Below are 72,089 nucleotides of genomic sequence, written 5' to 3'. Positions count from 1 at the left end.
CTATATGTATAAACTACCATTATAATTTTTATTCTGAAAGTTGTCCCCAGTTGGTGTTCAAATTGTTTTTCTTTATAAGTTATGTTTTACAGAAAATGTCATCCTAGCTATAGGAATCATTTTTATTTTAAACTACAGAAAAGTGTGTTTCTTAACTGAGCCCATAACCAGAATTAGATTTTTATCTATCACAACACAAATGTGCCAACAGAGCCTTTTCATGCCAAAAGATAGTTATACCCTCTGCACCGCGAAGAGCAGTGTGGTGGCTGTTTGGGCTTTGAACAACATATCAGTGAAGTCAGGTCACACATTTCTCAATGCCATTGCGCAAACAGAGGAAGACTGAAAGCCAGAGCCTGTAAAAGTAATTCTTAGATGTCTTGAGGAGTGTATAAAATGTGCTCTATAATTTTCAGCCTCCTGCAGTGCAAGTGATTAGCTAAAGAAACACTTTGAACCTGTTAGTTGTACATCTTTTAAACCATTTTAAATTATGGAAAAGATAGTCCTCAAGAAATTAATTAAAGTTTTGGACAATAATGCAATCAGGGATATCTGTGTTTGCAGTCTTTTCTCTCTGCTTGCATACATCTTTCTCTGTCAAGTACATCAAACAGCTAATTAGCCCCATTTTAAGAGCTTCACTGCTCACATCACTTAAAAGGATCTCCAGGCTGCCTTCTGAGAGACTTTACACTTTTTTTGCATTGGTTTCCTGAGTGCCTCCTAGACTTTGAAAGAATCTGTTCCCTACATATCAGAGGAACTTTAAAAGTAGATGGCTTTCTTTCCCACAAATCAGTTTTCTTTGTTTTCTCACTCATGATCAGCATTTTATAAATAATCTTGTAAAGGTTGATAAACCTATTTCACCTGGTATTTGCTTACTTTAAATACCCTTGGGTTTGCTGAAGACATCTGAAAAACATTAGAATCACTGCTTTTTATTAAGACATGTGGTACCAGAAAAAAAATTATGAGACTAAAGTGTTGCTTTCATTTAGCATAAAGCGTTACCATGACAAAAGTTCGGTGTTTCAAATACCCATTTTAGAAATAACTACAGGTCACATGATCTACAGATATCACATGTTAGCACATGTTAAAAGTTATAACCATAACTAGAGACAGAATTTCTGACTCACAGCTTCCATTAATCTGAACTATCACATGTCATCTCAAGTTGACTATAAAAATAACTCAAGACGCCAGAGTGCTTCAATTAACAGCTGAAATATTGTGATATTTTAACACAGGTGATATAAAGACTCAGAGCCACAAATAGATACATGGCTGTGAGTTGTAGCTATTTCCTTGCAGGTTTATTGTTGAGGCAGATGTAGAAAATGCCTTCTGTCTGCAAAAGCCAATCAAGTAGGGCAGTGTATGCATGGGTGAGGGGGTTGGTAGAAGTGGATTCCACTTATATGGTTTCTTGATCATTTAAATACATATATGAATATGACCTGGGGCAGGAGAGGTGACAGGCAGACCAAGAACATCCAGGAGTATTTGAGATAGGGACCCTGCAGTACCTTGAGTAGAACAAGTTGCCTGGAGGAACCAAATGGACATTTATAAAATAAAAACAGCAGTAATCTAGACAGCCATCATTACCTTGGTATGATTAAAGCACGATTTTAAATGTAAATATGTTAACTCATTCAATCTTCACAACAACCTTTTGAGGTTGGTTCTATTCTTAAATATTATCATCAACTTACCAATGGAGTCCTTGAGCTGTAGGATTTTGGATTTGACCCCAGACAGATGGGCTCCAGAGTGCCGTAGTCTTACAGTCTTGAAAAAAAGAATGAAAGACAGAAATGATGGAGAGAGGGTGGAAGAGATGGATATGGGAGATGAAGGAGGAAGAGAGAGAAGAAAGGAGGACCAAACAGAGGCTAGAAAGAAGCTATTTGTTTAGTGACACCTAATATTACAACTTTAATGGAAGGTCAAATGTTTAAGGGGTAAAGGAAGGAATGGTGGGAAAAAGATTTCCCTGAGGAGTATGATATTTGACCTATGCTTTTGAAGTGAATCGTGCTGGATTTAAGACTTTTTTGCCTTAAAATTTCATTAAAACTGAACCCCTAACTAGTATTAATGCTTACTAAAGTATATTTTCATACCAAGCAGAAAATGATTTCAACAAAAATAAATATTATGGTTTCAAAGGAGAGGGAATGAAAGCCAGGTTGATACACGAACTATCCAAATAAAGTGAAGAAAAATAAAAACACATGAACACTTAAATATTTGCTTATATTTTACCAGGAGCATGCTCATAAGTTCCTATGTTTCAAAAGTATACTATCAAGACTTTAAAGCTGGCTTCATGCAGGTCTGCCTAAGGAGGACAAGCAAGAAGTGAACTCCAATGCTTAGCAATAACACAAAATCAAAAATATTTGTAGGGTGGCAGCTGCTGAAACTGGGCCTATTTTTCATTGTGTTGCCTTTGGCAAATACATTTGTGACAAATGAGTTTCCACCCTATCTGTCTTCAGTGCCCCAAATTGGTGGAATCTGGGCTTTAGGATGTCTGAGCAACCCATAGCCATGCAAAAGATTTAGGAACAATTCTGGCTAGAAGTTATATAAATTGTCATCTTGTATGTACATCTCACTACAAAGTTGAGGAAATGTGTCCACTAGAAGTTAGGATTACTAATACATTCAACCAATGCACACATTGCATGCCTACCCTGTGCTAGGCACTGTTTTAGATGTTGAGTTGGAGTATTTAAGGTCACATAGCTAATGTGTGATGAGCAGGAAAAGCAAGATCTTTTGTCACTCCATCTAGTGTGCTGCTGAATTATTCAGTTACTCATGTCTGAGTTTGTTTTCTCAACTTGGTTTTGAAAAGGTGGTCTGGCCTATTGTGACTGTCCAGTTTCTAGATGGTTGCTTCTTTGCTATTTATTTTCTGTATGGGCCAGCCTAGAGTTATTGGAAGAGCAGTTCACTGCTGAGAATTTGGATTTTGCCCTTCCTGTCTTATCATACTGTTTAGTACTACATGTAGCTTAAAATTCATATAAGTACAACTGGGAAGATAGGACCCAATTGCAGCAACTAGAAACAGTCGCTGAGAGTAGATGATTTTTGCTGCCTCTGGATGCATTTAATATTACATGTTTAGTTTTTCAAGGAGGTTTTTTTTTTTTTTTTAATCTCTGAAAGAAGTAACCCAAGCATGACATGGTGTGTTCTTTGTTACAACATTCCAGTTATAAGATAACATGATTCAAAGCTCCCCCTCAACTTGGTGTACTTCTATATCTTACTGGTTATTGGAGGGATCAGTATTGAACTCAGGTATATCTGACTCCAGTGCTTTCCTCCCCCACCTTGATTGCTGAGATATAAAATTATTATCATTTTTTGCATTATTATTGGACCACCTACCTCTTCTCCTTGTCTGTCTTACTAGGAAAAAAAATGTCTATCCTATTCATGAGGTTAATCTGTGTATATTTTGGACCTCAGATCTTTCCTCTCTTTCTGGCCTGGGGCTCTATCTTCTACTATCAATGCAAAACAACTACAGTCAATGTATTTTAAATATTAATAGCTTTGTAGATAGCTGCATTTTTATATGATTGACTAATATTTGTTAGTTAATGGAGTAAATCAACTAAATATTTCATAATTGTTTCTGGAACATATATGACACATATCAATGTGTCTGTATCTATATCTATTGATATTTTTTGCCTACCATTTTGGTGTCCAATATCGTCTTTCTAGTTTTAAGTGCATTGATTTTATTAATGAAGATCTTTTTGAAACATATTTATCTATTTTATTGTTATTGTCTATTAGTAAAAATATTGAATAGCCCTTTGTTAACAGCATATTGATACAAATCATGTTTAATTCTTGTCATAGAGATATCAATTGACTTGCTAGTATGTTCTTAGTGGTTAATTAGCCAATTATTTTTCCTCTGAGTCAGCCATATAGTTTTCCTTCTTTACAAAGGAACTTTACAAGATTTACTATTTGCCTCTAATGAAGGAAATTTTACAGAGCTCCACTTCAGCTTGGAGAAGGAACAGCACAGAGTTGATGATATTGTGATCTATGCTGATCCTTTGGTTTAGTGGCTGGTTACTGATTGATTCCTGTGACCAAGCCCCCACCTTTAATCTTTGTTTCATTTGGTTCTTATCTTGTTCTTCCATGTTCAAGTCTGTTCCTTGAACCTGCTTTAACCTCGAACTTGGCTGGTTATGTAGTTCCTCTGGGATAGTCCTTTGTCCTTGCAGTTCCTCTCTGAGGCTGGGATTCTGTTCCTGAATCTGCAACCAAGAGAAGCGACAACATGTATTCCCATAATTCTTGAATTTTAACCACCTGCTTGCCTTCTTTGGCTTTATTAGTGGCCATTTTACAAAGTATCATTATCATAATTTTACTTACCTAGTTTTATAGCTATGATTTCTTCCTCCAAAGATCAGGGAAGTCTATATACTGTGGTTTCTTTTTTTTTTTCTTTTTTTTTTTCTGTGATAATAGTAGTTGTTTAGGTAATTCTTATTAAATGGGTCAAATAAAAAATGATTTCTAGAAATTTCCTATTCTTTGAGTATCTGCTGCCTTGCTTCACCTCCATGCTATTATACCAACTGTTACCACTTCTGGACATCCCTGGTCACGGCCACATATCACTCATTGCCATTCTCAATATTTGACTTTCACTTCCTAGAAGTTACTGCTTTGTTTTTAAGCACACAATTTACAATAGTGGGCACCTACTTTCCAGCCTTTTAGTTCCAGACCCTTCTGAATGGTGTCTACATTGCAGTGCCTACCAAACTCAAAGTTCCTATTCTGATATAATAATATCACTATTAGTTAACCTGTTTGACAACTTACTCTGAACAGGTACTATTCTAAATACCTTGCTGGAGTATAAAACTGCTCATCTAATTCTAAAAAAAAAAAAAATTAGGGTCATACAAACTCCAGTGAGCCTGATGAAGGCAATTTTGATGTAAATTTCATTAAATATGAACAATTATTAAGTCATATTCACTAGGCAACATATACATAGTGAGAAATCCAAGAACTTTTGTGTGTATCTTAGGTTTTATTATAGCAATTAAATTTTCTGTTCCAAGGTTCTGACAAAAGGATTTGCTCTAAATGGTGCAAAAGAAGAAAAATGAATATATTAATCTGCTTGTGATTTCATAGGCTTCTTTTGCCCCCATGCTTATTCTTAAGTCTAAACTTTTGAGTTTCCATCTCTGCACATAAGAGAACCCAATGAACATTATCTAAAAATTATTCTGGAGTTAATAACATTCATCATAATTGCTTCATAATTGCCTTTTGTAAATTTCCAACTGGCAGTGGACATTCTTTATGATCTAGGTGTACATGTAACATTTTAACCTAAGATTTTAAAATACCAGGTAGTGGACTGTATACTCAATGAAGGACATTGAGAAAATGTCACGATTACTGAGCTCAGTCTGGTATTTTCTTCTACCAACAATGACAGCAACACTGAAGTGACATGAAATGAACAATGACTATAATTATTATCAAAATAAATCCTAAAAAGATGGACATATTCTTTTTAGTTTTCAAGAAAAAATGAACCAAAAATAATGATTAAAAATGAGATTCTATAACTCCAAGGACAAATTTATCATATACTGCAGATTTATCATATACTGCAAATATCACATACTGCAAATATATCAAGAGGGCATTGACATCATGGTAGGTTTGCCTCAAATCTATTATCTTTCAGTTAATGACACCTATTATGATGGAAATTTGAAACCCTAAAGTAACATATTAAGTTGTTCACTTGGTTTGTAACTGGAATTCTTTATTCTAAATTTGGAATGAGAGTTATTATTTTACTTCCAGCATTGATGAGGCTCCCAGAATAGCTGAAATAATTCTCAAAGAAACACATACCCAGAATATTAATAGTAATGTGATCAGATGTCATATAGTCTTTCTTTGGTACCACTAAATCCTTAAAGTAAAAATTTACGTAATCATTTCATTTCCAGTGTAGCCGAAACACATTTATGTTCAAGTTATTATGAGTCGTAGACTGCTATAGAGATTTGTGTGAGAAGGGTCTTGGTGACAAGAATATGTAAGAAGATGTTCTCATCTCCCAGTCCAATTCATGCCACATCAGAAATGTGAAAGAATTTACAACCTGTAAGTTTAACTATTGAGTTTATTAGCCAAATGCTTAAAACAACTGTACCTTTTATTTGAATATCAATAATTATCATAAGCTTGGAGTGTTTGTATACCTATAGCTGCCAGAATAAAGGATAAAGTTAATTCTAGGTGTATAGTCAATACATCAAACACAGATATTTTCATTTCTGAATAAAACATATCTGGTGAAAAAATAATAAGCTGCTTTTGGTAAAAAAGTTTGACTTCTATTTGAAAATATTAATTCTTTCTTTAGTATTCTTCCACTTTGAAGTGTATTTTTAAAAATAATATGTCCTGGTTATCTTTCCATCTCATTTTTATAGAGTGTCTCTTTTTTCTTTTTTTAAATAGGGATAAAGTTTTCCACTGTACAGATGCACAATGATTTACTTAACTGGGTTCCTATATTAAGTGTATGTAAGGTGCTTCCAATTGTTAGTCATAAGAAGTAATGCTTTAATGAATACCTTATATATTTATTTTTTTCTCATGTACAAATGTATCTGTCCATGCATTTACATAAATGAGATAGCTGAATCAAAGAGTAAATGCAGTTGTTGGTTTGGTGAATATTTCCCAACTGACCTCCATGAGATTGTTGTTTTTTTTTTTTCACAATTCCTTCTAGAAACATAAGAGCCATTTATGAGAATCTCACCAAAAATAAGGTAGTTTTTTTTTTAAAGATTTTATTTATTTATTCATGAGAGACAGAGAGAGAGAGAGAGAGAGAGAGAGAGAGAGAGAGAGAGAGAGAGGAGAGAGAGGCAGAAACACAGGCAGAGGGAGAAGCAGGCTCCATGCAGGGAGCCTGACATGGGACTCGATCCTGGGTCTCTAGGATCATGCCTGGGCTGAAGGCGGTGCTAAACTGCTGAGCCACAGGGGCTGCCCAAAATAAGGTAGTTTAAATTTGAATTTATTATTAATGATGTTGAATCCACTTTCATATATTTCAGAGTATTTGTATTTTTCCCATTTCCTTTTTTTTCCTTTAAGATTTTATTTTTAAGTAATCTCTACACCCAGTGCTGGGCTCAAACTTACAACCTGAGATCAAAAGTTAAATGCTTCACCAAGTCAAATCACCTTTTACGTCTTGTCACACTTGAAGTCACATTTCAAGTTTACCTTTTTGAGACCTTGGATTAGTAATTCTATGGCTAATTCTCTAGTTCTTCATTTTGACTTTCACTTCTTAAAAAACTGGACTTCTTATTGATTTTTTAAATAAGTTTTACTTATTTATTTATTTATGAGAGAGAGAGAGAGAGAACACACAAGTGGGGGAGGGAGAAGAATAAGTAGATTCTACACTGAGCATTGAGCCTTACATATTATGACCTGAGCCAAAATCAAGAGTCCAGTGCTTAACCGGCTGAGCCACCCAGGTGCTCCTTAATGTTGATTTTGATGCTTCTCCATGCTGGCAGTATGTCTTAGGGACCTTGTGTCATGCTTCCCCTCACAATACTCTCTGTGCACCAGCTCTTGACCATCTCATCTACTCTGCTTTTGTGGTGCTAATGACATAGGTGAGAAATAGAAATAAGTTTCCAAGTAGGAGTGGTGGGATTGGATGTTGTTCAGAAACATTTCTGATTTGAGAAAAAAGAAGCTTCCCTCTTAAATCAGTAGACTAACATGAAGGTCTCTTTGGGGTCTCAAGATAAATTATTCAATGGATACTGAACTGTCTTAATAGGATCTGACACAAAAGCTAGAAAAGTATCAGTCTCTTCATAGGGTTTTGAGTCTTAGTTTTATTTAATTATCATGAAATCTTTGAAATGATGATGCTATTTGATTTCTATTCAGAGATTTTAGTATCTACTTTTGTGTCTCACGGCAAATATCTAGATTTGAATTTCAGCTTCACTCTTTCCTAGTAGTGATTTTGGGCACGTTACTTCAATTATTTCAGCCTTAGTTTCCTCAAGAAGTTAAATGGGGCTGTTAATAGTTTTAATCATTTACGATTATTGAGTATTAAGTGAAATAATGCATATAAATTTCTTAGGATAGCATTTGCCATATCTTAAACAAATACTAAGTGGGACATGATAAATAAATTGGTAATAACTAATAGATAATTAAAAATGCTATTTATTATGAATAATATTAATAATGTTAGATTTACTGGTAAAGGTAATAAACAAAATAAGACACTTTGAACAATTTGTAAAGAAATTTAAAAATTTATTAAAAAAGGTGAGATTCTGATCCTTATTACATTTTTAATATTCAACATTAAGGTTATTAAATCAAAGTAAATAGCTAAATCAAGTTTGTAGAATGACACTCAATATTACCATCTAACCATCTAACTTACAATTGATATCTAACTTTTATTAAAGAATGGTGCTGTACATTTAAGAATTTAATTATTAATCTGTAGCCTGTTACAACTGTTCAGTTGTTAATATATAGTAAAGGGATGTCACTTCCTTGAAAAAAAGTATATTTGTGTCATCACTTGATCACTTTTTAACTTTCGTTTTTTTAAAAACTGGAAATATAATTTAAAAATTTTTGTCTTCATTCATAAAAAGTGCAGAAAGAAAATTTTCATTAAACAAAATGTTGCTTTTATATATGCATGACGTTCTGACCTATCATATTCCCTTCCTTTTTAACCCATTTTATTGTATGCTTTGTTAAAAAGATTTTATTTATTTATTTGAGAGAGAGCCAGCCTGAGTGGGGGGAGAGGCGAAGAAAGGGGGAGAAGTAGGGAGCCCAGCAGGGATCCCCATGCAGTTCTTAATCCCAGGACCCTGGGATCAGGACCTTAACCTAAGGTAGATGCTCAACCAACTGAGCCGTTCAGGTACCCTTATTTTATGCTTTTCAAATGAAGGACATGTCTACTAAATAGGTTTCACAAACTATTAACGGTTTATGATGTACAGTTTGAAAAATACTGCCCTAAAGTGCATCCTAAAGAATGTTAGTAGTTAGAACAACTTTTTTAAAAAGTTCAATTCTAAACTAAATTTGAAAACCTGTGGCTTTAATCAATTAAGCAGGTTTCTCTTGTAAAAGACATCTTAGGGTTTAGTATCCTAGTTAAGAATTTCCAAGAAGAGCATTGATACAAAATATGGCATTTTCTAATTGTATATGAAACTGTGCAACAGAACACGTTTGGCTCTTCCTTTCTTCCTTCCTGCCTTCTTTCTTTCCTGTCTTCCTGTTTCATTTCTTCTTTCCTATCTTTCTTTATTTCCAGGAATAAGCCACCTTTAGGGAGTAGTTTGCAAGAAATAGACTGCATATATTTTTCACATCCCTCCCATCCCTCCCAAAACCCCACGTTACTCTTGGCTATAACATCTTACTGTTTGCATTCTTTAGTTGTCCAAATCACATATTTCTAAGAGTAAACTTTGAGTTTGCCAAACACAATTGCTCTAACTCTCTGGAAACATGAACTCGTTCATTATTTTTTCTCATCAAACATACTTATTTTCTATTCCCATTGGTAGGATCTTCATAAATTGCACATGCTGCACAGGTTCACATTATAAAATCACACCTACATCATAAATAAAGATTTACTGTTATAACCCTTTAGTCTATTTAGATGCCAGCTATATTTACTGAGTCCATTTCATAGTATTCTACAGACCACAGAAACAGTTATGTTGTTTTAAATCAATAAGTAATTACTATTTAGTTGTACAGAAACAGAAAATAAATAAAGATCAGAACTAACATTTATTGGATGCTTACTATATACCAAAATTCTTTTCCTTACAAATGTTACATCAGTTAATTTGCTACATTAAAAAACAAAAACAAAAACAAAACAAAAACAACCCCCCCCCCACCCCTGCCACCTGAAAATCTACTGTAAAGGCTGATGATTTAAAACAGCAGTGGTTTATTACATCCCACAGTTCTACAGGTTAGTTGGGCTTAACTGGACAATTCTTCGGTTGTTTTTGCCTGCAGTCAGTAATGTGAGGGCAGCCCTTTGGCAGCTGGTCTGTGGATGGAGCATCATCAATGGCCTCACTATATATCTGAAGTCTTGACACTGACTCTCGTCTGGGTCCCTTTTTGCATATGGTCTTATGATTGAAGACCCCTGAGGTCAAGGCTTGAAAATTCTCAATTTTCCCACATTCTGTTGTTTATTTTTTTAAAAAATTTTTTTAAGGATTTTATTTACTTATTCATGAGAGACACACAGGGAGAGAGAGAGAGAGGCAGAGACACAGGCAGAGGGAGAAGCACAGGCTCCATGCAGGGAGCCCGACGTGGGACTCGATCCTGGGACTCCAGGATCAGGCCCTGGGCTGAAGGCGGCACTAAACTGCTGAGCCACCCAGGGATCCCCACATTCTGTTGTTTAAAGCAAGTCACAGATCAGCCCATGATGAGAGGAGCCGAAAAATAACTTGTCTGCGTATACCACAGGGATTTCAAATAAAATTTTTATAAGAATGGGTAGAAAGAAAAAGAACTATTTTAAAGCAGAAACCTCAAACAGAATTGAAGTAAAAAGCATCTATTCCTGATGAAAAAGAAGTGGTAGCTTATAAAATACATAATATGAAGTAAATAATTGACCTTAATCTATGTTAGGCTGTATTCTTCAACTTTAAAAAAATGGTGTAAGGAAAAAAAGTTATGATTCATTTTTTTTGTGGGAAAAAAGTGCAATTTAGTAGAAAAAGGATAGCTATAGAATTGTAGAATCTGGGTTTGTATACTGCTCCTCCAATGACCATTTATGTTATCTAAGGCTAATATAACACAAAGTATCTTCAGAAGGATGTAGGTAAAAATTAAATGAAACAATTTTAGGATAGCATCAGCATCCAATAAATAATAACTGTTGTTCCTGTCTTTTGTTCCATCACTTTGGACTTTGTTAATGTCCAATTTATTTAAATAAAACAAAGTAAAACAAAACTCCAAACTTCAAATTACTTTCTCCCTAACCTTTCTACTGACTTAAAGTGTACATTAAGTACAGAAGGGTACAGGATACATTTTATATTTTTTTCCTTTGATTTAAAATGTGATGGAGGATAGAATGGAAAGAGAAAAATATTTTTTGAGTTTTTTTTTTTTATTTATTCATGACAGATACAGAGAGAGAGGCAGGGACACAGACAGAGGGAGAAGCAGCAGGCTCCATGCAGGGAGCCCGACGTGGGACTTGATCCTGGGTCTCCAGGATCGCGCCCTGGGCTGAAGGTGGTGCTAAACCGCTAAGCCACTGGGGCTGCCCTGAGTTTTATTTTCAAAATAAGCAGTGAAGCAAAGTTTAAAAATCAACTGAAAAACCATTTTTAAGTGTATGTATATGTGTGTTAGAAGATCGTCATTATACTATTAAATTATAAATGTTTTCAATAGAGATATTAAATTTTTAAAAATCAAAACATAATTTAGTTTGACAGATAACAACTAGCACTTCAGTACCTCTAGAGGAAGTCTCGGCCATATACCAAACTTTGGAAACGTTGGTCATATTTATCACACCACTAAGCACTCCAATTGGGAGACCCAGAAAGAAGGGTATGGGGACTTAAAGTCAATTTGATATTTTTTAGCCAAAAACCAGAATGAAATATAAGACACCTAACTGTGGTAAGGGAAGGAGAAAGGCTTCAGGTATATCTCCAGGTGCCTCCAAGGTAGCAAACAGTTAAGGTACTTGCCCAGGCTACCTTCCAAGGTGCTGACTCAGGGTTGGTGTAAAGGAATTCTGTTGGATATGATGGTCTTGTCTTCCTAAAGGTTTCCATCTATCTTCTTTTGTTTGTTTATGTCTATCTTCTGCTGAACCTTTCCTCTGTAGGAAAGAAAAGATTATTTGTTGTTGTAGGGAGGAAGGGGTACTCCTAATGAAAAGAAGACCACTGGTTTACGTTGGGGGGTTCTAATAAATTTTTCAGTCACTGTCAGGGAGTCAATCATCTTCCAGAATGATGTGAGAGAGGATCAGTGACAGTGGGGAGGGCAGAGGCAGTAACTGGTCATTTGGCCAGGGTCCTGGGGGTAGCATCACTTTGGTGACTGCCATGTTGGGTCTGAACCAGTGCCAGGCCACTAGGAGGCAGAGAGGGAATAGCAATGAAAGCAGACCAGGAAGTCTTATGGAGGCCAGGCCCAGCTGAAAAAAACCTTAATTTGTGATTGCCCCAACCCCACTCCCTCAAAATCAAGATGGTTGAGACAAGCCAGAGTTATACTTAACTTTGTTATGTCTCAGAACATCTTTTGTAAAATATTTGTCCAAAATTCAGAGAAGTATTAGCACATTAAATAATTACTAGAGATTCAAAAGTGACCCTCATTCCAAGTAAGGCAACGAAGGTAATCAGCATTTTAAAGATAATGGCGAAGAGCTATAGGATCTGTTCCATAGCTGTTTCCTGGCAAGAGCCACAAACACAAAATGTTATAGCCTCGCCTTATTCTTGGCCGTTACAGGCATGTTGCTTGCATTATATTTAGACAAATAATATTGGTGCCCTTTTATTAAATTTAAGAATTTTTTTCCTTTTTAGATCTCTTTTGGAATAGATCTATATGCAGTGTGTCCAGTAATATTGAAAGTCCTACCTTCCATGATTTGTGCCATCGCTTGATGAAACGCTCTATTTATATTAAAATGAAGGTGTTCCTAGGGGAGACATAGAGCAGAATGGAACAACAAACAGCTTTAGAGACTGAATATGTGAAATGACAGTGATGGCAAAATGGTAGCTTTTGGTACAGAGAAGCCCAGAGGATGGCAGGAAGGCATAGTGTGAGCCACCGTGGCTTGAACTTGGCAGCTCTCATAGCTTTAAGTACTCGCAGTGTGGCAGCTAATCAAATATTTTTTTTGTCTCACACATTTTGACTTGGTATGTCATTGTAATATGTTGTTGGCTGAAGGTCAGGGAATATATTTTTTCCTTATGTTAACCAAATGAAATATTTTATCAGATAATCATATTTCTTCATGTAATTGAACTCATAGCAATATTGTGATTGCAATGATCTGTTTACTCCAGGTAATGAGAGAGTAAATCATGAAAATCACATTAACTTAAGGTAAAATGACACTCAGACTAGGAAAGAAAGAAAAGCGGAAAGATATGAATTAAAGTACTAAAGTTCTCCCCTTGAAGACCACTTTTCATGGTGATGGGATAGATGTGACTAGAAGTGAGCAAAGGATTTCCTTGGAATTGTTGAGGCTATGCGACCCTGTGTCCACAGACAGCATTCAATGAATGGTGTGAAGAAAGGCCTGGATTTTCCCTCTTGCTTTGTCACTCTTCAGGTATATATATCTTATTAAAGTGATTTTACCTCTTTTGAATGCAAGTTTATTATCTGTGAAATTCCATATTAGGTTAAGTGATCTTTAAGTCTCCTTTCAGACCTGAAACTTGTTATTCTTAATAGAATTCAAAATGATCAAAAATTGAAAATATTATTTATTAAAAGAGGTCAAAATTAATAATTGTCCTGGTGCTTTGTTGAGATTACCTGGAAGTTAAAGCATCATTGTACCAACTAAATCCATTGTCCAGGCTAGTATTTCATAGCTTCAGCTATCCATGTATTAAATAGACTTTTTGAGAATTTTAGAATAGGCAATGGGTTCTCCAACAACTAATCTTTGAGTACAGAAGAATTGGTCTTTAATTCAGGTATAGGTCCTTTCCTAGTACCCCTCAGTTTTTTTCTTTTTAAAATTTATTTACTTATTTATTTAGTAATGGAAAATCTTCTCTATCAGATCAACTGTTGGTTAAGATGACTAGGTCCGTATCTAACCATGATTACAGATAATTTGAATTCTGAGTGCTTGCCAAAAAATTAATTTCAAACTCATTGTTCACAGTAGCTATCAAAAGATCTGCAGACAGAAACAGTATATAGAAAGGACTGCTTAAAAGATGAAATCCTCTCATTATTCCAGACACTTTAAAATCTTCTCCTGGATCTGGTCAGATCAGAGGTTTGGCTGCATACCTGGAAGGTATTGTACTGACCTTATAGAATTGCCTTTGCTAAAATGTTGTTTCAGAGTGATGCCAACAGCACTATGAAGCTTGTCTCTGTGTCCACTTGAAAAGCACAGTTGAGGATGTAAGCTAGTATATTACATGCTACTGGTTTTATGAGGACCATGGGGAAAAATTTCTGTCGGATATTAGTAACAGCAATAATTTTGCTTCTCCTAACAACTGTTCTGATTTTATCTTATATACCTTGTAAACTGTGTAACTGATCAGGATTCTGTTTTCCCACTGACTGAGAAAGCTTATGGCCAGATTTGCAGCCCACCAGTAGCAAGACTTTATGATATGAGTTTTTTTTTTTTTTAAGGTTTCCTTCCTGGCTCCATTTTATACCCCTACCGATAATTTTCTTCCATTTATGTCTTCTACTTTTAATTCAAGTTATCCCTTTGTTTTATTCTCTTTTAACCGGAAAAAAGTATTTCTACAACTGGGTGAGATAGGTCTACATCTATCTATCTATCTATCTATCTATCTATCTATCTATCTATCATCTATCTTTGCTTATATAATGTTTATTTATTTTCCTCCTCTTTTCAAAAAAAAGGACTTAAAAGAGTTTAACAAAATACATGCAGTCATATTTAAAAATATGAACCAGTAAATCATAAAACAGGCTGAAAATTATGGTGCACTTACTTGATGGCAAAGATTAGATCAGAATGATTCTTTAATTAGATTCTCTACAGATTCAGGGTGAATAACTCTCCTGTGCCGGACTACTTTCAATTATACATGGATTAACTCATTGTCTACTTTCTCATTATATTCCTTGAGCCGTTACTGGGTACCATCAAAACTGGGGAAGTCACCTCCTACTGTTTTCTTCTGGTTTTACTAATATATCCATATCTCTACCTCCTTCATAAGCAACATATAGTAATAGAAACCTCTCAGCCCTCTTTTGAAAGATTTCCAATTTTTTAAAAGACTTTATTTATTTATTATTTATTTATTTATTTGAGACACAGAGAGAGAAAGGCAGAGACACAGGCAGAGGGAGAAGCAGGCTCCATGCAAGGACCTCGATGCAGGACTCAATCCTGGGACTCTAGGATCAAGCCCTGAGCTGAAGGCAGATGCTTAACCACCGAGCCACCCAGGTGTCCCCAGTTTTTTTTTTTTTAAATAAAATGTCATATATTAAGCATTTTCTACTTCTGGAAAAATTTATTCTGTTTTCAGAGTGATTTCTTTTTCTTCTTAAAGTAGAAGTAATATTATCAAAGTGGCAATTTGGATGCCACATAGAATAGTGAATTACAGGGCAGCCCGGGTGGCTCAGCAGTTTAGCGCTGCCTTCAGTCCAGGGTGTGATCCTGGAAACCTGGGATCGAGTCCCACGTCAGGCTCCCTGCATGGAGGCTGCTTCTCCCTCTGCCTGTGTCTCTGCCTCCCTCTCTCCTCTCTCTTTCTCTCTCTCTCTGTGTCTCTCATGAATAAATAAAATAATCTTAAACAAAAAAAAAGAATAGTGAATTACAGGAAAGGGTCTATCTCTACTACTTTCTTTTTTTTTTAATAAAGATTTTATTTATTCACTTGAAAGAGTGAGAAAGCACAAACAGGGGGACGGGCAAAGGAAGAGGGAGAAGCAGACTGCCTGCTGAGTGAGGAGCCCAACATGGCATGCGGCTTGATCCCAGGAGACTGGGATCCCAGGATCTCATGACCCTGAGATCATGACCTGAGTTGCTTAACTGACTGAGCCACCCAGGTGCCCCTCTACCACTTTCTTACTATGTGGCTTTGGAAAATTGTTCACCTCCTCTGTGCCTAAGTTCCTCATATATAAAATAAAAATACAATTCTGTTTATAAATTTAATGTGAGGATTAAATGAGTTGATAGATACAAAGTACTTTGATATAATCATCATCAGTGAAAGTTCCTCAAAAGTTAGGTACAACCCTGGGGATGTTTTATCCATCAATTTTGCAATAAAACAACATTATTAGAAGGAATTAACTTTTGTGATTAATTCTAAGGATTCCTGATATTATAAGAATAAAAGCATAGTAAGATACATAAAACTTCATTTATGAATGCATTTATTCCATAACGACCCTTTTCCAGTAAAGGACAGATCATAACAAATGAAAAAAAGTTAAGAGACACTTGTTTGATCCAGAACTTCACCATTTAATCTCAACTTCACCATTTGCTATTTACATAATTTCTCAATTATTTAACATCTCAGTTTCCTCATATGTAAAATAAAGGTAGTGCCCACTTTTCAAGGTAAGGATGAGAAATATATTTATCAATTGTTTAAGACAGTCTCAAGGCAGTGGCCAGAGAGAGAGAGAGAGAGAGAGAGAGAAGGCGGGGCTGCAAGTTTTCTTACATCTGGACTCTGGGACACCCCCAAACTGAGGGCAAGGAATAGTCCTTGAGAGGCTTTGTTTCTGTTTCTGGGAGTGGAACTTGGCTCCATTCTCTGAGATGTCTGATGTTTTAGACAAGAAACCTTTGTATTACCAGCCGAGTGGCTCTCTGACTGCTTCCTATGCATAGAAATTGGAAGCCTAGAGGTTTCTTCTTATTTTTTCCTTTAACCTATTTAATCAAAACTCAAAGTATTTTTTCAATACCATTATATTAAAATTGTCTGGATTTTCTATGGATCTGATGGGGTTCCACTACAAGTTCCAAAAGGCACATCCATAATTCTTTTTTTTAAGTTTTTATTTATTTATTCATGAAACACACACACACAGAGAGAGAGAGAGAGAGAGGCAGAGACACAGGCAGAGGAAGAAGCAGGCTCCATGCAAGGAGCCCGACGTGGGACTCGATCCCGGGTCTCCAGGATCAGGCCCTGGGCTGAAGGCGGCGCTAAACTGCTGAGCCACCTGGGCTGCCCCATAATTCTTTTTGAGAGAAACGTGACTCCACTTTGAGCTGTGTGAGGCTGCTATGTGACAATATCCTTAAGATTCTATGTCTGAGAGTGCCTACCAGGTACCATCTGAGATTTTACAAAAGTTATAAACAGAGCAAAGGGCTGCACCCCATGGAGTCTGGCTATAAGCCAAAAACCTATGTGTGATCTTGTCAGCCTGACTGCAGGCAGTTACAAAGACTGTACCTGGCAGCCCCTGTAGGATAAAGCCACCCCCCAACACTAGACTTGGGACATAGCAAGTACACTGCAGTCTCTGAGGGGAGCTATAGTCATGGAAGGACCCAGGGTCCCTGACTGCTCACACTCTTACAAGTCTGCAGCTTAGCCTAGGTGCCTCTGTTTGGAGGAAGCTTCTCTAACAGGGGCTTCACCTCATTCCTTCCACAGTTATCTCTGCTGAGACCTTCTTTTTAGGAGGAGAGAAGTATCTCGAGAAAACAACTTTCACCACCGTAATTCAGCACTCAGTACTTCTCCACTTCCACTCTCAGTTTCATAAATAGCAAGAAACTGAACTCCAGTCTCCCTGGATGGTGAGATGATCCCTTACATGTCCCTGAATCACCTGACCCTCAGCCAGCACCACTCCATGGGAAACATTGGGAATATTGGGAAACTGGAATACTGAGATTTCCTGGTACTTTATTCTAACTATTTAGCTTCTTATTTATACTACCCAGAGTAAGTGATAGAAGTCTTGACCATTACTTTACTTTTGGCTTCTTGTCTTAATTGATAATCTGACAGCTCAGCTCTCAGCACACCCTTGATTTGATATTTGATCCCAAACATTATTTTACTTTGAGAATTTTTACCAGCTGGGGAGGCGGGCTCTGAGAGACCTATTTTCAAGCTCCAAAGGTCCTGGGCCTTCTATATTTTCCATAGATTCTTTTTGCACACTGAGCAATTTTTCCTTTAGCCATCTCTCTCTTCTTGTATCTTATCTTTTTAGCTAAGTCAAGCCAATTGCTACTTACAGCATTCTGTGTGAAGACATCCTGGCTCCTATAATGAAGAATGAATCAGAGACTTATTAGGTATATTTCCTGTCTTCTAAATTACCACAGGTGACAATTGTTCAATTTTTTTTGTACTGAATAACACAAGTCACTCTTTGTCCGGTTTCCAAAAGCCCCCTTTACACTTTTCTGCCTCTGCATATGTTTTTTTCCATCTTCCCAACTGCCACTGCTGCTCACAATCTAGAGCCACATGTTTAAGGATCTAGGGTAACATCCCACTTTCTGGCTTTTTGTTTTGTTTTGTTTCAAAGTTTGTATTTAAATTCCAGTTAGTTAATGTATAGTACACCCCACTTTCAGTAAACATTTCTATCAATTAATAATTGCTGTGCAATAAACTGTACAAAAATCACTAGCTTAAATAATGAGGATATACTCTTTTCTTATGAATCTGTGGCTTACTGGGTGGCTTCTCTGCTAGTTTTTCTTGCAGTTATTCATGTGATTACATTTAGCTGCAGGCTGCTTGTACAGAAAGGCTCAAGATGGCTTCACTCATGTTTGGCAGTTGGTTCTATCACATAAGATGCCTCAATTCTTCTTCATATGGGTCTTCATCCTCTAGTATGCTAGAACGACTTCCTTCCATGAAAGGTTCAGGGCAATTTCCAAGAAAAAGAAGGTAAATGTTTTAAGGCCTCTTAAGGTTTAAGCTCTGGAACTCAGACAATGTTATTACTGCTGCAGCCTATTGAGAAGCAGTTGATAAACCCAATCCAGATTCAAGCATCAGGAAAATGAACTCTACCTCTTGTCAGGAGAAGCTGCAAAGGACTTGTGGTCATAGTTATTGTGCCTTAATAGTATCGCTCATTGAAATGAGAGGATTGTGTCTTGACCAGTGTGTGTCTTTAAAAGCTTGCTTCCCCTCTGGAGGTAGTTATTCCACAAAACGTTTCTGCAAGCTGTTTCTCTTGGCTCAGCTCTTGAAATCTTGCTTCTACCACTACGTGTCAAACCTCAGCCCTCATGTTTCCCTGGTACTCCTTTATTCTTGCTCTCCTCTAGGTAGTCTCTTCTTGTAATGGCTTGCCTGCTCTGTTTCATTGAGTTTTATGGGCTAAAGTATGTCCTTTGAAAAAGACATGAAGTCCTAACCCTCGGTACCTTGGAATGTGACTTTATTAGGAAAGAAGGTCTTTAAGAGGTAATTAACTTGAAAGAGGACATTAAGGTAGCCCTAATCTAAATATGGCAGTGTCCTTAAAAGGGGAAATTTGGATATAGATACGCACCGAGGGAACATGATGTGAAGATATGAAGAGCACCATGTGAAGCCTAAGGATTGGAGTGATGCATCTATAGGTTATAGAATGCCAAAGATTGCCAGAAAATCACCAGAGGCTAGAAAGAGGCAAAGAAGAATTTCCCTAAAGGTTTTGGAGGGAGCATTTATCTGCCAACACCTTGTTATCAGACTTATAGCCTCCAGAACAGTTAGACAGTATATTTCTGTTATTTTAAGCCACCCAGTTTGTAGCACTTTGTTAGACCGAACCTAGCAAACTACAACAGACAATTTCTTCATGGAATTTTGAATCTTCAACTGCGTACATTGCTGTCCACATGCCAATTAGTTCCCATGTCATTTCAGTTTCCTCCAAGACCACCCTAAATATTACCATCAATGTCCCTGGTTTGTCATAGTTGAGTTAACTTCCCGGTGCTTCAAGACTATGCCCTGGTAACTCACATTTTATAATATTTTTAGATCTTAGTGTCTAGATCTCAGAAGAAAGCAAAACTTTAATCATAACAGTATAACTTTCATTATTATTAGAAATGGCAGTCATTTCAGCAGAGACCTGAAGAAAGACCTATTAGGAAATATCTGTATTTTAATACACAATGATAAGACTAATTCCACATAAAGGGGTGATGCAGAATTTTATTTTAAAAAAGTAATTAGAAGAATCTCCAAAATCTAGAGAAATCAGAAAACAAATTTGACATGCCTAAAAACTAATATGAAAAAGACAAAATAACAAAAGGAAAATCTCATTTGGTTTCCAAAAGCCTTCCTTGCATATCACTTCATTTTTGATAGGGATTTCTCCCCCCAATTCATGCCATCAAAGAGAAACAGGCTATTGGTATTATTCATAGAATATGTTGTACCTCTACAAAAATTAAAATGAACAAACTAAGAGGATTCACTGAGGTGAGAGTACCCAGGTAAAATTAATCGCTTCCATCATAGTATAAATAGAAAAGGACTCCATATAAGCAGTGAGACTTCCGAATGAGAAAGAAGTCATTTTATTAGAGCTGAAAACATATGATGGAAGAGTTAGCATGGCTTATCCTGGCCTAGATTAAGCCCAAAGCAAACCTTCCAACTGTTGTTGAATTACAAGTTAAAAAATCTTCAGAAAGTTTTCTTTAAGTACATATCTCACAAAATTTGAGTTTTTATGAAAACTTTACAAGCTGAGAAACTACTTTCCCATAATCTTATGAAGAACAAATATTAAATTTAACATTTAAAGAAATGTATAGTGTTTTAATGGAGATATGTTGAAAAGAAATTTTTTTTTGTTTATATTTTTAGTTACCTGGCACTTACATTTATGTCATTAATATATCTAAGTATTAATATAAGTGTGTTCTTTATGTGTGTTCCTTCCCAAATGCTTTCATAATAACATGCTAAGTCTAAAATTCCGTTTGTATAGAAATTTAGGAAATAAATTGTAGGCATGTTGTTTATTATTACATATCTTCATATCCAGAAATCCACTTTAAATCTTGTTTCTTAGGGAGTCTAATATTCCCATTACTTCACATTTGATATTAACTCAAAAATAATTTACATAACTTGCTTCTTTCAGATAAATTACGATATCTTCTTCCTTTTTCTTTCCATCACCTACCCTTCACACCACACACACACACACACACACACACACACATCCTTTATTTTATTTTACTTATTCATGAGAGACAGAGAGAGAGAGAGATTGGCAGAGACACAAGCAGAGGGAGAAGCAGGCTCCATGCAGGGAGCCCGATGCGAGACTCGATCCCGGGACTCCAGGATCACAACCTGAGCCGAAGGCAGGCGCTAAACTGCTGAGCCACCCAGGGATCCCCTATTTTATTTTACATAGAAATATAATCTACCATTATATTACATCTCTGGTTTTCCAGAGCTTTTGCCATCAGATTATGACATTATTAACTCACACTTACTTAACTAATTAATTAACTTATACATTTGGAGGGTAAAAAATCAGACAGAGATTTTGAAACATTTATTATTCTTGTGGCTATCCAAGCAGCTTCAAAGGACATTAGATTACTTGTCGCCCTGTGTTCATCATCTTCCATTCAATCTACAGTGCTTGAAATCACCACGTTCAACTGATCATCTTTAAAAGGGTACATAACTTCCAAAAATAAAAATAAAGATAAAAAAAAATAAAAGGGTACATAACTAAATGAAACACTTAACTATTACTTTAGGAAAAAAACCACATTAACAAGCAATTGTCCTCTTGTGCCATTCTCTGTAACTCAGGTCCCCCCCCAGTGACCTTGAATTGGGCTAGAAAGAGGAGTAAGAGATGCCCTTTGAAACTGCCTCTCCCAGGAAGATAGGAAGAGCTGAGCTGTTTTTCCACTCTCTCCCTCCCTTTCACAGACGTTTAGTAAAATCTCCTGGTAGCTCAGAACAAGTAGTGTTCATTACTTATGCTATCCATCTAAATTTGAAATGAATTCCCTACAACTTGCTTTTAAGAGTTTTAAGATGAGTACACTGTAATTTAAAAGTGATTGAAAAATAAAAATTATTGGAATATTAGAGGGAGAACGAGAAGGGGAGGAGGTAGATAGGTAGCTGATGGATAGGCAGACAGGCCAGATATTTTAGTTGTAAAACCGTAGGTAGTAGTAGAACATCATAAAAATAAGACTTGTCTTAGAAATTTAATACTGCAAATGCCATCATAACAAAAAGCGTTTGGGAAAAGATTCCTGTTCTGTCAAGTTTTACCCTCAGCCACTCTTTTTCTTCTTTTTTTTTTCCTCTACAGAGCAGTGAACAATATTCCCCTGGTAGCCCTGGAACATGTATGCATGAAACCATGGATCCAAGAAAATGTCAATTGCTAGCTCCTCTCCCACTAACTCACTTAATGACCTCTGGGAACTCTCTTAACCTCATCTGTAAAATGGGGCTAATAACATTGACCTGTTTTATTGGCTGCTGGGAGGTTTGGCAGTGAATGTTTGAAAAGCACTTTAAAAATACCAATGAAAAATGAAAAAAAATAGGAAAGGTCATTTAGGTGACAGCAGAAATGCACACAGTATTTGAGGCGAAGCAGGTTAAACAAATATACAGTGGAGACCAGGCTCTGGAGTAAGGGGTTGTTCCACATGGTGGGCAATTCAGGCTCTTTCTCTTCAGTGGCAACAGCTTGTTTATTAAGCATTAGGTAAGACAACACCATCAGGAAGAGGGTGTTTGAGTCCTAGGGAGCGGTAATTTCATTAGTGATGGCTCAAAGCAAATTAGGACTGTAAATATTTTTGAAAACGTAAATGCAAAGACAACTAAAGGGAAAAGGGAAAAAAAGCTCAGAGACAAAAACAGAGTTTTTCTACATAAGTGCAAAAATGCATAAGGGTTGAGAGCTATCTGGGAGTCAGAATGTTGAATATCGGTATCGGATCATCAAGAAGGAGACAATGCAAGGAAAAACACACCTGGCCCAGAGCCTCTCCTCAAGGAAGGGATGTCTAATTAAGGGTAATGCATTTATCCAGGGCAGACATTGGCAGGTAAACAAATACTTCCATAAGCATTTCCTTGTCAAAATAACTAGTTTTGAACACCTATTATGTTGTCAGACATATACTAAATACTTTAATAATTTCAATTAACCCTCTCAATAAGGCTAGAGGGTTGATGGTATTATCCTCACTTTACATGAGAGGGAACTAAGGTTTAAATAACTTCCTCCAGATCATAAATCTAAGAGACACATGATTCTAAGCCCACCGTCTGCAACCATAAATATGAATGTAAAAAAAATATGAATGTACACCCCAACTGACCATCCAGAAACAAGGCAGGCATTCAGACAAAATCAAAGCCCATATTGACCTTAATTGTGTAGGACCAGGTTTCTCAGTAACACATTTATAAGACTTTTGCTTGTAACAGACAGTTCATGTGTATCATTTGCCTATAAAATTACTTATCAAAATGTTATATATATACACACACACACACAAAAGACATAACTCTTAAGTATACAACACCTTGAATTTTCACAAGCTGAAGGTCCATATAGCCAGCACCCAGATCAAGAAACAAAACATGACCAGCACCCAGAAGCCTCCTTATCCCCTCCCCTTATTGGCATTGTCCCCCCAAAGGCAATCCCTACCATGCCTTTGAACATTATAGGTTAGTTTTGACTATTCATGAATTTAACGTAAAGGGAGTTATAATGTGTGTATTCTTTCACATTAGGTTTCTTAGCCCTCACCTTTTACAAGTGTCTGTCAATTTATTGTGTGTAGTTGTTGTTACTCATTCTCATTGCTGATAATATCCCTTAAAGTAACTGTAGGGCAGCATATCTATTTTCCTATTGATGAACATCTGAATAGTGTCCATATTGGGTCTATTATGAATAGCGTTACTATGAGTATCTTACTCATGTATTTTGGTAAACACATATATGCAGTTCCATTGAGTATGTTTCTAAAGCAGAATTTGTGTACCATAAGGTGAGCATATGTTTGAAACTAATTATATGGTTTTACAAAATGTTTGTACCAATTTATACTCTTATGTGCAGTGCATTTATACACCTGTCTCCACATTCTACCAACATTTGTTTTTTTTTCTTTTTCTCATTTTGATTTTGATTGTATATTTGACTGCTATTACTCCCTGTATTTGAGGAAAAAATATTTGTAAAAGAATTTTGTAGTAAGATGACTTAATTATCTTATGTAGCAGAATCCCAATGTAACAGAAACTTTTGTCCATCATTTTCATAGGTATAAACTCCACGACTAATTGTAGTTGGCCTGAAAATCCCCATTGGAATTGATGGAGAATTTTCTTTTCCAGATTTCTTTTCTTTTCTTTTCTTTTCTTTTCTTTTCTTTTCTTTTCTTTTCTTTTCTTTTCTTTTCTTTTCTTTTCTTTCTTTCTTTTCTTTTCTTTCTTTTCTTTTCTTTTCTTTCTTTTCTTTTTGTTCTTTTCTTTTCTTTTCAGATTTTTAAATTTATTTATGAGACACACACACACACACACACACACACAGACAGAGACACAGGCAGAGGGAAAAGCAGGCTCCCTGCAGGGAACCCGATGAGGGACTCCATCCCAGGACTCTAGGATCACACCCTGAGCCAAAGGTAGACTCTCAACCACTGAGCCAGCCAGCTATCCCTCCTTTTCTTAAAAAAATAAATAATATGCAGAGCAATGATCTCTCTTTAAGACCATTTCACCTTTGACCTAAGTCTTAACGAATTTATAAACTCTCTATTTATCTTTTCTCTCTTAACACAAAAAACAAGGTATCACACAAAAGCCATTCTGTTTATGGCGGCAGTATCAGGAGAGAGAGGAAAATGGATAATCCAAAGTGCCTCTGAAAGTAATAGATTTTCTAATTGTTCAAAGGATTTTTACTGTTTCTCAGTCATCTCTCTCCATGTAGTTTGGTGTGTCTGAAGAAGTGATGTGAAATTTGATCTTGTAATGGATTCCTGATGAAGTAAAATTGGAGGACATGTGGGATGTATGCAGTCTCTGTCCAAAGGATAAAAATGAGTGGGCCACAGAGAGGGGTGAGATGCAAGGAGCCCTGAGTATTAAGTCCGGAGATTTAAACTCCATTCTTGGTTCCACCATGGCTTTATAACCTTACCTGGTATCCTCTCCTCTCAGATCTGACCTTTTTTGGCTGTAATTATACAGTTTCTAAGGCATGTTTTTGAAAGTAATGCTAATCCAGAGTCCTGCACTCCACCCCAAGGTAGTGAATTAGATTTTCTGGTATGGGGCTGTACAATTAACTTTTAAAGGAAGTACCCCAATGATTCTTCCCATTGAAGTTTAAGAATCACTGCTCTATGATAGCTCTCAGGGAAGCATTTTTCAGACTTGCCTTAGGATAAAAATGGCCATGACTGTTCATTAGAGATATAGGTGCCCAAGCCTCTAGAGTGACCCTAGGTATCCAGATTTAGTAGGTCTGGAATGCATCCTATATGTCTGAACAAGCTCCCTCGAGAATACAAATGATCAAATAGAGTTGAGAAACACTATTCTCTCTCTATAGGATAGTAGTTCTCAACTGCTTTCTCCAAATTCCCTGGAGTTCTCTTAAGAACCTTATGGCTGGAAAAGGGTAGGATGAGAGAAAGGGGTGAGGTGAAAGTATACACATGTTGAGTTAATGCTTAAGCCCTTTTAAATGTTTAAAGCCCTCTGATTGTATCCAGGGTTTATCCATTTCCATGTAATTTATATATTACATTGTATTATAAATATTAGGTATCCAGTTTAATTTTTATTAAAAAAAAAAAAGAGTTCCCAGCTAAATTGTTTGAAAACCACTGCCTACTTAAAGGTCTCGCTGCTTTTAACAATTAAACATTTTTGTCGGGACACCTCGGTGCCTCAGCAGTTGAGCGCCTGCCTTCGGCTCAGGGCATGATCCTGGAGTCCCTGAATCGAGTCCTGCATCAGGCTTCCTGCGTGGAGCCTGCTTCTCCCTCTGCCTGTGTCTCTGCCTCTCTCTCTGTGTCCCTCATGAATAAATAAATAAATAAAATCTTTTAAAAAATAAAACTGAAATTAAAAAATTAAACATTTCTGTCAATTTTCTTTTGACATATCTATCTACAAAGAATATATATATATATATTATATACAAACATATATATTCATTTATACACAGAAAAGTGCATGTGTACATAAGTGCACAAATATGTGACTTTTTACTATTTGGAACACATTCAGACCAAGAAACGGAACCTGACCAACATCCCCAAAGCCTCAGTCATATCCTTCCTAGCCACTATCCTTACTCAAAAAACGACTGCTTTGGTGACTTCAAATATCACAGATTAATTTTACTTGTTTTTGAACTTGACATAGCAGAATCATTCAGCATACACTTTCTTGTAACTGGCTTCTTTTACTTGGCACTACATTTGAAATTCATCTATATTATTCTGTTATGTCAAGTACTTTCTCATTCTTCATAATATTCTATTGTGTGACTATTCCACAATTTATTTATCTATTCTACTGAGGATGGCCATTTGGATAATTTCTAGATTTTGGATAATGCAAGCGGTGCTCTATAAACATTCTTTAACAGGCCTTGGGGTGAATTTATGTTTGCATTTCTGTTGGTTATATTCTTAGGAAGGGGATTACAGGATCCTAGAGTGTAGTGGATATGGTCAGGTTTTATAGATGTTGCCTAATGGTTTTCCCTACTGGGTATACCAGTTTTAATTCTCCAGTATTATGGTTGCTTCACACCCTTACCACCACTTCATAATTTCTGCCTTTTAGTCAGTGGGTGACTGGGTAGAGGGTTATATAGTTTTACGCCATTATTATATTTGTTATTTTTTTATGTTTATTGAACATTTGGATATGTCTTTTGTGGTATGTCTATTTAAATCTTTTGCCCATTTTAATATTTTAAACATTGTATTCCTTCTCTAGCACTCCCCCTTATGTCCCTTGTGTGGATTCAACTTTCTAACATATATTATTTTCCTTCTCCTGAAGAACTTCTTTTAACATTTCTTGCAAGGCAGGTCTTCTGGTGACAAATTTCCTAAATTTCTGTTTGTTTGAAAAAGTCTTTATTTCTCCTCCACTTTTGAAAGATAATTTCACTGAATATGTAATTCTGAATCACTGGGATTTTTTTCAATCAGCAATTTTAAATATTTTGCTCTATTTTCTTTGTGCTTGCATGGTTTCTAAAAAGATGTCCAATGTAATTCTTATCCTTTTTCCTTTATGGGTAATATCCTCTCCATCCCTACCTGAGCTTCTTCCAAGATTTTCTGTTTGTCTTTGAATTCTGCAGTTTAAATGTTTTGCCTAGACATAGATATTTTGATATTTATTCTGCTTGGTATTCTCTGAAATAACTGGATTTTTCCTTAATTTTGTAAAATTCTCAGTTAATATTTCTTCAAATATTTCTCCTTTTCATTACGTGTATGTTACATCTTTATTACTGTTTCACAGTTCTTGGGTATTCTATTCCATATATATTGTTCACCCTTCTTTCTCTCTGTTTTCCAGTTTGGGAAGGTTCTTTTTTAAAATTTTTATTTATTCATGAGAGACACAGAGACATAGGCAGAGGGAGAAGCAGGCTCCCTGAGGGGATCCCAATGTGGGACTTGATCCCAGGACCCTACGTTCATGACCTGAGCCGAAGGCAGACTTTCAACCACTGAGCCACCCAGGAGTCCCAGTTTAGGAAGCTTCTATGGAGATTTCTTCGAACTTGCTGACTTTTCCTTTAGCTGTGTCCAGTCTACTGATGAGCCCCATTAAGGACATTCTTTATTTTTGTAATAGTGATTTTGATATCTAGCATTTTCTTTTGGTTCTTCCTTAGAATTTCCACAGTCTGCTTACATTTCCCATTTGTTTTTTGCTGTTTATTTTTTCCATTAGTGCTCATAGCATATCAGGTCATTTTAAATTCCCAGTCTGATAATTCCAAAATCTCTGCCATGCCTGAGTCTAGTTCTGATACTTGCTTTATTTCTTCAGACTATGTATTTACCTTTTAACATGACTTTATAGAAAGTCAGACGTGGTTTATCAGGAAAAAGGAATGGAGGTGCCTAAGTTTTCACTGTAAGGTTTATGGTTATATGGCTAGCAGTAGACTGTGTTCACTGTCTCATGTAGTTGTGTTGTCATAGGCTAAAATTTCCTGTTAGCCCTGTTGTCATAGGCTAAAATTTCCTGTTGTCTCCCCTATTGTTTTGGTGTTTCCTGAGAGACTCCTTGGGGACTGAGATTTGCAGTTTTTTTTTGGCTTTAATACTTGACAGGAGCCCTATCAATGTGGTGGCAAGGTATGGCACCGGGGAAGCATCCTCTATGGTCTATGGTTAGGTATCCATCCTCCAGTGAGCCTCAGCTGGGTGTGCTATTTCCCACATTAAAGGCTAAAGGAGGGGTAGCCCAGGTGGCTCAGCAGTTTAGGGCCGTCATCAGCCCAGGGTGTAGTCCTGGAGACCCGGGATCGAGTCCTACATTGGGCTCCCTGCATGGAGCAGGCCTCTCCCTCTGCCTGTGTCTCTGCCTCTCTCTCTCTCTGTCTCTCATGAATAAATAAATAAGATCTTTAATTTTTAACAACAACAACAAAAAAGGCTAAAGGGGGTTGGAATTGAGTCTCTTCCTTTCCCAGGTCAGTTAGACTTTGTTAAAACTTCAGCTGGTTAGGCTCTGGTAAAATAGTTTACCTTAAGGGCAGGCCTTGTCAAGAACAGAAAGTTCTGGGCATATTTCAGAATGGATACTTTTCCTCTTCTGCTGCCAGAAGTAGGGGGGGATTTTCCATCTATTGTTAGGCTGTTAAGATTTGCAGTAACATCCTCAAGTTGTAACCTTATAGTTTGATAAAGCAGAAAAAAATTTGTAAGTATTACAGATTTTTAAAAATTCATTTTTGATAAAAAAATCATTTTTCATGATAATTCTCTTGACTATTAGGTAGAGAGTCCATATTTTATTTAAATCTATGACCTTTCTGAAAGAGAGCAAATCGTAAGTCACAAATTTACACTCTGATGGGTAAGACAAAGATACTCTAAATAGCTTATGCATCCTAGATATTATTTAAATGGTGTTCATGATTCAGTTTTGGATAACAAAAGATAATTTTAAATAGTCTTTCTTCATTTTAAAAAATAGAACTATTTCGAGGTGGTGGATTTGATATGTTAGTTTGAGAAATTTTAAGCATTATTCTTCCAAGCCTCTATCTGTAAAGATATAAAATAGAGAGAGATCAGCTTTAATTAAGCTCTTGTCTATATAATTCCCTTACAGATAAAAAAATATCACAGGAGTTTTTAGTTGTTGGTTGTTGAATACATTATGTAAAGTAGAGGCCTTTGCTTTTTTTAATTAGATTATTTTATGATGTTACACAATTTGGAATTAGTGAAGACCAAGAGTTATTTAAATTATAACTTAGGGAAATCAGCTCTCTGTGTAAGCATTAAAAAAAGGGAACTAATAATAAGGTAGAAATCTGTTTAAAGATAAATGTTAAAGGAAACATATGTGCTTTAAGGCAATACTGAATCCAATTATAATCTGACAGCTATTTCATGGGGAGAACAATGCATTAAAATATTTGGACCTCCAAACACATAATGTACAATACTACAGTATAACTACTTTTGAGTAGCTAATAAAAATATGCAACTGTTTAATAGGACTTCCAGGGCCCAGCTTTATGTGTGTAACATTTTTTTCCCTTAGTATTGTCTTTTCAGTAGTTAGATTCTTATTCCAAATAGTTCACCAGTTTAATTTATTATTTTTCCAACAAAGATAAGTAAGTTTCGGGTAGCTAAATGTCGATAATATTGCCTTTTCTTAATACAACAAGATAAGTACTAATTTTTTCCAAATGATGCATCAATGAGGCATGCAATATGTGTTCAGCTGTTCAGAGAATAAAAAAACCACAACCAAGATATGGCAAATTAAAAGACTGTGGTAGCACTGCAGGGGGTGGGTAGGGGGAGGGATGCATTGCTACCGAGGATTTTCACTCCAGCTTAATTCATTTTCACCAGGAGTGGTGTCTGCAGCAGGAGAATAGTATCTGACCTCCAGAAATTGCAAGTCGTACTTTCACAGTTGCCTACTTTGCATTTGCCACTGACACCCCTCTTTTTGCTACTCTGAAATAGATATAGAGAACTCTGTGCAAAAGGGAACTTATTCTTTCAAAGCACCATAGTTGAGAATTTTTCCATATCTTGCTCTGGTAAACGTGTTTTTTTGCCTTTGCTTTTCCTACCATATTTAATAAGTTTTATGATGTCTCAGATTTTTCTCTCTTAATTTTGAAAAGTTAATTAAAAGAAGTGGAAGAATGGGATGGAGAGTTTCTAACAACAAGTCATATTCATTTTGAACAGTAAAAATAATTGCTGTGAGAAATTAAGGTGCAAGCACATGCCTGCTATAATTGGTGCATACTTATTAGGAGCTCTTCGTTTGCAACCTCTCTCTGTGTTTGGGGCCCATGATAACATGGATACTTAAGGGAAAAGTATGATTAGAGATGGTGTAGTTCATTCAGTAAACATTTCTTACTGTTTGATGTGACTGAACTGAGCGTCACATATGATTTTACACTTTTATCCTTTCAGACAACTGACAGGTCTCTAATCTCCATCTTAGAACCTTCACTCAGCTTGAACTTTGGCTCATAAAGGTCATTTTTGAACCACTTGGGACAAAGAGCCGCATCCGTGAAATCCCACAGAGTCGATAGATACGATAATAGCTTTAGGCACATTTTCTTAAGACCCAAGGGGAAAGACAATTTCAATAAATGTAAAACTATGCCATCTACAATCCACACAATATCTTAGAAAATCTCATAGGAATAAATCTTCTCTTTTCCTTCAGGCAAGATACTCCTTAACAATAACAATGCAAGACACTATTAAGGGCATAAGGTACTGACTATGGCAAAAAAAAAATCCTACACACAATCTATTAGATGTAGATCCTCAAACACAAAAAGAACATTCATTCGATATACCTCTCTTGCCTCACAACTGCTTGTGAAGCATGTTCTGAATATTTAGACCCTAAATTGTTAAAAAAGACTATGAATTATATGAACCAAGTTAATAATGTAAAAATGACTTAGGTATATCTTTCAATTATGGAATGATTTAAATGTGGTTCCTCTTTTAGGTTTACCTTTTAGTCTCCAGCTAATAAAACAAACAAACAAACAAAAACAAAACAAAACAAAACAAAAAACAAAAAAACTCCTCACAGGTTAGATATGTCAGGATAATTAACAGAAGGTTCCTGAGCAGCAGATGTCTGAGATAAGTAGTAAAGGGCATTCTCTTCCCTTGACATGTCATCAAAGGGAAAAACAGCAAATATTTAAATGAAAGAAGTGAAAACTATGTTAGTGCATGTTTTAATATTTGCATAATTAACAGATTTTTAAATAATGACTTAAGCTGTAGGAAAATTAAGAGATCTCATGACCATGTTAATATTTTTTCTTGCCTGCCACAAATTAACGTATTGTCTTTGATTTTTTTCCCCTCAATATATTTCATGATGCAAAGGAATGCTTCTTGAAAGTAAAGTATCCCCTCCAGCAAAATATTTCACTCAATTTGCCTCAGAGAATTCTACTGGCAAGGAAAAAAAAAAAAAGATGCTTTGGAAAAACATAAAACTCAACAGCTTAAAAGTGGTTTTTTTTTAACTGCTTGTTTCAAATAAGATTGTTCAATAAGTCAAAATAAGTGAATTCCAAAATTCAAATTTTTATTTTGATATTACACTTAAGCTTTATCTTCATATTCTATATTTTGTGTCTTTTTTTCTCTTTTGCATTGACATTAAGTAGTAATGTGAGTGCAATCAACCACAAATCTCACCCTCTGAAATAATCTCCATGGAGATTATATTAGGAAGGGTTTTCTTGTTTACTTTTAAAAGGTCTCCTGAATATAGCTGATGCCAACAGAGAAATTCTTCTAAAGGTAGTATAGGGATTTTAATCTGCCCCTTACCAGGAAGTGATGGAGGCCAATGCAAATAGCACTCATCTGATTCTGTAAAACTCATAATAAGAAATAATGAAGCATCTGGTAGACAGCAAAAGGTCAAGGAAGAAACATTTTGAAATGGAAAGTGTATCAGTCCCTCTGGCAAAGACTTGGAGGTTGGCAAAGACTGTTGTTGCTTCAGGAAGCTCTTGTCTCTCACTTTCAGACTAAGAATATATATTTCTCCATGTATTCAGTGTTGCATTCAGAGCAGAATCAGTTCTGAGTACCAGTAACAGAGCATGAGCATGGTCTACCTTTCCCCCTCAGAATTAGTTTGCAGCAGTGATTCTCAAACGTTGTTGCTGCTTAGAATCACCAGGAGAGATATTAAAACTTGCCATCTTAATTAAATCAGAGGCCCTGGGCACCAGTTTTGGCTAAAGGTCTGCGGGTGCTGGCAATGTGCAGCCAAATTTGAGAACCAAAGATTCAGAGCATTCAGAGGGCATAAGTAGCATTCAGGTCCATGTGTGTGGACCTGCAAATATAAGGCACTCATATTTCCATATTGGCTGTAAAATGGGCATAGGGAATGATGTAGAACCATTAGCAAATCTTTGTGTAAAAGAATGGGGTGACAGCGAAATTATTAGGATAAACACTAGGATTAGATGTGCAAAGGTGTTTCCCACACACAGTATATGGCTTAATTTCTTATGAAAGGGATTTGGATATAAATGAGATTCATGTAATTGAAGTTTCCTGAATATTCACTTTTTGGGAGATTATCTTCATTTTGGTAAGTGAGAATGTTTCTGGACCTTGGGAAGAGCAAACTTAAATGATGTAGAATCAAATTTCTCAATATGCTGCCACCGATGTGGGAGTTGTAGCTTCAGGAGGAATACCACCTGATAAACTGCCAAGAATATCACTGATAAGTCTAGCATGTTAAAATCAGCCTGCCCACTTGTGGGCTCAAGTATATCAACTTTTTTCCCCCTTATTTATCTGGAAGTTTTCAACTACTAGTACTTTGGTCATGTAAACACTCTCACACCCTTTTCAGACACGAGCTTCAAATGAGTGACTCATTGGTTGGCTTTTACCCCTAGTCTTAAAATCTAAAAAAACTAATGTTAGAGTTAATTAGTCATCTAATTTATACAAAAGAACGGTAGGATGATGGTTTTGATAATAGTGGCCATTCTGTGTCTCATGGCTGATATTATAATACATTAAATCCAGACTTCTCATTTTATTGATTTTCTTAAAAAGCAGAAAATTTGCCATTAGCCTATATTCTGATGCTGTTGTATATATTTGAAATAAATTAATATTATAGGGGACTCTTTCTCCTTAAAAATTGTATTCTATCTTAATCAGTTTAAAATAAAGCGTTCTAAGACAACTTCAAAATGTTCTGAAGTTGCATTGTAGTAATAATTACACTCTATACATACAACAAAAAATCACTGAGTTGTATACTTAAAACAAATAAATTTCATTAAATGTCAATTACACCTTGTTAAAACTGCTAACAGGAATGGGTGGCTCAGCAGTTGGGCACCTGCCTTCAGCCCAGGGCGTGATCCCCGGGACCCGGGATCGAATCCCACATGGGGCTCCCTGCATGGAGCCTGCTTCTCCCTCTGCCTGTGTCTCTGCCTCTCTCGCTGTCTCTGTGTGTCTCTCATGAATGAATAAATAAAATCTTTTAAAACAAACTGTTAACAAAAACAAAAGAAGAAACAAAAACAATATAATTTAGTGGAAAGTCATTTAAATAGTAAAATTCTTGTTGTACCCTGCATTGTAGCTGTATCATTTGATAAACACGGACAACATTTTCTCTCTGGGTCTTGATTCCATCATGAAAAACGTTTATCTGCCACCATTCCACCCTTTGAAATTCTGCCCATTCTTGAAGGACCACCTAATGTCTCATTGTTTAACAAAACAGAGTTTGGTAAGTTCCATAAAAGGAAAGAAGCTTGTTTTTTGATGATCAGTGATCCTCATGGAACAGAGTTTGAAGGAGTAGGAGACAGTGAATACATGATACGTTTATGTTTGGAATATATTTTCCATTACTTAACAAGTAAAATTTTCAAGGTATACAGAATTGTTGAATCACTATGTTGTACACCTGAAACTAACAGGATATTGTATGTTAACTATACTGGAATTATTATTATTATTATTTTAAAATTTTTATTTATTTATTCATGAGACACACACACACACACACACACACAGAGAGAGAGAGTCCGAGAGACAGGCAGAGGGAGAAGGAGACTCCATGCAGGGAGCCTGACATGGGACTCAATCCCAGGTCTCCAGGATCAGGCCCTGGGCTGAAGGCCACTGGGGCTGCCCCCTATACTGGAATTAAAATACATCTTTTCAGAGAAGCCAAGGAAGCTTCTTCTTAAGAAAGGGACACTTGATTTAACATCTGAAGATTAAATAGGAGCTAGCTAGGTAAGAAGGGAGGAAATAATGTATCAGTCTGAGAGAACAGTACAGACAAAAACACTTGACAGAACAAACCATGGTGCATACACACAATGATGAGCAAAAGTCTAATATGATTGGAGCAAGGAAGAAAGATGATAATCATTCAGGATAAGACAGGAACCCAGACCACATCAGTTCTTATAGATCATTCTCAGTTATGACTACCAAAGAGCAATGGGAAACTACTGGAGAATTCTAAGCAGGAAGATGATATAAGTTGGTTGCTTCTAGAATAGATTGGTCTGGTTATTTTGTCAAGTAAGGGAGGGTAAGATACCAAAACAGATGGAAATAGAGTAATATAGATAAACAAATTAGTAGGTTATAGCAGAGCAGGCAAGAGATGATAAGTTGCTCTAAGAAGGTGGTGGGGAAACCATGGATATGGAAAGATTCAAGAAATATTTAGTAGGTAAAACTGACAGTATATTGTTAAAGAATTGTTTAGGATGTTGAAGGAGAAAGAGATCTCAGAAGTGAGTCCTAGTTTGTTAGTTGGTATTGCTAGATGGATCATGAGGTCATTCATAGATTAGAGGAATGAAATAATGGAAAGGTCATGAATGTAGTCTTGGTTATGCTGAATTTGTGATGCTTTTGAGATAGTCAAGAAATGTTAAAATGTTAGAAAACCTTATGAGTCAGAAGCTCAGAGGAAATGCCTGAGCTGGAGTTAAATTTTATGGGTCATCTCTGTATAGTTAAATGAGATCATCTGGGGGAAAAGTGTAGAATGAGACGTAGAGATAGATTAGATTTTAGGCTCAAGGAACTTAACATGCAATAGACAAGTAGAGAAGGATGAGTCTAGCAAGGAGAAGAATAGCCAGACAGGTCATAAATGTGACTTATACAGGTATTCACTTTTCAAAAGCTCACGTTAGGCCACTTCACTTTTATTTTTTATTTTTTTTTATTATTTTTTATTTTTATTTTTTTTTTTTAATTTATTTATGATAGGAACACAGTGAGAGAGAGAGGCAGAGACACAGGCAGAGGGAGAAGCAGGCTCCATGTACCGGGAGCCCGACGTGGGATTCGATCCCGGGTCTCCAGGATCGCGCCCTGGGCCAAAGGCAAGCGCCAAACCGCTGCGCCACCCAGGGATCCCGCCACTTCACTTTTATAAAAGACTTACATTAGTACCTTTTTTTGCTAACTGAAAGAAATCCATAGATTTTACTTTCTTTTATGAAAAAAAGATGGAAAGCAAAAATAGAATTCAGTGTTTGTGTTGCAGCATCATTGAGGCAGCATACACACCACAAGCAGTGAGAATGTTCTTGCCAATCTCTTTCCCTGGGAACTGCACTCAGCATCAAACCACCACAGCTTTGAACTGTGTCTGAGAGCATCTATGCTTTATCTCAATTTCTTCTGTGCATTCCTTAGAAAGATGGATCCTAAGGTATCAGAAAAGCCTAGGAGAGGTTGTCTACTGGATCCAGGAATGCTAAAAAATTTTCCATGTATGCAGAATTGTTGAATCTCTGTGTTGTACACCTGAAACTAATATAACACTGTATGTTAACTATACTGGAATTAAAATTAAAAAACTTAAGTAAAAAAAAAATCTCCACATAAATTAATGGTAATTGCTTCTTCACTTTATGCCATTTCCACTTATAAAATGTTTCACAGGATGGGCTACTTTCAGATAGTAGGAGAAATCTGTAACCCAAAAGCCAAAAGAGTAGCAGATTTTAGGGAGAATGTGGTTAACCACATAGAATACTGCTGTCAAAGTGTGATGAGAACTGAAAAGAATATGGACATCACTTTATGTCCTTTATAACATGGTTGGAAAGCCAAAGTGAAGTAGGCTTATGATAGAAATGTAGGTTAAAAACTAGAAATAGTGAGTAGAGCTAACTCTTTCTAGAAAGAGTAAGATAAGATTATGAGAAAGAACATGTATGTGGACAAAAAGGAAGAAAAATTATTTTTTTAATTTCTAAAAGTGTTGATGTAAAAGTTCTAAGATTCAGGCTGGCCTTGAGTGGCTCCTGCAAAATATTTACAAATTAGTGAGGAAGGAAAGTGGAGTGAAGGCTTCAAAGGTACCTAATACCATTGGGGAATGCTCATAATTATTAAGATTATTTTAGTTTCAAAAATAAACCTATCTTATATTTGTCATGACCAAGTTTACTGGATAACTAATGGTTAACACCTTTAAGCAGAATCCCTTAAAAGACAGGATTCATTTTAATAGATATATATGTAAAAGGTATACTTCCCTGACTTCTTAAATGTAATGTACTGGTTATGATTTTCACTCTATTTTATGGCTTGAAATTACTATGACCACTAATCATTCAATGTGTTTATAGTACAGTATTTTCGTTAGAGTTTATTGTAATTTGTTGGCCTCTATGTTATCTCTCCATTTACTTTTTTTATTTTAACTGTGTAGATCTTCTTTGAAGGTTTTCCTTTTTCCTACCGCTATAAAGAATCACTCTTCACTACAATTAGCAAGTAATTCTCTTGATTTCCTTTACATAAGATATTATGGCTTTTGGAGGGTTAAAATGATATGCAACAGGGATAAATAATAAGGTCAGAGAGAGAGGCTGAGCCTTTTGTTAATGAGTAATATTCATGTATGTTGGTTCTTGAGATAAATATTTTTACTTCCTTTTACTTAACTTACCTTTTACTTACCTTACTTACTTCCTTTTACTTACCTTCCTTTATTGCTTTCTGGTACCTTCTGCATTCTGCTTGAAAACATGGGCATGTGTCACTTTATTTGTGTTTTCAGTGATGATTACCATATCTGACATGGTAAAGGTGATACTTGTTATCATTACTTGTTATTATTTTGTTTTGGTTAGGTAGGTATTCATTGTGTTCCCATATGGTTTTCACTAAAGCACAGACTTTGTTTTCACTGTATAGTTGTGCCAATAACACTTAAGTAGATAAAAGATGAGGAGATTTCTTGGCTCATACATTAGAATCCGCAGTGGCTCGGGCACCAGGAGAATGAGAGAGTGTAAACCTCATGAGGGCAGGGAGTTTTGTTTTTGTGGATTTTATTTATTTTTCTGCTGTTTTACAGGGTGTTTTTGCCAGTTGTCTTTTTTTTTTTTTTTTTTTGCTACAGAATTGATGAGGAATGGAGTGAATGTTGGAGAGGCAATCAGAGTACTTATTTACCTTCCTCATAAGGTTATCGTGAGGATTAAACGTAAAAGTGCATATGGAATGCCTAGTGTTTAACTTAGTAAACACTGTACAAATGTTGAGTATCATTTCTATTTTCATTGTCAAATCTATACTTTTATCATTTTCTAAATGTATTTGACAAAAATGGATGGATGGAAAGAGCAAATCTGGACTGGTTACATTATTTCAATTTTGTTATTTTATTTTTATTTTATAGGTATAAGGAGTTTAGTTGAGGGAATTGAGGAAAGGGAGTCATCTTAAAGATCTTGGTATCACAGATGAAAAGTAATAAAGATAGAGCACAAATGATGAATGTGTTACTGGTACAGGAAGGAGAATTTTGGATTTATGGAACTCTGATTTTTCTAAACAGATGTCCTCATCATGGAAGTTACTGTAGTCTCCACTTAACCAGATGGGATACCAAACTCCCTGTTGTGTTCAGAACTGGCAGGGCTCATTAAGTTGGCTTTAAATTGAGTATTAAGGGAGGATCTTTTGCTTAGCCCAAATAATCTCAACATGCACAATGAAGAGAATAGGGAGTTCTACAAGCTAAGATGAAATATAAGATAAGTGATAAGTAATATTAACATACTGGACTTAATTGTCTATAAGTAACTACAAAGTAAATGGGAAATTAAAAAGATTAACTGGAAATGTTTCTAAATTATGGAGAATATGACCTGTTGAGCATAATAAAAATGGAAAGATAACATTTCCTTAATTGGAATATCAAAACTGGTAGGTAAAATATAATCTATAAGAAAGACTAAGAGGAAATTGAATTTGAGGAAGAAACATTGTATATGAGATCCAAAAAATAGGAAAAAAGTGGCTTGCTATTTAATAATGGTAATAATGGGGAAGGTCTTTTGATTTAAAGATACAAAAGAAGAAAATAAAAGATGGTAGTACATACATACTAAAACATAGGTGGTGACAATTTCAACTCGTTAGTCCTTAAAAAAATTCTGGACAAGGGGCATTTTGGACTCTTTAAAATAAAAAGTCACATATATTGAGATCAAATGAATAATTTTTTTTTCAAATGAATAATATTTATGTATAATCATTCATGTAATATTCAACAAACATAGAGTTGATAGGCCTAGAGCAGTGAAATATTAATGGAGGTGGTATTGGTAATAATATAAATTATTTTATGATTTGGAAATAATAGAACCTATAAAGATACTGAACTTACTGTACTAAATAAGACTTATTTTACTTCACTGGACTTATTTTACTAAATAAGTTTTACAAGGGGTGTATGCAGATAGTTAATAAATTTAGGGAAAAAAAAAACAATGGGAGATTGGATATTACCTACATGATATCTGATTAAAAGGAATAAACTAAATTGATTAGCCAAGCTTTAACCTCTAGAGATTGTGAGAGGCAGCAGATCCATTAATATTTATGATTGATACAGAATATCAAATATTAATAATAGCTACTTTAATATATTAGTTTTGAGCACAGGTTTTAAATCTCTTTACTTACAGTTGTGTAACCTTGAACAGATTATTAATTCCTCTATACCTCATTTTTCTATTCTATACAATGAGAATAATACTTACCTGGATTTTTTGGGTAGATAAGATAATGCTTTTGTAGCTTTAATTTAGTGTTCAGCGCATGATGGGAACTAAGTAAATAAAGCTAGAAAAATAAAGTTTAATTTTACAATTACCAAAATTAGCCAAACCCAATTTTATTCTAGAAATGTGAAATCAGGAAGAAAAAATAAAACAATAATAAGTTGCATCTTCACATGCTATTAATCATTTCTCATATTAACTAATTAATAAAGCTAGTCTTTGGGAAAGCAGAATATCATTTCTACCAAAGAAAAGATGGAAGTGAAAATTAGGAAAGTTAAATCACTTGCCCCAAATCACAGAATGAGTTAGAATTGTTCTGAAACAATGTGTGGAAGTTTCCATAGTATTAGTTTTGTTAATTCCTATGCCATTTGTGGATCTTGATAAGTATTCTTTAAAAAATATGTGTAGGGGTGGTTCAGGTCTTGATCCTGGGGTCCTGGGATTAAGTCCCACACCTGGGTCCCCACAGGGAGCCTGCTTTTCTCTCTGCCTATGTCTCTGCCTCTCTCTCTGTGTCTCATGAATAAATAAAAAAGATATTAGAAAATATCTAATAGTTGAATACAATGGAATTATACCCTTAAAGAAGTGGGAAATATATTTTAAACATTAAAAAAATGTTTCTTAAACTCATAATCTTGAAATGAATGATTTTAATTTACTTTAGCTTTAAGACAAGGGTCTTTATTTATAATAGTTATGGTTATAATAGTTCTAATAGTTATGTACATACAAAGCAACTTCTTACTTTAATTGTGGGGGAATGATGCCTTAGGAATACAACAAAAAGATTCGGTTCACAGCAAAAGTAGTAAGATCATAGCTTCTGGCTTTGATCAAAAATAAGCCCCAACAATTTATTTATAAACTCTTCTCTATATTCATGCTGTAATTTACTGAATGCCTATTATTAACTAGGTACCATGCTAGCTTTTGGATTCATAAGAAAGATCGCAAACAGATCACATCTTCCTGGTTTATAGATTCCTCCCACTTCTGGACTGTCCTTAAATTACCAAGCATGACTTTTACACAATTCCTTCCTCCTTTTTTTCCTATGAGTTTAACTACCTCCTACTTTTATCCCCTATATAGACTCAAATATAAATTTCTTTGCAAAATCATAGCTATGTAATAGTTCAATTGTATCATTTCTTAAATGTTCTTAAATTATTCTAACTTCTTAGCCTGACACACAAGTTTGTTTGCTTATTGTTTTTTTTTTTTCATAAACTTGCCCATTCCCTCTCTAAACTAATATTCTTCTCTTCCCTTCATGCTTCCTGTGTTGTCATTACACTGAGTTTTCACAACTCTATTGACATGTGATGTCAATAACCCATGCCTTTAAGGTTTTATCCACATTTCCTCTGTCTGGATAGATCCTCCTCCTCTTTTTTAAAATGGCATTCCCATACTCTTAAATCATTTTAATTCTTCACAATATGGCTAGTATTTTCCTCTTGCCCATGACACATTTCTAAAATATCTATAACACATAAAATTTGCAGAGTAGACTTCAATTTGAGATTAAAGGTCAGCTTCTCTGTCACTCCTAATAATTCCCAACCTTGACTAAATTACATTAACTTCATGAGAATTAAGCATCTTACCACTAGCGCCTTCCTTTCACTTTTTTTCCTTTTTAAACATTTTTTCTTTTTTAAACATTTTTATAAGAAAGTAAAGGAAGTTTATAATTAAAGATATAAATAATTAGTCAAACTGTTGAGCAGAGAAAAATGATAGGACTCTACAAATGGAATGGTCAGTTGGCTTGCTGTGCCACTGATAGTCTTGGCAACAATGGGTCATTTGGATACTTAAAAGGCAAATTGGAGTAAAATAAGCAGAGTCAAATTATTGCAAAAATGAATGAAATTGAGGACAATATTCATTGCTAAAAATAGCTTTCACCAATTTGTGTGATAATTTTGCAGAAGACTTTGTACTGTCAACAGAGCTAGTGACGAGTAAAGATCTACTTTATAGAAGAGTAAGCAGGTAGTGCCCTCAGTCACATAGTTATTTTGTGGCACAGCTAAAATGCAAGTCCTGATCTTTTTGATCCCAAGACCATTTATAATTATTCCCTTCCTAGGTGGTGTTGATTATTTTCTCTTTTGGGCCTAGTCTGCCCATTATCTTCCTTACCATATTGTTTTCCTCCCCCATCCCTCCCCTCCCTACCTTTTCTTTTTTCTTTTTTTCCTTTCGTTCTTCCTTCAACATTCAAAATCTTGTTAATAGCAAGGAACGATCAGGAGTTAGTTTTTGTAGCCTCGGCTGGCCCTGTGGCCTCTGGCACCCCCCAAATTCTGCCCTGTGGATCCGAGTAGGGCTTGATATAAGGGGTTCCTGGGGCCTTGCAGAAATGCTGGTATACCTCCTGGCCCGTGTGTGGACCAGAGGAGAGGCTGATGCCGCAGCCCTTTGGGGAGGGCAGGACCAGCTCGTCAAAGGTAAGGATCTTGCTTCCAACTCTGAGGATGCAGCTCCAGGCTTGGCTGCTTGTGTGCAGGACACACACCTTCAGTTTGGGCACTTCCTGGATACACACATCATTGGTCATACTTCCTACAACCACAGCTGTTTGGTTTTCCTGGCCAGGTAACTTCATCTTCCAGATTACCTGGGAAAGAGACAGAGGTGGCAGGTTGGTGTGATTCATGAACAATCTCTTCAACACAACTTGGTTAAAGGTAGTTGGTTCGTCTGGCCAGAAACCTATATGTACAGCTTGACCAACAGTCTCAGGTAGATAATCTGGGTGTTGGGCTCCTCTTGGTCCTGGTTGTGGCAGATGTGGACTCCCACGATGGCGCCTCCTGCTTGGCAAGGTCTGAAAAGAGAGAACCCATATTGTTTCATTTTTGATGGTCATAAGATACATTAGATGGTAGGCTTCTTCTAGAGTAGTCCCAAATCTAAAGGTATTTGATAACCCCAAGGCCTTACCAAACTTATCTACCTAGATCTCCATAGTGATTGCTGAATAGATAATTGAATAGGCGAATAAATTAAAGATATAGAAACTTGTACGGTAAGAATTGTACATATAACCACAAGGTCATTCTTTTTTCACCAACTTATAGACATTTTGGGGACAGCTATTTGGAATACCCTTGTATTATCATTCTGTAGGGAATACAAACTTAGTTCTTCAGTTTCAAGTGAAATTTAAGGTAGCATATGCTATTTTGTTCCATCAAAAACAGTAACTTGCAGAAATGAATGGGCCAATGAGGGGATATGCTTAGATTGTCACACTGCAGGTGCCTCTTATCTCAGTGTTCTCTCTCTTGCTGAAGGTACCAGGGCATATTTTGAGGAAAGCAAAGATTTAATCCTGCAAATTATTGGTTTCAAAGGGCTTAAAATGCGATTTCCATACTCCACTTCTAAACTACCCTGTACATTTCACTATTGAATTTTTAAGGCCCTGTTAGAACCTATTTAGCATCTGTAATCTCATCGTGAAATATCAAATTCTGTATTTTTACCTCTCAATATGTAAAGTACTTATATTAGTATCACAATAAATCCTTTCAAGGCTAAAGGATTTCTTCCTTTTCCTGCCAATCAGGAATATATTATTCAACTTAGTTTATCCTTTTTATGCTCTCCATGGTTTTAAAACCATAAGTGAAATTTATGATTAAATATATAAAAGTATATTTAATTTTAATCATTTTAATTATCTTTTTCTTATTCCCTTCGGCCTGTCTTGAGAATCAGTAACAAAAGATTTATGCATTATTCTAGGCCACTGGTTTTTAAAATGTTAACTATGTTCATTTTGAGGCATGAAGATATCTATCCTCACTATGACCTATTTAGTTTTGCTCTATGAATCATGGTAAGGTCTGTTGTATGAAAAATACAAACTAGGGGCATGTTTTTGTTTTATTTTGTTTTTATAACAAAGTTTTAACCATGTATAGTACTTTTGATGTTTCTTATTGTAACAACTTTGCATGGTGACAGAGAGTAGCTAGGTTTATTGTGATGATCACTTAGTAATGAATATAAATGTTAGCCACTATGTTGTACACTTGAAACTAATATAATATTATATGTTAACTGTACTTCAATGAATTTTAAAAAGATTTTAGAGGACCCACAGGAAACCTTTCTTCCTTGCTGACTATTGTTAACATGGTAACTACTGTTTCTTGTGGTCACATTGCAGCCATAAAGTTGTATTAGAGGGAGCACAGCTTTGGATTCTCTTTCTTTCTTGTATGAGTCAGTCATCTGAGTCTTTTAATCATCTCTGGAAGCTTTGGTGAGGCACAATGCAAGGATTTCCATTATTATCAATTTTATTAACATTTTGTTGAAGTTTCAGACAAAGCTAGATACAATTCTATCTATCCCTTCAAACAGTAAATAGCATTTTACACAGTGCTCTTGTCATAGGTAAAAATACACAGATTAAAAGAAAATCCAGAAATAGATGTAAAAATTACATACAATTTTCGAAGGTGATAAAGATAACATCGAAAAGATTTATTAACCATTCAATAAGTGATATTGAGACAAGCTATTATTTAAAACCAAAGTTATAGGGGATCCCTGCGTGGCTCAGCGGTTTGGCGCTTGCCTTTGGCCCAGGGCTCGATCCTGGAGTCTTGGGATCGAGTCCCACATCGGGCTCCCGGCATGGAGCCTGCTTCTCCCTCTGCCTGTGTCTCTGCCTCTCTCTCTCTCTCTCTCTCTCTCTGTCTATCATAAATAAATAAATAAATATTAAAAACATTAAAAAAATAAAAATAAAGTTATAGCCATAATTCAAATAAAATACCAAAGGTAATATTAACTGGATTAAGATTTAAATGCGAAGAATCTAACCATAAAATATAGGAAGAAAATATACCTTCTCCATTACATTGGAGGAAGGATCTCTATGTATGACATTAGCCATAAAGGAAAAACATTATTAAATTTACTTAAATAAAATTTATCTGTTAATTTTAGAGAGAAATACCATCAACGTATTAATCACATGATATAATAAAAAAGGTTAATATCTTTAGCCTTAGAGTGCTTTTACAAAATTAATGAATATCTCCAAAAAATAAGCAAAAAAATCCCGAAGAGGAATATCATAAAGAAAAAATATATAAGCAGAAAATTTAAGAAGTTAAACTATATTAGTATTCAAAGAAATGCAAATAGAAGTATCACCAAGACATCATTTTTATGTATTAAATTAGGAATAGGATATTCATAAGAAAAAACCCTTAATCTCCAATTAAATTTTTGTATGTGTTAGGTAGAGATCAAGGTTTTCTTTTTTTCTTATGAATATCCTATTGCTTCAGTATGACTTATTGAAAAAAAAGTCTTTTCACTTTGAATGATGTTGATGCCTTTGCCATAAATCAAGTGAATACATACATGCTGGTCTACAGTTTGATTCTTTGTTCTATTATCTTGATCTGTTTATCTACCTTTATGCCAATAGAACACTTCCATAGTTACAATGGATCTATCATAATTATTGAAATTTTATAGTTTGTTTTAAAGATTGTCTTGTCTATTCTAAGTCCTTAGTACTTCCAAACAAATTTTAAAATCAACTTATCTATTTTAACAAAAATTCCTGCTGTGATTTTAATTTCCATTTTATTAACACTAAATCAATAAATCTAGATTATGGAAAATCAGTATGCTAGCAATATTGGAACTTCTAATCTGTTGAAATGTTATAATTTTCCATATATTTAAATCATCTTGATTTTCACCATTTAAAACATTTTTTTAGTATGAAGGCTTCCATGTTCTTTAGATTTATTTCTAGTTATTTGATTTTTTCAACTTTTGTAATTGGTATTGTCTTTGAGATTCCAATTTCAAATTCTTTATTTTGTTTACAGAAATTCTATTTATTTTTTCTTTATTGACCTTATAATTAGAGATCTTGCTAAGAGCCGTATAGTACTTTAATATGTTTGTAAATTTTTCAAATATTCTTGCTATATAAGTATATCATTTTCATTGAAATAAGTAACATATGCAACATTAAGATATCACTTAAAAATGAGCAGTCAGGCCACAAACTGGAAAAAGATACATAATACATATAGAAATAAAATCAGATATGTATATATCTGACAAAAGCCTGGTATTTACATTTTATAAATAACTTTTACAAGTCAATAAGAAAAAGACAATCTAATAAAATGCACAAAGGTTGAATTAATTTATAAAAGGATTACAAAATGACTGAAAACCATATTTTTAAAGTGCTTAATACTCATCTGAGAAATGTAAATTAAAATCACAGTGATATATGTACCCATCAAAATGACTAAAGTTAAAAAACTGATGATATCATTTGTTCATAAATATGTGGAACAGCTACGAAGGTGAAAAATAGATTTTAAAAAAATAGTAAAAGTGTATGTAAGAAAAAACAAAACACCCAGAGCACAGTTTTGTCACCATTAAATACTCTGAACACGAAAAAAAAAAAAAAAGAAAAGAAAAAAAAAAAGACATGGAACAGCTTAAATTCTCAAATCTTGCTGAAGAAAGTACAAATTGTTCTATGCATTTTGGAAAACTGTTAGTATCTACCAAAGCCAAATATAACTCCACCCATGGGACTCGTGGGTGGCTCAGTGGTTGGGCTTCTGCCTTCGGCTCAGGACACGATCCTGGGGTCCTGAGATCCGGTTCCGCGGCGAGCTCCCTGAGGGGAGCCTGCTTCTCCCTCTGCCTGTGTCGCTTCCTCTCTCTCTGTCTCTCATGAATAAATACATTAAAAAATCTTAAAAAAAAAAAACAAATATAGGTCCACCCTAATGAAAAAGCAGATTCTGCTCATAGATGATTTTTTTTTTTTTTTTAATGAGGGTATAAGGCCACCAAATGAGATAGACACACATGATTGCTGACAGAGCTTTATTCAAAATATCCCAAACTGGGAACAATTTGAGTATCCAAACCTATGAAAATATATGAGCACATTGGAGTGTATTTATATACAGGAATAATATATTATAATAATAAAAAAAAGAAACCAGTGTTATACAAATGAATGAATCCCAAAAACATGTGTTGAGCAAAAGATGGCAAACACACACAAAAAAGCGTTATTTTGTGTGATTCCATTTATTTTAAGTTCAAGAAGAGCAAACAAACCAAAACAAAACTAGTTTTATAGTTTTAGAAGTCAGAATAGAATTTACCTCTGAGTTGGGAAGGTATTAAGGTATTAATTGGAAAGAGGTAAAAGGAGTCCTGGCGTGTTGGAGGTATTTTGTTTATTAATTAAGGTTGTGGTTACACAAATGTATACATAGGTAAAAACCCACAAAGCTATACAGTTAAGATCTTACAATTTACATTGTATAGATTGCATCTCAATTTAGAAAATAGACGTTATGGGGATCCCTGGGTGGCGCAGCGGTTTAGCGCCTGCCTTTGGCCCAGGGCATGATCCTGGAGACCCAGCAAAGAATCCCAAGTCGGGCTCCCAGTGCATGGAGCCTGCTTCTCCCTCTGCCTATGTCTCTGCCTCTCTCTCTCTCTCTCTCTCTCTCTCTCTCTCTGTGTGTGACTATCATAAATAAATTTTAAAAAATAAAAAGAAAATTGACATCATGGAAATGGGAATCTCATATAATGCTGGTAGAAATGGAATAGTTATAATCTGAGGGCAATTACAAGTGTGATACCAAGTTTTATTTTTTTAATGCCTATACTCTCTGACCCAGGAAGTCTTGCTTCTAATAACTGCTTCTAAGGAAAGAATATGACAAATGATGAAAATGCATATATATGTTGAATCAAAATCCCTATACTGTAACTTCCCTGCAAATTTAACACAGGGGCCATCTCCCCACCTGTAAAATGCAGGGCCACATACAGCATTTTCTATGATAGTGATGAAACCAAGCCAGGAAAACTCTAAACATCTAAGGTTTGGGGCCTGGACTGGATAATTAATGTTCTAGCCACAGAATGGACTACTAGATAGACATTTAAGATTACCATACAGATAAAATTTTAAAAACACTAACATTTTCTTGAAGAGATTATTAAGTGTCTGCAATTGTACAGTGCTCAGTATGGATTATTCCAATTGACGGGTAGGGATGATTAATTTTTTTTAACAGATGCAAAAACAGTGGCTTGATAACTTGCTCAGCGATATACAGGTAGTGTCAGAGTTAACAATTGAACCCAGATTTATCTGAATCCAAAGTCGAAGATTTGAACTGGTTTGATATAGTTTGAGCATGGAATGATGCTCATAATCTATTGTTAAATGAAGAAAAGTCAAAAGTATGAATGATAGCGTGATTTGATATGCACAAAAATGCAAACACATATACACACACGTGTGTGTGTAAAATAAAACTGTGTGATAAAGCCCCTGTGATTGGCAGTTGATTATCAGACCCTTTGCTCTCCTGTTCAGTTATCTAGCAGTGCAGGTCCACCCTAATCTTTTCATTAATCTCACAAGACAATCTATCCATATTTTATAAATTGTAAATTTTACACCCCGTTTATATGACAGAGTTTTATCTATCTATATATCTATATATAGTATACAAATCTATTTGGTAAAACAAATGCCAAGTGGCTGACTATGCTTCTTTCTTGGTGTTGAGGTTATGGATTATATATATATATATATATATATATATATATATATATATATACATATATAATTGATTTGAATTCCCTATCTTGTCTAAACTGGATGTACAAAATTGATGAAATTTACAACAACAAAAAGCCTCACAGAAGAGGTGATAATTGTGTTTTAATAAAAGAGTAGCCTATTTTTCAATTGATGCCCTAACCTCATCTAACTGAATAGTGTTTGGCTTTACACTTAACAGTAAACACTAAAGTTTATTGAGAACATTAGTTTGTGCCAAATGCCTAATAAATGTCTCTTGTAAATATATTAGCCCAGTTAATCTGCACAACATTCACATGAAACAAGTACTATTATTATCCCTGGTTTGTGTATGAGAAAACTGAAGCACAGAGAGATTAAATAAATTGCCCCAAACTACACAGTATGATTCCAGCTTAAGCTGTCTAACTCCAGGGACTTTCCCTACACCCTTAAACTGTACATGCCCTGCAAACTTAACACGAGGGACTCATCTCCCTCTCTGTAAAGTCCAGGGCCTTTTACATTTTATTACACTGTGATCTTTAATCCCAGGTTTGCCAAAAAATCTATGTTTTTGTATAATTACTCAATCAATACATTTATTCAGTGCCTACTATGTGCCAAACTCAGTAGTATCTTTTTTCTTTCTTTTTCTCTATTCTAATTTCATAAATCATTTAAACTGAATAACACGTTTGCCTTGGACACGGGATTGAGGGCATATAAATCTGTTTGTATGCTGGGCTTGAACCCAAACAAAGCATTTTGATTATTTAACAAATTCTAATTTGACAAGAAGGGCTGACAGTTATTTTTGAACCTTTGCTAATACATATTTTAATTTTTAAGTCAGTGGTTTACTATAATTTTCTTCAGTTCCTAGCTTGATTCAGAATAGGAGGCAAGCATAAAATCACACAAAGCTTTTGTTTTGCAAAGCTCTTTCACAAATCACCCTGGTTTCATGCCCTAATTAATCAGTGTTCATGGGGGAATGAGAGGTTATTTGCTTTTCAGCTTCTGCAGATATACTAATAGCATAGCAGGAGAATTCTGAAATAACATGGGTTATTTTTCATATTTGAAGCAGTTTCCCATGGATTCTTATTTAATTATCTAGAAAATGCGAACTGTTGTTTCTATTGGAATTTTATCTCATGCTGACAGGAACTCCCAAGATTAGAAAAATCTACCCATTACTAGGTCTTTTGAGCATACTATTATTCCAATATGTTAAATTGAACATATCATTATATTTAGAAATCCCTACCATAGTCTCTGACCCTTATAACCACTGAAAAATGTAAGCATTTGTTTTCTTCAATTAAATCACTTTTCAAAACATAATAAAGCATTTCTCATTGACTGAAATAAAAATACTATACAATTTTCCAATTTAGTAGGATAGCTTAACAAGACACTGGGATCCAGTAAGGTTTAGTAACGATCAAGTCTATGGAGAAACATTACTTGATTTCTTTACATGTTATCATTAGCCCCGTAAAATTGGCTTATTGAGCAGAATCTCAAATCAGAATTTTACAACATCACTCCCAGCACATTGCACACTGGGGCCTTATGCTTAAAGAATATTTTCACACTTTCATTCATTATCCAGAACTGAAAAAAAAAAAAAAAAAAAGAAGAGGAAGAAGAAGGGATTATAGGCTATTGTAGGCTATAGGGATTGGGGATTGCAACCCTGTTAGAATTGAGGCCTCTTTTTTCTCTACTAGAAGGCAATTTTGGTCACAACAAGTTCCCTGGGTCAAAATAACTTCCATGGCTATGAAATTGCCTTGGAACAGAAAATCTAGGCCAGACATGATAAAGTAAATATGATCCATAGATTTTCATGTTTTAGGATTCTAGTTTTTGCTTCTAATTTTGGAAAACAATTCTGTTTATAAATGTAAAATTATTTACATAATTACAGATCAAACCAGTTACTACCTTGTCAGGCTAAAGGTCATGTCTAGCATAAGCAAGTAGCTCAGATGCCGCTCTGCTGTTAATACCTGTTCACTCTAGGGCTGCCGCCCTATTCCCAGGGCTGATTGCCCTCTGTCCTGTGGCTTCAAGTAATGTAAATTGTATCTTGTCCCTGGGTAATCGAGATCAGTGTTGTCTTGTCTGTCCACTCCCTGCCGATGCCCTCTCTGTGCTGCGATAATGGTTTTGGTGGGCAATCAGGGAGGATGCCTTCTTGACTCATCTCTCATAATAGATTGTCCTCCTCAGGCAAAATTGAATAACCCCCGACATGGCCTGGAGGCAAGCAATGAGAATTCAATAAGTCTGCAGGGTCAATGTCCTGTCATTTTTGGCAAGCAAGTAATTATTCTGCACTAACATTCAGTAATAGGAGGAGGAAACCACCTTGGACACCTTCATCCCGATGCCCCGAAAAGTCACCTTAACAGGATTTTCCCTCTAATCAACAGTAATTCCTTCTCCTCTTCTGATATGATTTGGTCCACTTTTTCATGTGAGTTGCATGTGTGTATTTTCTAGACTTTCTTTCTTTCTTTCTTTCTTTCTTTCTTTCTTTCTTTCTTTCTTTCTTTCTTCTTTCTTTCTCTTTCTTTTCTTTCTTCTTTCTTTCTTTTCTTTCTTCCAAACCTGCAATGTCTGTGGGAAAGTTTAACAACTTCACTGCCTGTTGTTTAATATTTTCCACTTTTATGGGTTGCAGTTGTGCTGTCTATTTGCTTTTACTGATTTGTGAAAGATTTATTATAAACCAACTACAGCTGTTCTCCTCTTTCATAAAGTCAAACTATTTTGGCAAACCTGTTTTCCACTATGAAAATACATTGAAAATTATTTCCCTTACCATCTTTCCTACCATAAGCATTCAGTTATGCTTAGTAGCTCAGGGTAGGTGCCAAAGCATTTGTGGACTCACTTAAGGGGAAAAGAATGCATCTGCTTCAAAAATAAACAGGCAGAGAGGAGAAATGACTTTTTTGGGGGGAGGGAGGGCCTTCTGGTGGGATTCAATGTTATTATGTACAGATCCCAAGAGGACAGAATTTTAATATCCCCAAAAAAGGGCATCTGTAAATTCAAGTCACTTGAGTGGTCTGCCTTTGCATTTACATTTACGATCGTACACATTTTATTTAACTATGTAACCTTTACCTAAAACTAATATTATGATTAACCTTTTAATATTCTTAAGATATTGCTGCCATGTACCATCACTCCATTCCCTATATATACACATAGAGAAATATTCTTATGTATATATTTAAAGAGAACATATTCACTTCAATTAATCAGCTCCCACTGTGCAGATTTAGATCTCTGACTTATGACATTTATTTAAGGAAATGATGAATTACCGGTTTTGAAGAAGGCAAATTTTAGCACCATTTTAGTTATTTCTATTGCCACTTTTTAAAAGGCTATCTTTCTAAATGGGGAAAAAAAACCCAAAACAATTAGAAAGCAAAAGTGATTTCTAAACCCAATCTAGGTTGCTTTTCTCTCCATTTCTCTCTGAACAGAAACTATTGCTTTATTCATTGAAAGGGACCTTTATCTCCTCTCTCCTGAGATCAGTGCACAGCCAGTAATGAAGAGGCTCGTACAAGAGCAGAATAAGCACTTTCCATGACTGATTGACGATTGATTATTGCCAGGATGTTTCCCCACGGTCACTCATCACTATGTTTTTTTGACAACCAAGCTCTATTCCCGACATGAAAAAGGTGTTTTGATCTGCATCAATTTGGCTTGTTAACTGTGACAAAACTCAAACTGATACTGATCATGTTCAGTTGTCGATGTTGATTTGGATCCTGGTTGTAGAAAAGGTTCATAATAATCTGTACTCTATTCTTTATTTAGGATACTATAATACTGGGATATTTAAAGACTACTCCTCTTGAATCCTTTTTGTTAACCTCATGTATTTAGTATTTTGCTCACTGTAATGAGCTTTTTACACTATCTTATCTTGTCATTGCTCCTTTAAATCTATTTTTAATTCTGCTTCAGAATTTCTGGCCACCTTTTATATAACCATGGTCAAACTTTTCACCATTAACATTGGAAACTAGGGATACTCTTCACGCACCCTACCGAAGCATAAGATTTACTTAAAATTATTATTTTTGCATTGAGCAGAGTATATATGTTATAGAAGTAGTTAATGCATAGCAAGAGACTAAATTGTAAAGATTATATCACGGAAAACAATGAGACAATCCCAGTTCTTTATTTCCCCCTGAAGTACTTTGGGTTAAAAGCATGAAATACATTCTTTGCAATAAAAGACTTCAGACAAATTTTAAAACAAAGATTTATTTAAAATTAGCATATTGTAAACAATTGTTAAAACACTTACTATGAGATAAATGTTTGCCATTGATAAGCTCTAATTGACTTGTATTAAAATATACTTAATATGTTTAACTTTTGTTTTTGTTTTGTTTTGTACTGAGAAATTATAGCTAAGACTTAATGAAAATTTTATTTTCAAATCAAATTCTCTGTTTCAAACTGAAAATTGAAGTAATTATCTTTCTTTTTGTATTCTGTTCTTCCCTTTCCTCCTAGAATTTTAAAGACCTCTATTTGCCCACACATCACAAAGTATAAAAAATCAGTGAGCAGTTTTAATTGTTTCTTTATGTAATCTTTGAAAATAGCCATGAGATTTTAGTGACTCTTTTATTAAAATCAGAATGAAGTTGTCTAATGAGAACTATGGCATATCATTTTGGGACATGCATCATTAATTCTTCTTGCCTTTTCCACCCAACTGTTAGTTTACTCTCTTGATTCAAATGATCAGCCATTGTGTTGCATTTGCTAAACTATATTTCATTTAGTTTTCTTTAGTTTGTTGTATTGGAGCTACTGCATGAAACATTATTTTAATCCAAATGATTGTATAAAACTCCTTCCCAATGTCTTGGCTGCTTTCTCCTTGACTTTATGAGGTACTAAAATTCATAAATTAAGACTAGTCTCTAAATATCTCCCTACCATCCTAGAAAAAAAAAAAAAACACCTGAATGAAAGTAGATTTTTCTCTAGTGTCTGAGAAGTTGCCTAATTAAGGAGTCTCCTTACTCTTATCTTTTTACAAGTGCCGTGCTCCTGGGCCAATGAAATCTGTGAGCTGAACGTTGTTCTGAATTCATTGCTGGGGTGAAGATCAGGAAAGGACTACACACTACTCTTTCCAAGCTTTGAGATGATTTGTCCCTCTGAGCTTCTGCCTGACTTGTCTTTTCTTGGTATGCTACACAGCACCTATGGTGAAGGGGGATGTTCCTGCAGTGCTTGCAGGGTTTCTGGTCACCTGCCAGGGAAGGCCCTGGTAGCAGTTGCTTGCCAGGCTCCAATCCCACTGTTCACCTTTGGCTCCAATGTCTCTGTGAACCACAAGGAAAAAAGAAAAAGCCAGGAAGACTCGACATGGGGAAAGAAGAGACAGGGAATATGGAGGTGTAAAAAAAAAAATAACTTACACTTTTGGTTTCCTCAATCTGTCTCATCCTTCCTCAAAATGCTTTTCAGTAATAGCATTCGGACCAGATAGTGAGGTAGGTCACCATCATGCCATGATGCTTCGGGGACTTTCTCTTGAACTTCTGTTTGTTTGTCTTGGGGTTTTTGTTTGTTTTTAACATCATTTCATCTCACTCTTCAGCTTACTTTATATAAAGGGTCAAAAAGTTTGGCAGAGCTGTTCATGAGAAACAACACTACAGAGGGAAGGAAGGTCCAGAAATCTTAAAGGCCCATTTAGGACATTCTGGTAAGGATGGATGCCATTACTGTACAGTGAAATAAAAGAAAGAGAGGTTGAGAACTCAGCATCTGGAGCCAGATCCCTTGGGATCAAATCCTGGCTCTGTCACTTACTTGCTCTGTTTTCATGGGTGCTTCATATAACATCTCTGTGCCACAATGTACTCATCTGTAAAATGAGGATATGTAGAGGTTCCCCCCCCCCATTAGGTGGGGACATGCCAATTTGTAAAGCTATTGTGAGTATAAAATAAGTTAAAACAGTTGACACTGTTAGAATGGTGTAAGCAGCCTAAATTATAAAGTCTTACATATATTATTATTTGTGTATAAGTTGACACCTTACAGAGTGTTTTCTCAAATATTATCATTTGAATCTTATTACAAGTCAATAATCCCATTTAAGGTGAAGAAACTAAGAAAGGAAGTGATAACCAAAGGCACACAATGGACAAATCCTGAAAGATTTGATTCAGGTCTTTTGTTTCTAAGTCCCAGTTTTGTTTTATTTTTGTCCTTGAACCATCTTTGTCTGCCTTTGAAGATTGGTTATCATTTGCTATGATGGCATGAAATATGGAAGAAATGAAAAGCTCTATTTAGGATGGAGAATATTAAGAAGGAGATAGAGCATGTAAGGGTAACACTCAGTAGGTGTTCATAAAAGAAAAATGTGAGCTCTACAATTTTAGAATATACTCATTTATTCTTTCATTTATTGAGGAAACCTGAGTTAAGCACTCATTATTGTTAGGCATTATAGATACAACAAAAGATAATATACTATAAATTGAATTCAAGGATTTCAGTGCAGAAGAAACAAGTAAAATAATTACTGCAGCATAGCATAGTAGAAGTATTTGTGAATATTATAAAAGCACAAAGTAGGGACACTTGACTCAGACCGGAAGATATGAGAAAATCAGGGAATATCATTTGGAGGATTTAAAGCAAAGGAGCTAATAATCTAATGCATAGTTTAAAAAGATCATTGTGATTGGTGTATTAAAACTGTATGGCAGGGAGCAAGTCTGGAAGCAGAGAGACCAAGTTGGAAGCTATTGTAATCGTTCAGGCAAGATATGTAATGATGGCTGGTAGAAAATAGAATTTTTTTCCCCCAAGATGTAGAAGCTTGACTCTGTATTAGCTGGAAGAGAGGATCTGGTGAAGAAAGAAGGATTGATTTAAAATGCAATTGAAAGAATGGGATGAAGGAAAAGCTGATAATAAGGCAGCAAGCATCTTCTCAAGTGTAGAAGTTACAGATATAGTCATGGAAACAAGTTCTCTCAAATGAGAGGGAAGGAAAAGGTGAATGAAAACACTGAGAAAACTGAGAGAAGAATGATCCCATCAACCCCATGTTTTGCTAACTCATAAAATCTAAACATGGGGTTGAGTCTTGAATGCATGATATCCAATCAGGATGATGCATTCGCAAATATTAAGGTTCCTACATAAGAACAACAGCTCTTTTATAATATTTGGGTAGTGGTAACAGGCAACTTTGGCAAACAGTGACTCATAGCAGCTAAAACCATGGGGATGACTAACACTGATATGGGGCAGCCCAAAATGGAAATGTCATAGAGCAGCTTGCTGCCAGATACTCGAAAGGACAAAAACAAACAAAAACAGAATTTGAAATCTGAGTTAAATAACTACCTGGGCTATTTCTTTATATTATAGAGTATAATTATGCCCATTACATACACTTATGATATATGTGAAAGACACAGAAGCAGCTGGTCAAAATATGGTCCTAACTGGGGATAAGGCCAGAAAATATATGAGTTTATTATGGCTACTCTATCATTAAGGTAGTGTGCTTGGGAGAGAGAAATCATTATATAATAACATAATTTTCTGATTGGTTGAGATGTTTTATTTTCAGGAAAAAAAATGTTTCTGCTCAAGGTTTTAAATTTTATTTTTAGGATCAATCCTGACTTAAAATCTGGGTTTCTTATTGGTCTGGTTTTTATTAATGCCCCCTCCCCCCCCACACACACACCCGTTTCCTTAAATAGACTCCTCGGTGCTGGGTGCTGGAAGCGGGGTGGGGGCCCTGGCCTGTGTGCCGGGGGAGGGGGGGCAGGGCGGGGGAGGGGTGCCTGGGGTCCCCAGACGGAGGAGGCCTGGCATCGGCGGGGGCAGGCAGGGAAGGCCATACCTGTCCTGTCCTGCCTGCTGGGCCCCTTTCTTTGGACTTTGAACCCAAGCACACGGAGGCCGTCTGGAGGACGTGCACGGTCCTGTGCTCACTCTGTCAACACTACCCTTTGCTGCTGTCAGACACACCATTCCTGTGCTCATTTTGGACAGTTTTCTTTCTTTGTACAGTAAACGTGATTCAGTTCTGAAAAAAATATTTTGAGGAATATAAAATATGAGAAGGCATATTTAATTTGGAAAAATAAATCAGAACTTTAGGAGCTACAAGGCAAGTCACTCACGGGCATAATTTGAGAGAGTTTTGGGTAGGATTATAAACACTGAGAGATAAAAATCTGATTGTTTATCAGATTACCAATATATGACTGACTAGAATTCTTCACCACAAAATTCACTCAGGGAATGGTGGTTTTCCTCCTGTTTTCTTCTCACAAAGCTTTGGAAGCTAGGCCCATCACTGCTTCCATTTTTTGGCCAATAGGCATTGATTGACTGGTTAATGTTGCTTTGAATGTAAAGCACTTAACATTTCTTCGCTTGGTGCTCAGAGTTAGCTTTATATAGAAGATAGTGACATCAGGCCCTCTCTTTATATTTGTATTATATATATATATAATACAAATCATATATAATTTTCTCTGTTTAGTAAACCTTGTTTGCTGGGTGATACAAGAGTAAGAGCCTGAAAGAGCCAGAGACTAAGCTAGGCTATAGTTTCTTTATTTTTTTTTAATTTTATTTATTTATTCATGAGAGACACAGAGAGAAAGAGGCAGTGACAGAGGCAGAGAGAGAAGTAGGCTCCATGCAGGGAGCCCAACATGGGATTCAATTCCTGGACCACGGGATCATGCCCTGAACTGAAGGCAGGTGCTCAACCACTGAGCCACCCAGGCATCCCCAGGCTATAGTTTCTATCACATCATTTCTGGCTTTCCATGTGCAATAGTAGAGCTTTTTTATACTCTATAAAAGGACACATGTGACTAATTTTTTGAATACTAGAGAACAATATAGGTGGTCATATCATTTTTTTGCTTATTTGGTATATGTTTCAATAACAGATTCCTGGATAGATAACTAACAGAAAGGACATTTCCCATTTCATGCTCACAAAGGACAGTCTAACTCTGAGAATATCTGTGAAGATGAAGTACAGTTTGCGGTAGATGCATACAATCAAAATTGTTGAAAAAATATACATTTATCTTTGCATGTCTCGCAAATGAGATGAGTTAAATGTACATATGGCTAATTAAGATTCTTCATTCCCTGAGTAGAATGAATATCTCTGAACATACTAGATTTAAAACAACCAACACAAAACCATTTTAATTATATTATCTTTCTTTATGAAGACAACATATTGTTATATTTCAAGCAATATGCCAGATCTATAGTGCCTCTCTTCTAAGACTTCTCATATTTTCTATAAAGAAAGGTAAGAAGCTGGTCTCTTCACATGAACTGTATAAGAAAGGAAGGAAGGAAGATTGTAGAGACAAGGATACATTCCAGTGTAGGGCTGTATTCCCCCTTGTACATACATTGTAATTGTATACTGACCTTTGAGATCAGTAGCTGGTTACTTATGGGATAATATGATTAAAGTATACGTAACAAGTATGTTAAATTATTTTTAATGCAATTCTAGTGGAGGAGATCTGTGTAATTGTTAATTCCATTTCATTCTAGAGGCATCTGAGATAACATCCCTTGGGTCCAGGCTTATAAACTAGACTAAGGCTCTATCCACACAGAGGCCACTTTGAATTTTGTTGGTTTTGCTTTCCCCATAACTGGTTTGCATGAAGAAAGAAACTTGTGGCTAGTTAGAAAATGCAAAGGAAACACATACATGTTATAAGGGATAATTTGTGGCTTACACATAATTCTTTAATAGAATGTTATTTATTGTCATGTTTGGAAGAAACCATGCTCTTCCACTTGCCTCCCTGAAACACGAACATTAGAGCATATGAACCACTTTTAGCGTGACTTACCTTGTTGTTTTTATTTTAAAGGTTGATGGGGGCAATTCTGAATGCCTTAGAAATATTTCTATGGGGCCAAAATTTTATGGCTGATGACCCTTTGAAGGAGCATAGAACTTTGCTGATAGAAACTGAGACCCTGACTTGGGGGGAGGCTATTGATGATGGTAGCTTGAATTTCAGGGATGTACCTCAGAAGGTCATGAAGTTCAGAGAAAAAAAAATGTTTGCCTTGGAGGTGGTGGTATAAAAATAAGAAAAATAATGCTAAAAATATAGATAATGGGGATTGAAGCAGTAGCTGCTCTGTTTTGGGGGTGTGTTACCATGGCAAGAAGAGATAATAAACAGAAAAGATGTTACACTAAGCTTAATGATTCACTCAAACCAAGTTACATTCTTATTTCCTAGTGTTGTTAGACTTTGTAAACTTTGATAAAGACGAAATTGACTTTTGTATATCTGAAGCCTACTATTAATAATAACTCATGACAATGATTATATTTACTACTGATGACTTGTCATCCATCATTCAGTTATTTTAACAGATTGCCAATATAAGTTGAAAATACAATGTATTTTCATTTCCCTCCATGTCTAGCGCTGACTTAAAATTGCTGTCAGGTAGGTGTAAAATTTTTTGGTCTTAGCTTTCTCCGATCATTTGATCATCATGATGTTCTGGAAGCATGTTCCCTTTGTTTTCAGTTCTAATTCTCTTCTGTAATTGTTTGGACAAGTGTGAGTGATCTACTAAAGAGTATCCTTGGCAAGGAAATTGGCCTTTTATGCAAAGTTTCAGACATTTTCTTACAGAAAGAAGCCATAGAGCTCTATGTGGAGAGTCTGATGCTCTTAGGTCGACAAAATAAAGGATTTGCTTTTATACTCATTCTCAAATACATTAGGAACAATGTAGAATGCTGTTTAGAGTACTCTTTAGGCTGACTGGTTTGGTTTCTGATCCTGACATATACAAGCTATGCAATCTTTGCAATAGCTTTCCTTATCAAAACTCAATTGAGTTCATCTGTAACATGTGAGTAATACCAGTGCCTACCCCAAGAGTTGAAGGATTCCATCAAATAACCAACATAAGGCACTTTGTTTAGCATTTAGCTCTTGCTATCAACAGTTACATTTGCTAAATTCTATGAAAGCAGACTTTTTTGTTTAGTTCATCACTGGATCCTCAGCACCTAGAACAGTGATTGGCACATAGTAGGCAACTGATATTCATGCCAAGTGAATAGATAAATTTAAAAAGGCATTGATCCTCATTTGCTGATTTTAGAGTATTGGAGCTAGAAAAAACTGTACATATTATTAGACTCCAGTCTCTCCTAAGAGTTTAAGGTTGATCCTTTGATACCCAATGATGAGAGAGATTGCTAATATGGGACAAATTCAGGAAAATGACTCAGCCAAGAACTAGGAATAGGAATATTTAGTGGGACAATAAAATAGGCAAAAGTTTTTCTGTGTTGAGTGTTCTTCTAGTATCATTTTCTCTTCTGATTATCTTCCTTTTTGGAATTTCTTTTTCTAGAGCATTTCTAGAGTACTCTGGAAGCTTTGCTTAGTATTGTTTTTCTTTTTTTAAATTTATCTACCATGTAGCAAGGGCAGGAAAAGGGACCATGGATTTGTGCTAAAGTATCTAGTTATTCCTCTTACTCACTTTACAATGTCTGTTAGAATATGTATCCCTCCCCTCCACCTCATTATGAAAGAATATTTGCTTTAAGAAATAAATGCAGGCCATTAAGCACCTAGGGAAATCAATGCAATAATTGACTTTGATATGTAATGCAGTTTTTTCCATGTACAGTAAGCTGTCTTCATGCTGACTAACATTTATCTTACTAAGGCTCTTATGTATAAATCAAGGAGCCAACAATAGAGAGGAAACTTAAACTTGAAATCTCTGGCCTCAAGAAGCTTACAGTTTGTGACTATTAATCTTTAAGATCTGATGAGAAATTGGATTGCTTTACGTGGTAACTCCCAAAGCTAAAGTGACCAACCACCTCAGATTTCTCCTTAACAGAAGTCTCTGTTATAGATGATGTACATGATGGTCATATAGATTGGTTATATTTCATAACCTGAGAGGAATCCCTAAGTTTTCTTAACTGAAGATGAATAATGGTTGTAGCCCTTCAAATAAACTACCACAAAAGTTATTATATTCTTTGAATAAATTTTTATGTTCATACAAACTTTTACAGCATTTTAATGTGAACCAATTATGTTGTTTGGTGTTGTTTCTTAGTAGAGTAAACATATTCAAAACATAAAATGCCCTCAATAGTCATTCATTTCTTCAACCAATACATAATTATTGAATACCTATCTATTAGTTGCAGATAACTAATATATATATATTACTTATCCAGGAATTGGGTCTTACAGGGTTGTGTACCGACCTATTAGTTGTCAAAGCAGGGCATATTACTAAGAAAGATATCAGAGACTCTGCCCTCATGGAATTATAAGGCAGAAAAAATAGAAGTTAATTTAAAATTACATAAATAATGTATTTAAATGCTGATAAGCACTGTTAAATATCTGCAGGATTCTATAATATTAATTTGATTAAATTGTACTTTAAACTTTTCTTTCAATCCAGTTTGTGCATGTACACTTGAGTTATGATTAATATTAAAATCAAAACAAATGTTGGAGAGGATGTGGAGGAGGGGGAACGCTCTTGCACTGTCGGTGGGTATGCAAGCTGGTATAGCCACTCTGGAGAACAGTATGGAGGTTCCTCAAAGAGTTAAAAATAGAGCTACCCTACGACCCAGCAATTGCACTACTGGGTATCTACCCCAAAGATACAGATGTAGTGAAACTCTGGAAACCTGCACCCCAATGCTCATAGCAGCAATGTCCACAATAACCAAACTGTGGAAGGAGCCACGATGCCCTTCAACAGATGAATGGATAAAGAAGATGTGGTCTATATACACAATGGAATATTACTCAGCCATCAGAAAGGACGAATACCGACCATTTGCTTCAATGCAGATGGAACTGGAGGGTATTGTGCTGAGTGAAATAAGTCAATTGGAGAAGGACAACCATGGTATGGTTTCATTCATACAAGGAATATAAGAAATAGTGAAACGGAGTATAAGGCAAAGGAGGGGAACTGAGTGGGAAAAATGAGAGAGAGAGAGACAAACCATGAGAGACCCCTAACTCTGGGAAACAAAGGGTTGCAGAAGGGAAAGTGGGTGGGCAGTCGGGGTGATGGGCACTGAGGAGGGTACTTGATGGGATGAGCACTGGGTGTTATACTGTATGTTGGCAAATTGAACTTAAATAAAAACAAATGAAAAAAAATATGAAAATCTAAATTCTACACTGGCCAAATACAATAATTTTAACATTCTTCTAAATACAGAGATTTTCTTGCTTTTACTATGTCCGATATTGCTAACATAATTGGTGATGTATCTCAGCTGAGTAGATAGTGATCCCAAACTGCTAGTTGAAATAGACCTTTAAAAAATAAGGTTTGGGAAAAGATCTCAGAGGATTTGGCTATGTAAACACGTATAAGGGTTGAAAGAGCCACATCAAATAGACTCTGAGGCCGCCAAGCCACTGAAGACTTCACCAAGTCAGTGGTGGATCAAATGGAAGGATTTGCATTTTCATTACTCCTGTGTTAGGTCTGTTGCCACCTTTGTATCTGCAGCCCCCACCCCCCCCTCTGGCTCTCCTACCTCTCTCCCTCCTCTTCTCCCTCCCTCCTGCTATAAAAGTTTTAAAAAAAAGGAAGAAAAAGGAATAATTATTGACAGCTCTAAAAAACACACTTCTGATGACTAACATAAAACACATGCTAACTTTTCATCTGAACTTTCAATTGTGGAAAAACTGCTACCCTGAAGGAAAGGAGGAGCAAGGGTCTTCTCTGCATTGCTATAGTCCATCAATCTAAACTGTTCACAAATGTGGTCAATGACTCAGGGCCAGACCCTGTAGAGACTACCGGGGAGAAATCCAATTTCATTTGACAGAAACAAGCAAATTCTCCTTTTGTGCTTTTTTCCCCGAGTCATGCTTTTTTTGGACAATACACTTTGGGAGATATATGATAGGGAAATGATATAGTTACATAGAGGTATAGATAGATACATAGTCAGATGAAATATGATCAAAAGGGAAATCCTTCTTTCTCCCTTCTGTTAGGATATATAGGTTATGCTGAGTCACATCTTTGTCTGTGTCCTAAACTATGGCAGAGCTATATCGCTGAAGGAGATAGAAACTGCAAATTTGTAATGAGAATATTGACTGTCACTCTCTTACTCTTCCAAATAAAGAGAGTAAATTTTAGAGTCAAGTGGCCACGAATTTAAACCTTTGAAAGTTTCAGCTTTTTCATCTGTAAAATAGTGATCATACTATTTGCTCCAATGTCAGCTCTTCATTCTACCTGTATTCATTGAATAACTGCCATATGTCAAGCAAAATTCAAAGTGATACAAAGATAGCAGTGAACAAGACAAAGTTCTAACTTCATGAAGCTTACCTTCTACCTATTATTATTGGAACAATAATAAAAGGTTTGCAATAGATACTTTTCTTTATCCTCAGCTACAGTATTATACTGTGATAATAAAACTATATGTACAACATATAACTAGGAACATTTATAATTAAATAGCCTATAAAGAAGGATATATTTTTAAATATTTTATTTATTTATTCAGAGAGAGAGAGAGAGAGGCAGAGATATAGGCAGAGGGAGAAGCAGGCTCCCTGCAGGGAGCCCAATGTGAGACTCAATCCCAGGACTTTGGGATCACACCCTGAGCCGAAGGCAGATGTTCAACTGCTGAGCCACGTAGGCATCCTGAGAAGGATATTTTTAAGGAAGCTTTTAAAATATATTAATTAAAGTTTTATTCTTATAAGATGGCCTTGATACTCTTTCTCTTAATTAATAAATAGGCATTTGATACACTTAATGAGTTTTAACTTACATCTGCACAATTAAAAAGCCTTTATTCCATTGTCTATACCCCACTGTTGAGATGCCTTGGAGTAGATGTTCCAAAATTCATCTGTATGTTTAGCATTATCTCTTATTACCAGAATGTGAATCTTTGACCCTAGTCCACTGTTCATTCTCAGTTCATTCCAAACTGTGCACATATCCACATTGTTTCATCAGTAGGAATATCTTTCTTATACCCACACCCTATTCAAATGCTACCCATGCATCAAGATCATGCAAGTCCTGCATCCATCATGACATTTTCCCTGACTGGTGTTTTGTGCTTTGAATTTCTTCTTCTTTCATTGCCTATTGCTACAATGACCATATCTCCTAAACCATACCCATGCTATATATGACTCTGTTCTCTAATTATAGACTGCTGTGAATTGTTATAAATTTTTTTCCAGAGTGCTTCTTCTGTCTACTTAGTTTTTATAAGTTCCTGACAGGCACTTAACACTGAATAGGTAGATAATTCAATCAAGCCATTGACCAGTATTTTGACTATCCCCCTGTGCAGATGGCTCATATGTAACTAACTTATTTTTGCAATTAATGTAATAGGAGAGCTATGGGTATGCAAGGTAATTTATGGCTCTCCTCCAATCCCCCTGGATATAAACTTATCCAGGAATTGAATCTTACAGGGATGTTAACTACAAAAGCAGCCATCTGGATATATCAGGGGAAATAAAAAAATGTTCCTGTAAGAATTTCTTCTATATTCTCCTTTTGGTGAGTAATGGAGAGATGAAAACTCATGGTATACAGAAATAAATAAAACTATTACACATAGTCTTCAAATGGGATTCTGGTAACCAATCAGAATTATTATGTTTTCTTGAAAGCCAAGATCACTTATTACATCACATCCTAAAAGAATAAATGGTTTTTAATGAGTAATGTAATCATTAAAAGAAATAGTATAAATGAAATCCTCCCAATTGATTTTGATGAATAATAATCATAATAAAAAGAGAATGGCGATTAATCGATGAAAGATGGAATGACAAACCATTTGCCCCTTTTCCTGCTGTCTCTTTTCTGCTACATCTTATGTCTCTTCCATATCCAGCAAACCTGCTTTCTGAATGAGATCAATGTAACTAGTAAAGTGTAAAATGCTGGGCCATTATAGTGATGATCTTTGTTCTGCCATTGCTGACATCCAAATTTACTGATATTGATATAATAAGCCATTTTGTGTTTTCATTTGTATAAACCAAATGTGTGGCTTAGCTTATTGATTTTGTAATCAAGATATAGTTTACTGAAGTGTTTATAAAATGAACTTGTAAACACACATTCTTTGCTCATTCATTAATCCAACAGGCATCTCTTATGTAGCCTGCACTTTGCTGATGTCTATAGAAAATTTAATCTGGAGAGAATGGTAGATGTGAACATGGCACAGGAGTGAAGATGGGCTATTGCGGCAGTTTACTGAACAAGTTAGAAGGAGACTATGGCAAGAAGAGAAAAAGGGAAATAAACTAAAAATGTGTTGGTAGTTTTTTTAAAAATAAGAATAGAATAAATAGGGGAAAACTGAGATTAAAAAAGATAATTGGAAAGAAAGATAACTGGAGAAAAAATATACAAATTCAAGGATTAGGAGACAGAATAAGAACAAACTCTTCGTACACTTTCACATACACTACCTAACTTAACCCTCAAATAATTTTGTTATAAATTAGTATTATCTTCATTTTACAAATTAGGGTATTTAAATTCAGTTAAGGCTAAAGTATTTCCCCAAATCATCTGCTTAAATATTCACTAGAAGCAGGACTTCACCTCAGTTTTGTTTGTCTGCTATTTATTCCAAGTCCTCAGGGATGATGTCAAGGGCACAGGTGAAGAGAGTAGGTTTTGTTTTGTTTTGTTTTGTTTTTAAAAATTATTTACTTATTTTAGAGAGAGAGAGAGCACAAATGGGAGGGGCAGCAAGAATCTCCAGCGGACTCCTCATTGAGTGCAGAGCCCAACTTGGGGCATGATTACATGACCTTGAGATCATGACCTGAGCAGAAATCAAGAGTTTGATGCTTAACTGACTTCTCCACCCAGGTGCTCCAAGAGTAGCTTTAAAAAGAGAAGCCATCCCTTTTTCTAATGGAGGATGAGAAGCATTTTCTCATGACAAAATGCAGGGAGTTAAGGATGTGCTGATACAGGAGTAGTGTGGGAATGCTCTAGGGTATTATGGACAGCTAGAAGATCTGCAATGCCTGCTACAGACAGTGAGTTCCAAAAAGGGGAGTAGAAAACTTTTGAAGCAACTGGAGACAGGTTGTACCTGAGAAGTATAACTGCCTAGTGGATATCTCATGTTTGCTAATGATGCACCGTTATTAAGGAACGTTCTTCAGTAGTGTACCATGTGCACATACATGCCTACAGACTTTGGCTAAACCCACCCTTCAAACTGCACAGTCCATTTTAAATTCTTTAGCATCTCTGATTTTCTTTGCCCTCATAAAATCAAAATGAAATTTGTAGATCAGTTCTTGTCATCGCCCTTTTATAGTAGAGAAAACTGAAGTTTTAAGATACCAAGTAATTATAATCATATCTCCCTCAGTCTTGTTTTCCTGGAAGATGCATTTTTACCTCCTATACAAGAATAGTTCCTCCAACCACATGACTGATCCCATGATTCTGGTCTTCTCTAAGACTTTGTCCTTCAGTTTTTTTTTTCCTCCCAGCTTTCCTTTGACCCTAGTCCTTTTTATCACGATAGAAACATGATCAGTCTCTTATATATTAAAGAAAAATGTCTTTCCTCCATCTGTTGTTTCTATTTCAAGTTCTAAGTCTGTCTGTTAATGGGTATCCGAAGAATGGTTAAGAATAACCGACTTATTAACTGTGGGATCTAAGGCACATTACTTAATCTTTAAAGACCTCAGTTTTATCACTTTAAAGTGAGGATAACAATACATTTTTAATAGATTTTAATGATTAATGGCTTAGTTACTACAGAGTGCTTGGCACAGAGCCTGACACATGGCAAGCACTCAAAAGACTAAATAACTATAATAATAATAATTATTACATTAATTCACAGGTACGCCTCTTGGAAATGCAATCTATACATGCCCTCTCTAATTCTTTATCTCCTATTTACTCTTTAATGACTTTACCTAAAGACTACACTAAAATTCTTCTTGCTAAGGTTGCCAATGTCTTTCAAACTAAAATAATTCCCTGGAATTTTTCATATTCTCCATCTTAATCTTTCTATAGCACTGAGGCCCACAAATGCTTCCTCCTTTGAAAAACTCTTCTACCATGTTTTCTGTAGCACTGGGTTTTTTTTTTTTGTTTTGTTTTGTTTTGTTTTTTATCTTCCTATTCCTCGAATCATTCAATAGCCCTGTTTTTTTGAGTCTTCTTTCCTCCTCTCTCTCCCTTAGAGTTCGAGTGGCCTGGAAGTCTCTTTTTGAAACTTTGCTTTCCTAGCTTTTTATGTTCCTTTTATCTAAACATGGAACTTCAACTCTTCTTGTGCACTGTTGATTTCTGAATTTTTGCTGCATAAATATAGACTCTGTTATCATTAAATAGATCATTTCCACTTGCATGTCCTATCATCGTCCAAAATGTAACATGTCCATAATTAATAAAAAAACACTCCCTTTTCTCACTTTGAAATATTCTCTTGTAATTGTATTTCCTTACCTTTTCAGAAGCCTGGCTATAACTGCAGACACCTCTCTCATACCCCATTAGCAGCCAAGTTCTGCAGACTCTCCCTTCCATGTATCTCTCTCTTTGTGCACTCCTTCCTTTCCATCCTACCCAAGTACAAAGCCTCTGGCCTCTTCCCTTAACCTTTCAGTTTCTCCCTGCTTCCGTCTATCTTTCAGTTTACCCTCTATATGACTTGGAGAGTGATCTTTTTTACTAAAACTTTAAATTAATTTTATATCGCAGAGAAAATAAAAAACAAAACTGAAAGTACTAAGCCTCACCCAGAGGTCTGTGATTCTGTGGCCCACCTGTCATGCTCCCCAGATCTACTTCTCGGGGTCTTCTGTGTCTTCTCTGCTGCAGTGCCTCTGTTGGAGCACTGCCAACCTCTTTACTTCCTGTCCAGCTCTCTCCTGCTATTTTTCACACCTAACTCAAGATTGTCCTTCTCTATAACTCTACATAAATGGAACTGAAGGAGTTTTAAGTGAAAAGAACATGCTGCAAATGGACACACACACGCACATACATCTAGTATGTATATTGCATATATAATATCATATTTTAATTATATATATTAATATATATAATTATATATACCATATATATAATTATATATATCCTTTCTGTTAAAAACAGTAGAAAATCCTGAGTTGTCAGAAAGGAAACACATGAAAAATTAATATTTTCCTCTGAGCCTGAGAATGAACTGACATGGGGGAGGACTGGTCTTAAAATAGTTACTTTGAATAATTTGTAAAACTTCACCTTTTGGTGTTCTATGGACTTTTTTCTTTAATAAAAACGGTTTAAAAAGGATTTCCTTCCCTAGAAAGCCTCTAGTGTCCTACTCATTTTGCTATACAATTTAGATGCATCTCCTTTTTTACTCAATCACACCTCATTCATACAGCCATTGCAAAATTCAGTTATTTTCCAAGTAAAATACTTATTTTTATTCTCACATTAGACTATATAATTCTTAGCAAAAAGTATCATCTTTAGAACCCGGGCAGTTAGCTTACAACCTGGCACACTATAGCCTTACAATACGCTTTTGGATGGATAGTGATTCACCAACAAGGTTGTTGCTTTTCCTATTGCATCACATTGTCCCTGTCCCCCATATCTCTCTCTCTCTCCCTCTCTGTGTCTCTCTCTATTATACATACATAGGTAATATGTATATATTATATATACACATATATTTATTGGAAATGTTTTAGTGTTAGGTACATACGTTCACACATTGACTGGAGAATCTTGCCCTATATTATTATTAAATCACTATGGTACCCTATTTAAATTATTTGAGCCTCATTTACCATATCTGTCAAATAAGAAGATTAAATCAGCTAGTTTTTAGTTACTTGGTAAACTCTAAACTTTTAAATTTCTTACAAGCACTTTATTGTTTGATTAACAAATTTTTGGGTAATTCTAAATGCAAAGATATATGCAATATAGGAGAATATGTGTTCTTTGGGGCAGATTGCTACATTTTCACATTTATTTTGTTTACCTTTCCTTTTCCATTTACTGACACATTAATGTCATTTTCCAATAAGAGTATAGCACCTTATTTATATATAATAGCAACATCATAAATTGCTTGATCTATTGAAAACAATAAACTAAACATGTTACAGAAGAAACTGGTGCCTTTCATTGGTATTATCTCCTTCAAGATGACAGGCGATCTCGGGGGGCCAGAGAATTCTTAGTTGTATGAGTTTGTGACTAATAGGTGGTTTGATGTGACAAGAGCTGGCTGTCTTGGGAAATTGAACTATCTTTATGCTCAATACCCTTTGTGTCTCATTCTTTGTAGGTTATTGTTGGAGGTCTGTGGGGACCTTTTTTACAGTTTGCATTCACCGACAATATGAGATCAGCAAGAACTCTGTAGTTTTACTGTCATTATTGATCTGCTGCCATTCCATTCAGTAGCTAATTTGCTTGTTAGCAGTTATTTTAAAAGCTATTTATATATAAATATATTAGCCTGATTTATGTTATATACCAAATTTTATTTTATTTTTTGCTGAATTAAAGAAAAGTACTATAACTTAGCTCTGAAGGACTATACTTTATGCTAAATAGTTCTGATATAAGTTCTGTGGGTAATTGCTTCAAAATCACAAATATATTGTTGTGAATTTTATATCTTTGATAAGCAACGTATAGGTTCAAAGAAAATAAAAGGGAATAATATATTCACAAGAAAATATCATTTGTAAAACACCCTTTAGCCTATAAAATTTATATACAAATAGTGAGAAGGGTGATGTATTAGGAATTCATGAACACTCCTCCTAAAGTTGGGATTTATTTGAAGTCGAACACTCAATAAACGTGTGGGTTGATTGATTCTCTGTTCTGAAGGTGACCATAATACACCCTTCTTTTTCATACCAATTACTGAAGGAAAAAAGCCTCTTTCTACTTCTCTGGAAAAAGAGATATGTTTCCACTTTCTGAAGCCAGTTTCTGACACAAGTATTTATCTGAAATGACTTCCTTGTAAGCTGAAAGTGCCTATGTGTGTGTTCCCCCATGAACACAATATCTCCACAAGGAGAATCCATATCTCCAGGAAAATCTAATAAAACACAAGGAAAAAATAAAGAAGCCAGTAGGCTAGCATAATATAGTATTTCCCCCAATTAAAATATGCCAAAGTATTAAAATATATTTGGGATTGTTTTAGTTGTGTAGCTGATATATATGCATATATGCATGTATATATATACATGTATGTTGTTGCTAAAAATAAGACCATGAAATACCAAATATAAGCCCTAGAGCCGGTGTTAATGCTGCCTTCTGCTGGTGGGGCAGGGAAGGGAGCATTATCTCACTTAGAAACAGAAAGGCTTGGATTTTATCCCTAGGCAATAAAAGGAGGAGCAGGTAGAGTCATCGCAGCATTACAAAATGTATCTGAAACCCCTGCATAAAATGTGGAGCATTAAGTAGTCACCAACATCGAAAGAGAGGGCTAGTAAAAAAAATCTGATTATTATAAAATAAATTATAACAGATTTATGGTGGCAAGAAAAAAATTCTGCTGTGAGAAATCACTGTGTGCATACTGACATATTCTAAACCAAGAAATAATAACAGTAATGACAAAAAATGGTCTTCAGATAGAGACATCTGGCAGAAGCTAATGCAATATTGTTATGGAGATGACTTGCACAGTTTAGGATGTAAGGAATTATCTGAAGAAATTGAAGATACTATGACAACAAAATTTGGTTGAGGGGAAGAAGGAAACAGAGTTTCTAGGAATAAAAAAGTTACTCAATGAAATAGAAGTGCCACTAGGAATGTTTAAAAGAGATCAGAATCATCTGAAGAAGGAATTGTGAATGTGAATGGATGATATGAGAAAATTGCTGACACTGTAGCATGGATAGACAAAAACGAAAATACGAAGGAGGATAAAAATAGGAAGGCTTTCTAAAAAGGGATAAAAAAAGATACTACTTGAATAGCTACTATCAGAGAACAAAGACAGTAACAGTGAAAGGGGAGAGTCAATGTTTGAAAATTTCCCTAATTTATGACAGACATCAGATTCATCAGAATTGTCAGATTTAAGGAAGATGGTGAGACTATAATTAGATAAATATAAATAAATCCACATCTAGATATAGCATACATTTGGAGAACATAAAAAGCCACAAGGAGTAGAGGAAAGAGAGATAACCCACAAAGAAAACGGGGCATAAAAAACATTTGTGAATAAAATAACTAGGGATAAATATAAATAGATATTGATTATCAAAAAAAATGAGAATGACAACTATAAAATAGTAATAAAATACTATAAAACATTAATATGTAAAATGGGTGAATTTGGGGGGATATAGAATACTGAGATCCTTCTGTTAATTCAAAGATTAAAAGTTAGGCTTTGCTAAGCCAAGCATTCATATTAAAAAACATAGGGGAAATTTCTAAAAATAAAAATAGAAGGAGAGTAAATAAAAGGGTACAGAATAATTGATTAATGGTATAGAAGATAAGCATGAAACACACAAAAAAGATATATGAATGAAATGCTTATTAATTAGCACACAATCATATAGTGGGATTTATTCCAAATTTATCAATAATCATAGTAATTGTGAAGAGAATAAATATCTTAAAAGTGATTTTCAGAGGGAAGGACAAAAGTTACATGCAGTTATATGATCTAAAGTGCTGATGGTAAGGAGAAGAAAGAATATAGCAGGCAAATGTTAACCAACAAAAAAGCTGATGCAGTGGGATTAATATCATTCTACTGTGAGGAATTTGTTTACGAGCAAGAAAACATCTAAAGCTCTTAGAAATAAAACTGTTATACATATATACATGCATGTATGTGTGTGTGTGTGTGTGTGTGTGTTTGCAAAATATCTACTGGGAAAATAGTGAAGCTTTGAGTTGTTATTCCCTAGACAAAACTCAACTTTCAACTCCAAAAAAATTAGATATTTAAATATAAAAAGCAAAACTTGGAAACTATTAGCAAAACTGTAGATGATGCCTTTATAAATTTATTATAAAGCTACAGTAATTAAGATAATATGATATTGGCACAGATATAGACAAAAACTTAATGGAAGAGAGCCTTAAACTAACTTGTGTATATGTCAACATGGTGTGGTAGAAGGAACATTAAAAATAAGTGGAGAGAAAAAAAATAAGTGGAGAATGAACTAAAAAAATTATACTTCAATTATTTAATCACATGGTAAAAGATAAATTAGAAACCTACATCATATATCATTCAAAACATTAATTTCAAATGCATAAAATATCTAAAGCAAAAGCAAAATTTAGAAGCATTTAAAAGAATTGGACAAACATGATAAAGACGTCAGAGTAAGGAAGAGCTTCTTTCAAAAAGACACAAAAGCATGAACTATGAAAGAGAAGATTAATACAATTTGCCATCTTAAGAGCCCGGGTGTCCATTGACAGATGAATGGATACAGAGAGGTGGCATATATAAACAATGGGATATTTCTCAGTCATCAAAAAGAATGAAACATTGCCATTTGCATTGACATTGACATGGATGGAACTAGAATATATTATGCTAAGTGAAATAAGTCAGAGAAAGACAACATATGATTTTGTTCATATGTGAAACTTAAGAAACAAAACATGAACATAGGGGAAGGGGAGGAAACACAAAATTGGATAAAAACAGAGAAGGAGGCAAACCACAAGAGATGATAAAATACAGAGAACAAACTGAAGGTTGCTGGAGGGAAGGTGAGTGGGGAGAAGGGATAACTGGGTGATGGGCATTAAAGAGGACATGTGATGTGATGAGCCCTGGGTGTTACGTACAAATGATGAATCATTACACTCTACCCTGAAGCTAATAATACAATATATGTTAATTACATTGAAATTAAATAATTTTTTAAAAGACGTAAGAGCATGAACTATGAAAGAGAAGAGTAATGTAACTTGCCAC

General features: G+C 35.3%; 1 pseudogene; it reads right to left on the bottom strand.

Annotated features, from left to right (window-relative positions):
• Positions 1–41,570: 41,570 nt before the first annotated feature.
• On the bottom strand, positions 41,571–56,038 carry LOC112931009 (large ribosomal subunit protein eL18-like; annotated as a pseudogene).
• Between the last annotated feature and the right edge of the window lie 16,051 nt (positions 56,039–72,089).

This window comes from Vulpes vulpes, chromosome 4 (genome assembly GCF_048418805.1).
Source record: "Vulpes vulpes isolate BD-2025 chromosome 4, VulVul3, whole genome shotgun sequence".
NCBI classification, from domain to species: domain Eukaryota; kingdom Metazoa; phylum Chordata; class Mammalia; order Carnivora; family Canidae; genus Vulpes; species Vulpes vulpes.
The sequence above is the reverse complement of the archived record's forward strand: the minus strand, read 5'-3'. Positions and strand labels throughout refer to the sequence as shown.